The sequence below is a fragment of the Ammospiza caudacuta genome, chromosome 1 (genome assembly GCF_027887145.1).
Source record: "Ammospiza caudacuta isolate bAmmCau1 chromosome 1, bAmmCau1.pri, whole genome shotgun sequence".
Taxonomy (NCBI): Eukaryota; Metazoa; Chordata; class Aves; order Passeriformes; family Passerellidae; genus Ammospiza; species Ammospiza caudacuta.
The window spans coordinates 115,133,787-115,205,875 of NC_080593.1; the positions used below are offsets into that span (position 1 = coordinate 115,133,787).

A 72,089-nucleotide genomic window follows, 5' to 3' on the forward strand; every position below is an offset into this window, starting at 1 on the left:
CAATTACCCTTAGTACAAAGCCTGTGGAGAGAAAGGTCTGCTGTTCTTTAAAGAATAGGTAGAATTTAACAGAAGCTTTTACAGCAGTAGCACACTTTCTGTGTTTTGCCCAGCTGCCATTTAGTACTACAGAAATCTATAGGCCTATACATGTCCACATTTTTTGCCTTTTTTACTGCCAAGCCTGTGCCAAACCCAAACAACTCCTTGCTTAGCTCATTTCTTTGCCGGAGAGTTGTGGTCTGGAAACCTCTCCTCTGGCCACAGCTGTCTTCACAGAGAGCAGCAGGCACAACCGTCCCAGGATTTCTCCTGGGGAAGGCAGTGAGAATGCTCAGAGAAAGATGAGAAAAGAATTCTTATCTCTTCACTGCTCCTGTTGTTTGGCACTTGTGGAATATGTTATGGAGACCATTTACCAAAAGTGATTTGTTAATTGGGCTCTGATGATGGTTGTTTGGATTGATTGATCAATTAGGTCAAAGCTGTGTCGTGACTGTCTGTAAGGGTCACGGGTTTTTCTTAAGTAGAATATAGTGTTAGTATAGTATGTAATATAATATAGTATAGCTTAATAGAGCAATTGTTCAGCCTTCTGAAATCACAGGAGTCATTGCATGTTATTCCCTGGCTGGGAGTTGTCCAGCATTGATACTCTCCCACAAGCTTCTTGGGCTTCAACACCAAGAGCAGTTGCAGCTGCTACCGTTTGGTGCTCAAGCAGATGAAAATAGCATTGGAGTAAAGCATTTACTTGGGGACACAGGACACATAAACCATGCTGGAATCCTGATCTGAGTCCTACCACATAAGGTTCAACTTTGTATCGAATGCTCAGCTGAAAGCACTGTGAAAATGCTCATGGAAAATCCTCTGTGTTGCAGAAGGTTTGTTGAATATGAAAATTGCAGTTTTAAATGGAAAGGCTTTTGTTTTTCACTCTATAAAACCAAATAAAGCCCATGGTTGTAACTGAAATGTTCTCCTGAGATGAGAAGGCTTCTGTTCTCCACCTGATCCCAGAGACAGTATGTGCTTTTATTTTCATTAAGTGAATGAAATGACACTAAAGTCTTATTTTGTGAAGAAAAATATTATTTTCATAACATTCTATGTGATCCTATTATCATTATAATTAATTCTCACATTTATGGCTGCCACTCCGAGGAATCAATTTGTATGTGCATCTGGGTTATGGCACTATCAGCAACAAAGCACTTTTAAAATGCACAAACACAATTAAGAACCAACTGCAAAGTGCAGTAGAGTGGCTAAATGTCACTTTGCCCTGTCAGACAAGAAAAGAGAAAATCCATTCCAGGGAGCACTGTATATGCATACTTAAATATGGGGCAGAATTGTGACACCTGACAGCTCCCATGAGCAAAACCACCATATTTTAATGTGATTGATATAGCTGGAAGTAATCTCTGAGTTTTAGGCATATATAGGAGTTAATAGAATGGAAGAAAAAAAAAGAAGGAAAAAACATCATATGGATTTACAGATAGTAGTTTTATGCCTACATAATTTCTATGTATTTTTTTTAATTATTTTTTCACCAAGAAAGAAGACTGGAACTCAGGTAGGAGTTGAAAGAAGAGGGGGAAGGATACACTAGGTAAGCCTAATTTCTCTGCTGTCCACTCCTGACACTTCTTGCACCATGACACAAAACAGAGATAAGAAACATCAGACTGACGAAAAAAGTGCTCCAAGAGCACAAAATACCAGCTTACCTGCTACAACTGGCACCATATTAATGCTAGTTTTCTGCTGAATTTTTCAATTAGGGCAGTATTGGCCATAAAAAAATCTTCTTCAGGGAAGACAGAGGGAGGTACACATCCCTAAAATGCATCCTGCCATTCCCAGGGATAATTAAGAGTGATTTTGCCAAGTACATTACAACTTCACAGTATAAGAGTATTTTCACTGATCAATCAAATATTTGTCCAACAGATGCAGACTTTCAAAGCTGTCTTTCAGATATCTGGAAATAGAAGATAAGTATAGTGAACTGATTTTTTTTCCCATAGTAAGCATTTACTGAAAAGCACGATTTAGTTGCAGGTCTATCATTAGACTGCCTTCATGTCTGCTTCCTGGTGTTGCTTTCTGAAAAGCTTCTTGTACAGGAAAGTATTTAAAAAATTATAGGGGCTGTTTTGGACAGACAGCTAAGTATTTAATGAGAGACACTTTGGGAGGAAATGCATCAGCAGTAATAAGTACTTTTCTTCCAGGACATTATGGCTTCTACCAAGAAAGTTTGCAGTATTTCACAGTAGTTTCCAAACTCTCCTTTTACCTTGCACTGTTCTCCCACTCTGCCAAATGTTTTGTACTTCAGTACCAGGGCTGTCTACTTTATCTCCATACATCAAGACTCTCTAAATTGTTTGGATTTTCAAAGCTTTTAAAACACATTTCAGCTAATTTGAAGAGAAATCGATTGCTTTATAATATATAGAAGTAAAATATATAAAATCAGAGTTTATAAATTATAAGCACAAAGAAATCTTGTACATCCATACATAGGTACACAAGTGCTCACAACCTCCATTTTTCATGTCTCCTAGCTTCTGTACAATTTTCCTAAGCAACTGCTGTCACTGTCAATAAAATTTTCTCTCCTACCATGTAACCACTATCAAGTCTTCACACCTTTAAAGCACTAATAGACAATAATACCTCCTTCACAGGAGGCTTACCAACAGGGTTTGCTACAAATTTGCAGTGGAGTACAAAGCTGTAGGTATTTTTGGTATTCCTTTCAGCCGGGAAGTAGCAACCTAGATTCCCACAGCCATCAGTCTGCCCAGGACCTGTTTGTTGATGAAGGAGATGGGTATTTCCCTCTGTAGATCCCTAAGCCCACCTGAGATGTGCCACTGGTATTAACAGAATTGGAAACCGAATAAGAGAACTTGTATTTGCTGCCAATTATCAAATCAACATTGGAGGGAGAGCAGAGTGAACAGGCTGGTAATTTCCATGATTATTTTCCAGAAATGGTTGTCCTGATTCCAGCTGGGTTATTGTTAATTATCTTCTGAGCAGCAAGTACAGTCCTGTGTTTTGGATTTAGTAGGAGAACATGCTGATAACACACTGATGGTTTAGTTGTGGCTAAGCAGGGCTTACTTACCCTGAGTCAAGGACTTCCCAGTTTCCCATGCTCTGCCAGCAGGCAGGTGCACAAGAGGACAGGAGGGAGCACAGCCAGAACAGCTGACCCAATCTTGCCAAAAGATAATTTCATGCCACAGGATTTCATGCTCAGTGTATAAACTGGGAGGAGCTGGCCAAGAGGAGCCAGGCACTGTGTGGGATGGGCTGGGCATTGGCCAGTGGGTGGTGAGTGATTGTATTGGACATCAAGTGTCTGTCCTGGGTTTTATTTTTCTGTCACCTTTTTGTTACTAATATTAGCATTAGTATCAATATCAGTACATTTTACTTTGTTTCCATTATTAAACTGCTTTTATCCCAACCCACAAGTTTTTTGGAGGGGCAGGAATGGGCAGTGAGAAAGTGACTCCATTGCTCTTTGTTGCCAGCTGGGGTTAAATCACAGTGGTGTAACCTAAAGCTGAGCAGCCCTTGCACACAGTGTGACAGGTTTTACCCAACACAGCAGGAAAAACAGCTCCTGCTCTCAGTTGCTTCCCTCCAGGAAGCAGCTCTCAGTGTTTGCTCACTCTCTTGCATTACCCACACAGCTGGACATCAAAACACTTTTAACTAAGTGATCAAAATCTGCAGTCTGAGATCATTCCACCTTGCATGTCAGGGCTTTATGCAGCAACAGTTCCCAAGCCACATGCAGTCCAGCAAAAAGAAAAGCCCAAGCCAAAATACTTTGATTCAGTCAGTTGAAATATCCTCCAATCTCTCACTCTGGCACTGAATAGATGTGCTCACTATATTGTATTGCACTCCTGTAAGATCCAGTTAAAAAATATCCAGCCACAATTACTTTCTTTATTTGACAGATTACATAAGTTACCACAAACTCAATCAATTTTGCTGAATCCACATTTTCTTCTGAAGAAAAAACTTCATTGGGAAGACAACAGCCAATTATTAAGTTTGATTAAGAATTGATAAGTAATTAAGGAAAATAAAATCCCAGCGCAATCTCCCTGTCTTCTTTGCAAAGATTACATTAATTTAGCAAAACCAAGAGGAAATCTGGCTCAAAATAGTGTGTTTTCCCTTTGCCTTTCACAGGACAAAAATTTCATTTTCAGTTTTCCTCTGAATTTCTCATCATGTTGAGATATTGCTCATTAACAATACTTGGGGTTTCTCAGCATCTAAGCATCATTTCTCTGCCATGTGTTGGTCTGTCCTGAACCAGAACACGAAGTATATCTTCCAAATAAAAGATTTCTCAGTTAAAATAAGTAGAAACACAGAAAGTGACATATTAGCTATCCATACTAGTTGACTGATTGGAATTTAGCCCCACAAGCAGGTCCATGACCATGCTTTTGCAGTACCGAATTTTTGGAACCTCCAAAAAGAAAGGGATGTAAGAGTGGCTGTAGCAAGTGCAACCAATTTCCAGGCTGCCTGCCTGTGTCTGCCCCACACTGCCATCCTCCTGGGCCCATGGCACAGCACAGCCTGTCCCTGCTGCCCCATTCCCCACCCAGATCTGCTCCTGGGCCAGGCAGGAGTGGGTCCTACCCTGCCTTAGTGTCTTAGTGCATCCTAGAGCCAGCACAAGAGAGAGAGAAAATCGTTGGCTTGGAGTTACAAAGTAAGTGAACTGCTTCGCCATGGGAATTCAGTCATCTAGAAGGAGATTCTGTCAGCAAAAGCATAGTATCATTTCTAATGTACTTTCTTATGTGTTAAAGATGTCTTGGCCAGTTTCCTGCTGTTTTTCAGTGAAGTGCAGTAAGCTGCTCAATTTGACAAGAAAACTTCCAAGACACCTTTCTACTGCATTCAGACTAATTGGGCTGTTAATGTTCAATTACAGAAATAAACCTTAAGGACACATTCCTATAACATTTTGCAAGCTTAATTGTTAGGAAGTTATAATTTCCTCCCACTGTAATGGAAATTATGATCTCCTTCTTAAAAGCATAAACCTCAAAAATATTATTAGAAGCCTTCTTTTTGCAAATTAAGAACATTGATTTTTCATTACAATACAAAGCATTGCACATAATGTGTAGAACAAAAACCCTATTCAAGCACAAACTTACATATGCAAATGGTAAGTCATGAACAGGAACATAGGTTATTTTGAATGAAAATAGTTCATTAGATTCTAGTTCTTTCCCATTTCACTTGCTCTTAACTTGATAAATACCTTGGATTTTCAACTTTTACCTTAAACATTCTCTTTTTGTGGCCATTTAAAGGTCAGGACTTAGTTTAGAAAGCTAGATGCATGTTAAGAAAATGAATGAATGACAGAATAGGAGGTGAGACTCAGCACTTGTGTAAGCATCATTCACTTCCCCAGGTAAGGAAAGCATCCTGAGGTCAGCTAATCATTCTTCATGTAGAAACAATCAGAAAGTGCTAGGTTTGTCCAAAAAGAGTTGTCTTGAATATTTCAACAGCAGCATTTATCAAACTAATATAAAAAAAATTGACATACATGACTGTATTAACAATAAGGTATATGGAAGTCCTGCAGAAGGCTGAATTTCTACAGCACTTCCACAGGAACTGGACTGCCAGCTAGTCCAAGAAAAAACTCATGATTTTACTGGTGTGCACAAGGCATTTTTGGTCTGATAGGACCAAATCAGATTGTGTTTCTGAGAAAATTTTCCATGAAATGAAGGCACTCACATTATTCTTTCTTTTGTATAAGGAACAAAATTAACAAGATATATGGTGTATGTGTTCAGGGTGAAGATAATGAGAGCCAAATTTTAGCAACAGCAGTAGTGGGAGTTGTGATATATAACATCAGGATGACAAAAGTCTATAGACTGGAAGTTAGGCTCCATTTTACCATTAACTTACCTTCAGCAACCTAGTAACTTATTTATCTGTGCCTTGACACCACCATCTTCACAGGAAAACAGAGAAAATTACTGAAATCATAGGACCGTATCAAAGAAAATATATCAGCATCAATAAACCAGGATCTTTTTCCATCAAATGCCATTAAAGCATCCAGTAATATTTAATTTCCATTGTATCAATCCAGCTAGTTCATGTGCTCCTTCCCTTGTTTCTAATTTGTCAAATATTTATTTCAGTCTGCTTACATATTATCCAGGAAAACAAGTTACACATGAGAATGTTTCCTCCATGTAATGAATGTAACACAACTTTTCATTAATTTTGTAACAAGTGAAGCATTTGAAGTTTTCTAGCCTCTTGTTCAATATACACTCTGAAAATACATATTATATTATTCAGACTCAATAAAGAAACAACCATCTTGGAAAATCACACATACAAAACATTACACAGAGGTGATTAAACATGTGATAACAATTCCCATTAAATTCCAGTATTTTTGAATGCCAAAAGGCTTTACCATACACAGACACAATAAAATCACTTTGGTGTGTGCGTAGATCATGCTCAAATCGGATTTTCACAGCACAAACAAGGGTTACAGATATATTAATTGAGGACAATATTGATTATAGCTGTGGCATTGTTCACAGAAACCTAACACTCTTCACTGTTAAAGAGGATCAAGTTGTCAAACTCTGTGCTTTAGAAGCAATCACTGTTGGGGCAGAAGTTTCTGGTATAGCTCAGTTTTATGACCATATGTTGCCTTTTATAATGTTACATATTTTAAAGAGAAGAGTGAGAACTATTCTTATCCGGAATCACCTGGTACAACTCTATCTCTTCACTCTGCAAAAATGTGTTTTAGTGCTGGCTCAAGTACAGCAGATATGGTGCCAAAACCTGACCATTAACCAGGTCCTTTTCATTTGAGCCGATTTTCAGGAGATTTTTGTTCATCAATATTAAACTTGCTTTAGTTCAAACTGCTGGGATTTCTGAAATATTCCAGAAATGTCTGTCTGGGTGAGTCGATTTCAAACTGCAGTGGTAATTTGTGTCAGTCCCAGGTCGTTGGACTCCTCCCTCTCCTGAGGACAGTAAGAGGACATTTCCACGACTAGTCATACAGGTTTGTTTGCCCCACCTGCTTCCCTCATGTAAGCTGGGTCTTGCACAGTGTTTCTGACTCTGCTGGTGCTCTGCCTGTCCATCCTCATCTTGAAGGGGAAGCAGAAGTCCTTGAAGCATCTCTTGAAGTTTTCATCCAAAAAGGCATAAAGGATTGGGTTGAGGCTGCTGTTGGTGTAACCCAGAGCAATGCAGAAGTAATAGCTGGATATGGCAGCAGTGCTGTGGGACACGTCCCCTAAGGCCTCCACCAGCACAAAAATGTGAATTGGGGTCCAGCAGATGATAAAGACTGCCACAACCACAAGCACCAGCCTGGTGATGCGGCGCAGGTTTCGGTCTTTCTCCCGAGAGCCGGAGAGAAGCCGCACGCTTTTCAGGCGCAGAATCATCAGAGTATAGCAAACAATTATAATGAGAACTGGAATAACAAACGCAAAGACAAAGACACAGATTTTCATGAAGATGTCCCACCACACATAATCTCTGTCTGGAAACTGCAAGGAGCATTCAGTGCTAGCAGTATCTAAAAATGAAGGAAGCAAGAAGAAAATTGCTTTGTTATTAGATATTCTAAACAATGTCATTATCATAGCGTAACCTAGGAAAAGTGATTAGCATGTACTGCAATAGTAATAAATGGAGTTATCATTAAATCACTCCAAGGAAGCTTTCAGTTACCATTGAAACTGGTTTTATGCAGCTGTGTCTAGAAATTACTGAGTTTTGAGCTTTTTCAAAAGCAAAATATTGTATGAAATTTCTTTCCCATGGGAGGATCAAAAAAAGCAGAGCACAAAAACAAAATCTGTAAAGTTGTTTCTATTTGAATCTCACTGAGATTTAAAACCAGACTAAGTACCATGTTCAGCAGAGCAGAAATCTCATCATTATTATCAAATTACATATGTTTTTGTCTGTGGGTGGAGAAAGATTTTTGGTATCATGAATAGTAGAAGCTGAAGGAGGTTTTGATAGTACGAAAATTTTGCCAAAATATGATAATTTTGTAATAACCTTTTCCCATGTGCCTTTCACAGCATAACTATGATACACACAAATGCTTACATTCATAAAAACCCATGGAAAGATCTTCTTTTCTGTCAAATAGAAGCAAATAAAATACATGTGTGCATGGAGTAAAATGGCAGCTACTCTTTTAGCAGATCATGCCATTGGAAATGCAGCTTGTGCAGAGACTGCAGGATCTGGGCCACAGAGATCAGTCCACTCCCTTTCGCATTGCCCATGCCAGGATTTGGAGCCCCAGGCTGAAACTTGAATGTATTTAGCAGAAATATTTCATCTGACAGGAGGAAGCTAAGGAATGAAATGTTTGAAGCTTAATTTGCTGAACTCATTAGAGCCTTCCAGCATATAAAACATATGGAAAAATAAGTAATAAGACAAATGAAAAGGCAAGAGTAGGGGTAAATTTACAACTACTGTCAGTAGTTTAACTCTACTGAAGATAAGTCAGGTTAACAGAGATTTTTCACTCTGAATTGTAGCTTAGATTTTGTCCTGTAAAGTTCTCTGAATTTTTAATCATTTTCCCTATTGAGTTTGTCATTCCTCTACAAATTATTATGTATTGTTTTTCATTGATTCAGATCTAAGAGTGGAATGATTCAGTATACTCCTGCACATCACTTTTTCATATCTGTCTCCATCAGGACACATCAGAAAAAAAAAATCAGCCCATATTTCCCTGCTATAAAAATGCTTTCCAAATCAAAAAGATATTGCAGAGAATTTGTTTGGAAAAACAATTAGGAGAGGAAGTTATCATTATAGTGCCATACACACATTTCCATGGTTAGATATCAGAAAGCTGTTACTGGGCAATATTGAATACAGAAACATTTTAATAGAAAACATTTACAGCGAAAAATGTTAAATATTTTTGGGGTTTATTTTAAATAAATGTATGATTCTGAAAACTGAACGTGGAAAGGACATATTTTTCTAGGCTGATACTGCAGGATACTCAGATGACAGCACAAGTGTGACTTGACACTCAGTGAACTTGTCTAAATCCTTTGTGATGTAGGTTTTCATAAGCATACTTGCTTTCACCTGATTTCATTCTAGAAATGCCAACAATCGTCTTGAAAGAAGTTTTCCTGTCGATTATTACTGCTATTTGTAGTAGATCACGGCTCAGCAGTCATGACATAGAATCAAGATGCAGCTGTGTTATCTAAACTAGTAAAGCTGCCTCCAGATGTGTGGGATGAAAATGAAGTGTGGTCAAGGATGGCTGCTCCAGACCACATCCAGCTACTTACTGAAACCCACTCCCAGAAGAAATGGCCTCTTCAGATCTATTGACATAATTTCACATATTTATCAAAATTTTTAGGTCATCCTCATGATATTTTGCTATCATTTTTGTTTGGCAATGTTATTTTAGAATTCCAAATTATTGAATACAAACTTAATTATTATCTTGCATCTCATTGCAGTATACTTTCTATGGAAGATCTTATTCTAAAGTCATTATTATTAATGTATTGCATATGATACATGTAATGTCATAGCATAGTACTTTGTGGAATCCATTTGCACTTTCCCAGTTTATAAGTAGGAAACAGTCAATAGAAACTCTGATCATAATGCACAACACTATATTAATTTTCTGGAACTTTGGAAGTGGAACATAATAAAATCCAATTTATATTCTATTTTTACTGCCTGAAAAGTTGCAGAACTTATGAATAGTGTCATAATCTTCAGATTTCATACTGACATTTTCCACTTGGAAGCACAAATATTCCAACTATATTGATATATTTAAGGAAAAACACTGAATTCCATGTGGTAGTTGGTGTAAATATATTCTATAATGTGCATGATAAACTACCATTTAAGATTAAGCTTAATATTGGTCTAGGAAACATACATTTTATATATACAATATTGATTGTGTCACTTTTATACCCTTCATATCCTTACTGGCAATATGAAGAGTTAATATTATACCTTTATTTTTTTGGTAGCTGAACAATTCTTCAGCAAGAAAACTTCCATTATGGCCAGAGTAGGAAAATTTACACAGATGTAAAATTTATTCTGCAGGAAAAATGTATCTAAAGGACACACCTGGGAGCAATTCTGAGCTGTGATAACAAAATGGATTAACTGAGCACGGTGAGGGAACCTCAAGTATAATCATTTTCCATTTGCTGTTCAGTTGTTGCTTAAATGCGAACCCAACAGAGGCCCTGAAGCGTATAAACAACAACTGTTTGAGGCAACATGACATCAAATTTCAGGCCTGAGCTCCAGCTGTCAGGCAAGGGGAGCATCCTCGCCTTTCCACTTCAGCATTTATCAGAGCAAGTCATGAGCACACCAGACAAGGTAATTGACACTAAATGCTCGAGAGAGACCTTAGATCAGACAAGCAGGGCGGAACAGTAGCAGCTGACAAGCAGCTGCCAATATTTCCGACCTCATTTAGCCCAGCTGCGTTCTGTATTACCAGCCTCTGCTTCATAAGTTATAAAAAGGGCTGCCTTCTACATGGCATGGAAAAGGCATTAAATCATTGCTGGCCTCAGAGGAGCCCCTTGATCTAAATGTGCTGCTGACACTGAATGACAGGAATATTCTGTTAGTTGAGCAGGCTCCAACAAAACACCTGCCTGAGCCAGTGTCCCATGGCCTTCAAGATCTTGTATGTAGCAAGACACTCTTCCAAACATACCTGAAGTTAATGTTTCCCCAGGCAGACCTTGTTTTATAGAGCCTGTCAAAACTTTACTGGGGAGAAGAGCTACAGCACTGCAGACCAAGACACGTGATCCCCCAAAGCACTGAAAGAGGAGCTTCCAGAGGACTTCTCTGTCACCTACATAACAGAAGACTAACAGCAAGAAAATCTATATATCTTTAGCCAGATCTATCAGCCCTTGAGCAGCTGTTACTGAAATGATTTTTCACATTGGTCTATGTCAAACAGCTTAACATCCTGCATTTATTTTCTGCCAGATGAAAGAGTGCCCTTAGGTAAACATTGGTCTCAAGAGGAATGAAACCTTTCCAAATAGAAAAGGTTGATAGTGCAGGAAATTATGAATAGTTTTTCAAAAGGCTGTTTACATCTCAAACAAGACTCCTACCAAATAAATGCCTGTATTTTATCCAGCAATCCAGTAATGGGATGATCCCAACCCAAGGACACCATTAGAAGTCTACAGCTTTTGAAAATCCTGAGATGCCCCTGCACTGCATTACACCTGGGGGTATGAAGCACATGTGTGAGAAAATGCTTCTCTCCCTTCTTTCTCAAGGAAGATCTCAAAATCAGACTAACCCCATAGCAGGGTGATGAGTCAGAAGCTGCAGGAGTTAAATCCACAGTCCTTCATGGAACAGGCATTTCAAGCAAAGCCTACACATGGTCTGCATACAGTTGTCATTGACTTTGTGTTCTTGTAACTGTTTCCCTGCCATAGCCTGAATTTCCATTTCCTGTGACAGTCCTTGTTCTCACCTTTTCCAGGTTTCCCTATAAATTCCCATCCCTTTTTAAATATGATCTTGAGATACTGTCATATATAATTTACCTTAATTTTCTCTCTCATGCAACTGACTTTTCATTTCCTACTTTCTTTTTCTTTCTTTGCCTTCAAATTCTGTGAAATGGCCAGTGATAACAAACTGACAAGAATTCTAGTTTCTGCTCTTGGAACTTCATCAGAACTACTCTCACAACATCTACAAAAAGAACCTTAAGCCCACATTTCAAGTTTCAACCTAAACTGATTCTAGATTTGCCCATTGTGACTAAACTCTGGAAAATTTTCCCCTGCTGTCTGCTTGTAGTTTTTGATGGTCTCATTCTAGCAGAGGCAGTGCTTCAAAGTGCATTTTGTTCTTTTATTTGGTATGGGCATCTGAGCTTTAATTATTTATATGTTGTACTGCGATGTTTTACTATATATTTCAAAATGTCAGGAATTTAGGTGTAATTTTAAAGAAGGAATAAATAAGGTTTGATCAATATTTGAACCTACAATTTATTGTCGGTTGATAAATAAAAAACTGCATTTTGAATGCTCGCACTCACCTTCCCTGACTTTGGTGCCTCCAAGAACTATTGCAGATATACCAACAGATGAGGACAGCAGCCAGATACAGATGTTGATTATCTTCGCTTTGAGAGGCGTACGAAAGTCCAGAGCCTTCACAGGGTGACACACAGCAATGTACCGATCCACACTCATCATGGTGAGCGTGAAAATGCTGGTAAACATGTTGTAATAGTCAATAGAAATCACTATTTTACACAGCACATCACCAAAGGGCCAGGAGTTCATCAGGTACTCGGTGCTTTGGAAAGGCATGGTTGTGGTAACAAGTGCATCTGCCATAGCCAGGTTGAAGATGTAGATGTTGGTCGCTGTCTTCATCTTTGTGTACCTGCAGAATGAAAAAAGTAAGGCTTTATCACTACAAGATATGATTATGTCCATTCAGATAGTAACAATTCATCAGTCAGGCTTTGCCCTGGTTGGGGTTTTTTATGTCTTTTCTCATCTGTGATAGAAACACGAACAAATGCAAGACCCTTGGGATAAAAGTGAACACATTTTATTCAATCTCACAACACCTGTATTAGCAGTTAGAGCTATTTACCATAGGCAAAACAGGTGTATGAGTATATTTAATTAATTAGACAAATATCAATTCAATTTTCCTCAAATCCCACTACAAGAAAATATCACTGTTAAATTTGGAAACTATCAAAATTATTTTTGTTTCCTTTTCTCATAGCTATCTGTCAGTGATTGTGAGATTTCTGGGTTTGGTTTGTGGAAGAAACTGTTATGCCATTCTCCAGTAAGAAAACAAGTTAATTGATATGTTTGCTGGGACAGTTTGTCTTGCTTGAATTCACTACAATGCCAGCTGATACAGTTTTAGTCATTTACCTTCCTGGTTCCTTCCTTGCCAATTTCTTCTCCTTTCTTACCATCAGCTTTTCCCAGTCCTCTCTTTTATGACTGATAATGTAAAAGATGACTATTGTTTAGGATACCACAGTGGGGAAAAAAACTGTCATAGCAGTATTTTTTCTTGCATTCTTTAATTTCATCAAAAGTAAGCCTTTGGTAGGAATCTCAGCCTGCATAGAATAATAGGATCTGGTTTTTGAGATGACATCCTGCTTTGTTTGACCCCAATGACAGTTTTGGGAGACAGCCTGTGGAGGACTGCTTCCCTCTCTGTGATGGACACAAAGGAAGATGGAGAGCCTGCTGACATGGGAATTTACTTATCACTCCTGGCTGAAATGCTTCTCCTCAATAGTTTGCTCATGCTGTTAATTCATCATTGGATTAATGAGATTTTCTTTCTCAAAACTGCTTCAGTCCCATATTTTGGATGTGTGTCCAAACTAGAAGTGCACACATAACACACATAGCTACATTTTGCTATACGCCACTAATAATTTACAGTGGAAATATAAGATTTAACCACTTTAATCAATGATCACATAACACAATGTTATTTGCCTTCAAAACTTTGATGTGTAAAATAAAAAATATTTTAAAAATAAATTAAGCAGTTGTGTCAAATTGTGCCCAATATGTAAATTAGCTATTAAAAAAATGCAGGCAAGAATTTGATTTTATGAACAATATGAAATGTTAAAAATAACATTAGGTTTTCTAAAACATTCTAATCAAGACTTATTGAGGAAATAAAGCCAAATGTTGGTCTGAAGCAAAGGGAAAAAAATCTGCAAGGGACGAGAGAACACATCCTTCTCACCCACATACTGAACCATCAGTCAGAGTTGGGCTTCTGCCCCCCACTAGATCAATCTCCTCAACAGACCCTCCAGGAGAGGAGGAATTTTGTCCTGTAGGTCACATTATAGCCCTTAAGGCACTGTTCAAACACAAGTATGAGTCCTTACTATTAGAAAAAAAGCAAATACAGGACATATCAGACAAACAACTTCCCTCCTGGTTAAAAAAAGAAAGGAAAAAATACTACCTTCAAGTGTGTCTCAGCTGTAAGACCAAACAAACGTTCACTAAACACTCAAAACTCTCTACTAAAATGGACTCATTTCCATTAAATTAAATAGAATAGTAGAAGGACAATTTTACTTCTACGGACGTCACTGATGATATTTGGAATTGCTGTCTTGCTCCTATTGCAATAAAGAGACTGTGGAAAGCTGGAATGATTGCATAATGGGACTGGAGGGACTGGAGAAAATTCTCTGACATAAAGAGCTGAGCACATTTAGTTTATCAAAAAAACCACCAAGAGGTGACTTGATTACAGTGTCTGAAGACCTTCACAGGGAGAAAATAGCAGGTACTGAAGAGTTCTTTCAGACTACACAGAAAAGCATAACAAGAACAAATACATAAAACTCTTAAGAGAGACAAATTCAGCTTAGAAACACTGACAGCTGTTTCTTAACAGCTAAGGTGATTATTATGGGGAAAAAGAAAGGAGTAATTTTTTCATCCACTGATGCCTGCAAATCAAGGTCTGCTGCTTTACAAAGAGTTTGCATCAGTCAAATACAAGTCACTATACTTAACACAGGAACATTCAGAAGAAATGAAATGACCTTTGAAAAGCAGAGGTGACACAAGTAATCATTCTCCTGAATCATTATATCTGTAGATCTTTAAAAACTTCGCCAAGGGTTTGGATAGGGAAAGTTTGCTTTCAAAAAGTATAGAAGAATTAGCTTGACCTTTGTTTCCTTTAAGAAAATCAGAAAACTGGGGGAAAATATCTAAGATTTTATTAGCCTTGGAAAAGCAAATATCTTAAAGTCTTTATATCTCATATTTCCTATTCTTTGCAACCTTAATTTAATTATTTTATGTGTGTGTTATTACAACTTTATATGCCATATTTTCCCAGTACCCTTTACCCCTTTTCTCCTCCCTAGATTAAGTGGAAAAATAGCAAACAAGTGCTATAAAACTGGGCTAGTAAAGAGCTTGATTACTTTTGCCTGGAAACATTGGCCTGTGTATAAATGTGGTATTGGCCTTTAAAGTTATTAGGCACTATAGATAAAGTCATACATTCATTTAGAAGTTTAGAAAATTCAGAAATGCCTTTGAGAATCTGGACTCAATCATCTAAACTCCTTTGAATGTTTTTAATTAAACACCTGAAAATTATTAAATGCCTCTGAAGATATGTGCTTGCAGGTTTAATCAACTGTCCAGATTAAGTAACAGAGTGGCTGCTGTTGCTGTCAGACCCTTTCAAGCAGATCCTGATAAAGTTCATAAGATAAGGGATTTGCCTGCTTTCCCACAACTCATTCTATTGCACCAAAACATAGAAGGAAATAATATTTTGTGGTCTGGGGTTATCTCACCATACTCTCCACTCACTTGAACAAGGTCAAAACAGTGATTGTGTAAGGGAATCTTGTCTACTTTTGCAAAGTTAAAATTCTTGATCAAATATCTGAATTCATTTAAGCAAAAATATTTCTATCTGCTTTAATTAGTTTAGCAGGACAGATAGGGTAAATCTGAACATAATTACAGCATAAGTGCCTCAGTAGCAATTAATGGCATTTCTTAGTGTCTGAGGTACAAGTTTCAAAGACTATTACAATATTTATAAACCATGGCTGTGTAAAGTGCTCATGGGAAATCCTGTGTCTAAAAAATGGTTTGTTAGATACAGGGACTTAAGAGAATGGCAACATTTCTAACACTACATAGGAATGGAAAGTCCCTCTTTTAAACCAGGTGCTAGAATCTAATTTCAAGGAGCAGAAAAAATCTGATCACTTAAGCTGGTGGATTTCAAGATTACTTGTAAAGCTATAAGCAGGGCTCAGGTCTCTGTAAACTAAAAACTAGAAGATATATCAAAACAGCAGAAAAACAGTCAAGATGAAACACAGCACTTTCATATGGATGCTTTTTTTTTTTTTTTTGATGGGTATGTGATGAAATTTTTAAGGAGCAAGTTTTAAATTCTGTCTACTTACATATCAAAAGTAAAATTCTCAAAGCTATTAGGAATCATTCACTTTCCAAAACCAGAAGGTTCTTTGAGACTGACTTTACACTGACCCCTAGAAATTTTCCCTGTGTTTCTCAGTCAACTCATCATTACTGTTCTTTTCCCTGGAGTAGAACATGCTTTTAAGACAAGCTTTTAAGACAGTAAATAAGAAGAAATCACACCTCCAGCCTACGCTATCAATGAAATTGTGGTAACAGAAGAGGGAAACATGCTACTAAGGATCTGGTGTGCTTTCAGAAAAAGATCTGCTAGTAGTGCCCCTTAAAGTTATTATCTCAAAGAGAGGAGAGAATTGTGATTTTAGTAACATTAGAAAAGCTGATAAAAGGGGAGAAAGAGGCTCTGGTCAAACTTTTTTCATGTAACTGTAATAGGATGGAGTAACGAAATGTTCCCTGCAGTGTAAAATAAGGGATGGGGAAGGGAGCATAACTAACAAATATACTACAGAGGGAAGATAAGAAATATACTACATCAAATATACTACAAATATACTTCTCCAGTTGCAGAGGGAAAGTACAAAAGCGTAAAATAATGAGGAATAGCAAACACAGGTTTTTCACAGATACCTGGGTAAGAGAATGAAAATTAGAGCTAAAGCACATCTAAAGCAAATTGCAAAAACACCTATCAGCAGGATGCAGGCTCTGTTCCACTAGGTTCCTCTGAATGAAGTATATGGAGATCAAGCAGCTGAAAAGCTTAGTCAGGAAAGCTCTAAATCTCAAGGCTGTATTCTGAGTATAGTCAGTATAATACTGCATCAGAACAGGAAGAAAAAACAAAAAAAAATCCAGGAGGATCTATTCCAAACTCCTACCATGTCAAAAGGATGGCTCAGGTCTCTCTTGGATATTCATAATCCAATATAAAATCTTATGCCAATATGAAATGAAGGCTAAGGTCATTTAAAGAATATAAAAATTAACATGCTGTAATTGTCATGTTTGTATTGAGTTATATGACATTATCATATTTTAAATTGCCACATTTTAGCAGTAGAGGATCTCAGATGACACTTTATTTAAAGGGAAACCTTGTTACTGCACATATTTAATGGTTGCCTGTCTTAATCAAATCTTTTAGGACCTAAAATTGTTGTCTACAAAATTACATCATAAAGTGGAATTCTTTTTACTAATAAGCATCTAAAGATACCAATTTTAAAGCAGCTCAAAAAAGAAAAGCATAAATTTGTCTTTTATTCTTCCCCCAGACAGCATAATCTATGTGAATGTCAAAAGGTATAGTTAAAATCCTTACAATTTTCCACTACAATTTCTTCCCTGCACTAGCCCTAAACAGAGCCTGAACAAGATTTAATCTTGTGGATTTAGATTGGATGTGGAAGGTTTTCTTCCTGAGCTGAAGAACCAGGCTCTGAATTAGTTCAAGTCCATGTATGTAGTGGTCAATGTGGAAGAAAATTCACACTACTTAACAAAAATGAACTAATCTTTCTCCTTCTATGATGAAGGCTTTTAATATTTTTTATGTGAGCTCAAAAGCCTCTCTTGCAAGAAACTGTAAAATGGTAGAAAAAAAATACTGTGAAATTTCTGCTTCCATGACTTTGATAGGAGAGGTCAGAGGTCAAGGTGCTGTGGGTCACTGCAGCTGAAAATGAATCAGTGAGAATGCAGAATTTCACTAAATTGGTACTTTATCTGAAACCATTATGTCTAATAACAATATGAAAGAGCCTGGACAATTAGCTTAGAATATGTAGCAGATTTTTTTGCTCTCTATTTATAAGTAGAGATGGATACTGACCTTGTCAGTCAAATTATTCTATCTCTTGAAAAACTTGATGCTGCTGCAGATGTTTCTCAGTGACCAGTCCTGCCATGGGGGATTCCCAGGGTGTTACACAGACCATTCTAATCCTTTTTACTTGTCACAAGTACATTGCTCTAATGAACATTGAATCTCTCTCTCTGGTAACATCGACCTTTCCTGATATTCCTTTATCTTGGAAGAATTTTTTTTTTTTTTAATGAAGTACATGGACTCCTTTGGCAAAGTGCTTCCCATGGTTTTATGGGAGAGGGAATTGAGTAGAGCAGAGATTGCCTGGTAAGGAGAACAGACCTCATTGCTCAAGGAAATAGGGATAATAGCCCCAGGAAAAGATTTCTCAGGGTATTTCTTTCCTTGTTGGAAGCAGACAAGTTTGTTGAATGTTTGCTTCCCCTAGATGTTTCTGCAGGATAAAAAAAAGGAAAGAGCTCAGAAACCACTTACTCAGGGGTCTTGGGCTATGGGTATCACTCTTCTTGCCAAAACAATGGTCTCCATTTTGGCACAGGGATGAATAACAACTGGCACAGCTTGGAGTGTTTTATGGGACAACTACACACTCAGAAGTGTGGAGACCCAAGTCTCGGGTCAACACTCCCATAATAAGGTTCAATGGGAGACAAGGGACTTTGCTCTATAACAAGTGTAGAATTGTGTGGTAAGACAGCAAATGCACAGATCAGTGAGCCAGCTCAGGGAGAGGTCATCAGTCCCTCTTAGGAGGCATCTGGGAGGCTTTTTCTGGACTCCTCCCATGTATCTGTTTTCCTCACCTGCCTCAGTGAAGCCCACAGCACAGACCAGCTGAACACACACGTTCCTAAAGGAGGTAATTCCAGTGAAATGCAGAAAACTTTAAATTACAGCCAACAGAAGAGCACAAGCTTGTAGCTTCCTGGTGAAAATATTCTTCTCCCGCCCACTTTGACAAACCAGTCATTCCAAAAGGTGAGTCCAACAGTAAGTCCTGATGCAGTCCATCATCCAGCAGCATGGTAAAACAAAACTTTTCTGAGTGTGAGCATTAAATGAGCATTGACTAGATTGTATGGACTAATCCTACCATGTAGTTTCTCATCTGTCACTACCCGAGGAGGCTTTTGCCAGTTGCCCAACAGTAGCCACAGTGGCTGGACTACCAACAATGCAGTGGGAAGTGCATTGAGCAAATGTAATATCCTCTGTGCTTCACATGCAGCACAGCTAAATTTGGAAATTCTAGACATTCACTCTTAATGTGTTGCTGACTTCTGGAGCAGAGATGAGCAGCTGCATGTTACCAAGGTGGATTGGTATAAGAAATTGAGAAAACACAAAGGTTCTCCTTACTTTCTTATCACAATTTGCAAATTTATACACTGAATAAAGTTGGCTTCTCATACTCATGAAAAGAACATAGAGATTTCATTTAAAATAATGTCTCAAAACTGAAAACAGGAAACTGCCTAAAATTAATTTTAACTTTCATGAGAATTAGAAGGTGAATCTAATGAGAGCTGAACCCTCTGGCTTTGGGAGAAATAAATATTTCAAAGGTAATTCACAGCCTAGCATGACAACTTCCCAATAGAACCATGCCAATTTAAAGCAAATAAACAAGTAATATTTTGGTGTTTTCAAAATCTAGTGTTAATTTCAACCAATATCTTAAATCAATTTAATTTTTGTGTACTTTTTTTTTTAAGTGCTGTGCACCTTTACATATTCTTTATTTATATCATTTTTACATTTTGTGGAATGCCAGCATGGTCAGACATCCCTCTTCCAATATCCTCATTGTATCTGCATACACCCTTTCCCCACAACTAATCTAGTTTGTGCACGCATGCCTGTCTGTAGACAGAATGATATTCCTATTGCCTTTTCCTCATATCTCTCTAAATTCACAAAAGAAGATAGCAATAAGCAAAGCACAATGTCTTCCTTAAGGAGAAGAGCACAGATTCCTCACTTTGAGAGAATTATCTGATATTTAGAGAAGAGGAGACCAAAATGGAGACCTGCAGTATACTTCCTGGAAGTTAAGTGTAGCTGGATGCTTTTTCTTCAGAAAGAAATACATAGCTGGAATCAAAACTCTTCTTGGGAACCCATCTGTTTCAGAGAATTTAATTTAAAGGGACAAAGTAATCACAGTTTAGACAGTGAGAGTAGGCAAGACAGGAAGATTATTTTCCCTTCTCCTAATGTGTCCCAGGAATCCAATTCACCCAGTTAAGAATTTCCTTTTACAACACCCTTTCAGCAAATTCAAAATACTTTCTCAGAAAAAAAAACTCACTGAAAGGTCCCCACTCTTCCCTCATTTCTTGGCCAGTCTGTGCCCCCCAGCACCATCTCCTTACTGTGCTTCCTCCCTGTGCTTCCTCCAGGATCATGGGCTACCTACCTACCACTCTCCCATCTAACAACAGGAAAGTTATCTCAAGCTTTCTGCCTTGCCAGCAGCCAAACTGGAAAGTTCTTCTAAGTTTTCGCTTTCTTTCAGTTGAAAAAGCTTCTCTGTAATTCATCTTGCTACCAGACACTGATTCCAGTTATGCCTTTCTCTGAACTAAATGATTACCTGGCTGTTAGCCCAGCGGAAACGTCTGGATGGATACCAAATTACTTTTCAGAAGCCAAACACATTATTCACTATAAGCTATAGCCTCTCTTTAATACTGTCTGTGGTAAATATTCCTTTCAAGCCTTTCCTCTCTCCCTGCCTATTTTCAGTATCAGCTCTTGTTATCACAGCATGACCATGAGTTGGATTCCTTGTCAGCTTATAAATCCCAGGTCTCACTTGGTCACTGTCTAGCTGGGTTTCAAATGTATTAGAAATAGTAACATTTTGTTTAAATGGTCTCTGTTTTCAAACTATCGGTACTCTTCTATAGGCCTGTGCTCTTTCATGTTTCCTGTTGCCTTGTTCTTTGTGCCATCTGTAAAAGCTTTTGGTAATGATCACTCCTCAAAGTAGTGATGGAAATTATGTCACGTTTGAACTAACGCTGCAGAACTGATCAAAATTACCTCCATTCAGTGAGGTGCAGCTAAATGCTCTTTGAAATCCATGATGAATTGCTATCAATCCATTTGATGCCTCTCTGCTGGTAGTAGTAAGCTGTCAGATTTTTGATTAGCAAAGGAGAGGTTAAAAGTCCTAAACTTCATAAAGTATAGTACAGTTCACCCTCAGCTTTAGCAGTCAAAGCCTTGATTTGATTTCATAAAAGAATGAAATCATGCAGACTGCCAGCAATAGGGAATAGCTAATTCAGTTGGGTCAATTCTTCTGGAGCTTAAATTTTCATTTCAGAACAATATTCTTTCCAAATATAATTTAATAAAATTAGGACAATAATTTAAAGCTATTTAACAAGTGATCTTTTGATGGTATCAAAATCTATTATTAATTTAAACCAATGTATTGAATCCATTTAATTGCTGTGTACTTTTTTAAAAAAATATTTTCTTTCTTGTTTGGAATGAATGATGAAGAAATTTTAAAAGCAATCTGGAAAGGAGTCAGTTTTATATGACATTCCTTAATACACTCTTCCTGTTAGGTAAAATGCTGTTCAGTTCAATGAATATAAGAACAAAAATGTATTAGTGGTAAAACGCTTTCTTCAACATTAAACTAAGCAGAGAATTAGAAGGTTTCTCTTTTCCCTTAGTAATCAATCTACATATCTGTAACACAACCTCTTCTTAAAAATTCTTGAATGTAGAAAATTATTCAGTTCACTGGAAGCTTGAAAGATAATTTTAAAAGAATACAGGATTGGCTCTTTGAGATCCTGTTGATATCAGGTGGTCTCAGTAAATTACTTCAGGAACAATGAGGGTAAGATAAATACATAGAAAAAGGGCATCTGGAGAGGGTAAGAGAGAGCACCTCCCAGAGTTCTGTCAGAGTATGTTTATGGTTTTGGTAAGTGCAGATCCTAGTTAAAGCTGTTACTTTAGTCAGGAGATTTTCTTCCCTGCAGCTGTCACAAGAAACTATGATTTTGCTTACAGCCAGTCCTAAATTTTAAAGAAAAAAAGTAATGAGGTAAGAAGAATTGAGAAAAAAGACATTTTGCTTCCAAGGACAAATAGGTTTTTTATCCATTTCAGCCAACTTACTTCCAAAAACATCTTCTGAGACCTCAGAGGAAAAGCTAATCTCAAAATAAAAGGTTTGGGGCAGAGGTAGGTTCTGCTAATGCCAAGAACCACACGGCTGTAGGACTTTCCTCAGGTGAGGTCAGACAGCTTTACCAGGTATCTGCAAGCCAATTTCCTGCTTCCCCTCCTCCTCCCTAGGGTAGGACTGTGCTTCCCACACAGTGCCTACATTTCCCACCAGTACAAGAAGCAATGTGACGCCTTCTTTTTCTCTTACTCTCTCCCCAGGACAGGTAGCAGCCCCAGGACAGCATTACACCCCTCATGCCATGGCTTGCACAGAGTGTCCATGCACCAGCTGACAGCAGAGCCCTCTGGGATGGTGCACGTGCTGATCCAGACACAGGGAGAGATCCTGCAACCCACCCACACTGGGAGAGCCAAGAGCCACGGGCAGCAACAGAGTGCCAGTGCCCTGTCTGCTCAACACAGAGCTTTTTCTGCACATCAAAATGACCACTCTATGTGTGTCTGAGGAGCCCAGGGTCCTTACGATAGACCTGGTCTTGCCCTGTTATAAGCTTTAGTGATTAGACTTTGGCTTTTAAATCTAACTTTTGCTGTGTGGTTAAAGACAGTGAATACCAGCATTTCCATTTTACATGTGAGGAAACCATGAAGTGAACTCATCAGGACAGGAGAAGGTGTTGAAACTTGATAGTAAAACCAAGAGAAGAATCCAGGTCTCCTGAGAAATACTTTAAGAGGCTACGCTGTCGACGCTGTACTAAAGGACCATTCCCAGTCAGATTCAGCACAAATCTCTTCTCACAGGAGCTGTATCAAACTCAGCTACTTTTCTGTCAGGAGTTTTTACATGTGATTGAAGTAGCATTCTCCTGTTATTTTTTCCTCTGAGGAAACTCTGAGTTTTCCCTCTCAGTGGAAGAACACTCCACCTGTAAGAGATTTCATTCACCCAGCACCCCCTGCACAAGCTGCTGAGATGCTGACTCACTGGTGTCCATGTGCTTTAGCAGCCCTTATGCAGAAGTAGCAAAACCACTCCTGTAGTGGTATTAAAGCAAGAAATTGGCCAAGGCCTGCCTATACCACAGGCTATGGCTGAATTTGACCCTGTTTCTGAGGCATCTCAAGATTCTGGAATCTCCTAAATCTACCGCAGCATTGATGCTTCAGCACTTTGACTGAAAATCTCAGAACAGAGGGAGGAACTTTTTTTTTTGTCACCCAAAAAGTGAACCAGTGTCAGGCCTGGAGTGTCAGGCAGTTGGGCTAGATGATTATTATAATAATCCCAACTGAACTATTCTAACAATATTATACATTTAAATGAGCAAAGGGAGAGGAGTCGTGCCTGCCTTGTCTGCCTGTCTAAAGGGGATTAGGAGAAGAGCAGATCTGGAATTCAGAGTTGAGAAATGGCAGCAAAGATCCTCAGAGAAAGCCTGTACTCAGCTGGAAGGTAAAAAAGAGCCTCAGTATATCCCCATCCCACTTTAGATTTGTGGCAGCTGGAGGGGGGCTATTGTGGGATGGCTGGGGGACAGGATCTGCCTCTCCCTACCATCTTATTTCCCAAACTTCCCACAGACCTTGTCTTTCCTCACAAAAGACATCACTGCAGGGTACATTGTTCATGGGTCATTAAAATCCACCCTGAGATACTTCACATATACTCATGCAGAGAGTATATGTGAGGAAAAAATGGAGGGACATGAGAGGTTCAGACAAAAATGAAGAATATAAACCTCTCGCGCAAATGTTTGAAATATTTCAAGAACTGCTGGCTTGTATTTGCCTGCACTTCAGCTAATGATTTGCATTTGCCACACAAAAAACCTAGGAGAGAAATCTAACAAAGAAAAAAACCAACCACCTCCCCCCCAAAAAACAACAGGTGTTTTTGTCATATTTGGTTTTTTGTTTGTTTTTTTTTTTTACCCTGTAATTAAGAGATAAAAGAAAAAATTCAAGGAAAGGCTTATGTAGGAACTAGAAGGAAAGTGAGCAATAGCTACCTAGAGCCTTACAAAAATAGTTTTAGGAGGGTAGCAGAAGAAGAGAAAAAAGCAAATATATGTGCACCAGTATGATCTATACATGCTAACTTCTGGGGCTGAGTTTGGGGTTATTTCCCGTGCCCAGGCCAGTTAATCAGTTGTCTTTGTTACTGATTGATGGCTTAGAAAAATTTCTGCCTTTGCAGCTGTGTAATTGTCAAGCATGGAGTCTCTTTTCTTGAAGGAGAAATGCAAAATTAAATTAAATCTCTACCCTTAATGAAGGTCAAAAGGGCATGCAGGGGTAAAAAATCACATCACAAAACTGGAGCTGACCACTTTTTCTGAGCTGACCACAGGCATCTCTTTTTATTGCACTGACTAGTAAATTTATTTTCATTATTCAAGGGTATTCACCTGATTATAACCCATTATTTTTAAGTACCTTATCAACAAGTTCAGTGGTTCTCATAACTTCCCCTTTTATCAAGTCTGACAATTACCTTATCATTCTGCAATTTCTTGACCCTTATCATACATCCCTTACAAAAGAGAATCCCTTCCAATACCTCCATTTTTTTCCATGTACAAGCTGATTTCATTGGAGCAATGAATACTTCACAGTTCCGGGATTTTTTTCCCCAGGAACTTTATCAGAATTCAAACAGGCTGTGGAGAAAGAGTCCAAGAAGTTGCATGATTTCAGTGCCCTGTATTGCTCATTATCACCCTGCTAAACAGCATTATCCAAGCATGCCTACAGATCACAAATGAAAAGGATAGAAAGAGGAGGAAGCCCAGTGCAAACTAAAATATTCACCAATACACAAGTGTAAGTGCAAGCATAAGTAACAGTGCATTTCACCAAATGGTTTAGTTTGAAATCTTCATTAACACAGACACAAAGGTTTTGCCTCTTTCCTGAAAACCATGGAAAAGGTATTTCAGCACTTTCTCTACTTTCTTCAATTCAACGTCAACTGGACTTAAACACTGCTAAACAGAGAAAAATCATCCCTTGCTTTACATTAAGCCTTTCCTCCTATCTTTATCATTTCCTGGCTTTTCCTCCTTGTTAAAGAAAACATTAGGTTCCAAGGCAATGATGGATCATTGTCCACATGACTGGACACATAAGCTGTCCTTCGGGGTCTCCTCACAGTGGAAATAAAAGCTGCCTTGTACAAGTTTCCTTCTTTCACTCGAGCTTTTTTCCCTCGGATGCAGCAGCATCTCATCCCTAGAGGGCAGCCAATGAACACAGCTCCAGGCACAATGCGCTTTCCCTCAGGCTGCAGGATTTATCACATTTCACCAGCTCGTCCTTTCTCTCTCTAACACAAGCGCAGACAAACCACTGAGACTGACAAGATTTGGGTCATTTCAGTTGCTTTTTTCCAGCTCCTCACCATAGGGCTTCCGTAATCCACCCTCTCCCCCACCCTGACAAAGTTAGGGACGGTCTTTTGTGCCTCTTCCAACCGGTACCCAAAACCTCTTACCTTATGATGACAAACATGACCAGGGAGTTTCCCACCAAGCCCACAACAAAGACCACCGAGTAGACGGCAGTGATGATGATGGGGATGGCGGGGGAGATGCTGGTGTGGTTGTGCTGGCCGTCCCCAAAGGCCCCAGTGGCGTTGGTGTCATAGTCTGGCCAGCCCGGGAGCCAGCTGCTGCTGGTGCTGGGGGGCCGGCAGGGCCCTGGGGAGCAGGTGGAGTCTGGCTCCTCACGGAAAATCTGTATGGGGGCATCCATAGGGGCACAGCCCGACACCAGCAGGAGGGCACACAGCAGGAGGCAAGTATGCTGGAAAGAGGGAAGAGAGAGAAAGAAAGAGAAGTATTTTTACAGCCACAGAACATTAAGACCTCTGAAACTTGTATGTGTTAAGGGGAGCTCTGCTGTGCTGGGAACTGTAATTTGCCAAGCAGATATTTAAGCAAATCACATTCATATTAAATGATTTCAAGTTTTGCATCTTGGTACATAATGCTGCTTCTCTAAGTGCACAAGGAAAGTTTTCCTCCACTTTCAAAGGTTGCATAGTGAAGCAAGCCAGATGGGAACAGCTCAGATCCACCCCCACACTTTAACCCTGTCTTTCCTGTCTTCATATTTTAAGTCAAACTCTATCCTAACAAGGGCTCCTCACTGCCTAAGCTCTGCTATAAAGGGGAAGGAGACAGAGAAACCCACCACCTCTCTGCACATCTTCTTTAACATCCTGCCCTGAGTTATATTTTCCTGATCCCATACCTGCTTTCATAGAAAAGCCACATTAATGACAAAAAATACCTTTCAGTCCAGGAAAAGAAGCGGAGTCCTCAAACAGGTGCTCTTGGCAGGAAAAGAAAAGAATAGAGCCGCCTTGCTTGGCTCCTGGAAGTGCCACTGACCACCTAGGAGTTTTGGATGTGAGGCACCTGCGCCCTCAGAGAGGCGTGCTGGCAGCAGAGCCGGCTCCCAGGCAGGAGCTGCAGCGTGCAGCAGCAGCAGATGCTGCTGTTCCAGCTCCCACCACTTCGCCTTTTCTCTCTCAGGCTCCCTCTGCCTCCCTCTCGCTCTGCCAGGGCTCCAGCAGCACTCTGCACTGATGCACACGTTCTCTACTCTCTCTGTCCCCGCAGCTCAGAAGCTCACATGACTTCTTTCTAAACACTGAGATGCAGATAAATTAAAAGCAAAGCAAGAAATAAGTTCTGTTGTGAATGAATGCTTATTTTAAGACACTTTTCCAAGTTTTCTTTCCTCAATTCCTCTGCACTCCCAGGCCTCAGGAAGTAATCCTCTTTGCCTTATTGAATCCCACAGGATTTCAGACTAGTAGACACTGAATAAAAGGGGAATTCTAAGTTTAGATGCCTTGCCTGGTCCATCAGCTCCTTCATGCCTTGACTCCACAACTGTGTGCCCAAAACATTTCTCACTGGGCAGCTGTGCCCCTGATCCTTTGCACCTGCAACTCCAAAGTCAGAAGCTGGCTAGCAAAGAAAAGAGGGGCACCCTAATTACTGTACAGATTTTTTCAAGCTGTACCACACCACGTGAGAAGCCCAGAATTCCCTGTAGCACTTTATTCTCCCAGCTGCAGCCAGAAACAGGGAGGTGGTGTGCACAGAAATCCCTCAGAGCTTATCCCTAATATACTCCCTCAAGCAGGAGCTGACAAAGCACCAATGTATGTGTTCAAGTATCTTTTAACTTGCACACAGACCTTGAAATCACCACCAGAACTCTCTCTAAATGGCAAATTGGAAGAGAGGAGGCAGAGCCTGAGTTATTCCTACTCCTTTGGAAGAGGCTGGAAACAGCCAGACTGGCTGCATCTCAAAGTGTCTTTGGAGAAAGAGAGAGGCTGTGGGTTTCCTTCAAGATTTTCTGATCTTGAAACTTTACTTCATGCTCCACTTGTTGAGTGTCTGTGATATGACTGAGTTTTTTATTCTAAACCATTTTTTTTTCCTAAACCTATAATCAAGAGACTAAATTATGTCAGCTGAGTGAGAAATCATGTAGGAGGCTTCAAAGGTACAGAACCCCCTCTCTCAGAGGAAAAGCCGTGTTCAAATATGATAATGGCTTTGACTGTGGTCACTGTTTACTCCAGAACTTCAGTAACTGCTCATGATCCTGTGTATAGAGCTGTCTAAAGTTTCACTTTTAATGACGATGGATAAAAATCCAAAATAAAAAATGTGTGACAGAAATGTCCCTGAGACAGGGACACAAACCTAAGAAGAAGTCATTTTTTTGAAGATGAAGTAGATCCTAACATAAATTGTACTCCAATTCTGGTTTTATCCTCTGCAATCCATGGTCTCCTGCTCATGTACTGAAGGGACCTACTGTTGCTGTATCTTCTCATAAATAATCGTACTGGCAAGTTTCAACTTCTTATTAATATCTTCCCCAGAATTTTCCACATTCTGCAACTAAAATATTCAAGACAGATTTAAGATAGCAAATGAGTGTTTTAGCACTCATTGATAATTTAGCTCTTATGAGCAGTCATTTTGTCACTCTGCAATTGCTACAGGTGCATCCAAAACTTCTATATGGGGAAGGAAACCTATTATTGCACTGAGTAAATCTACAGCACAGATGATACAAAAAAGTAAGATAAATAGCAAAAAAGTAAGATAAATAGCAGGCTCATAGCTTTTTGGATGTTTAATGGTGGACAATAAGCTGCTCATTCTCTAGCTAAATTCTGTGCTGAAATTCTCCACAAATCTTAGAGTTAGCACAAAAAATATGTGTAGTCACTGGCCCTTCATGGAGTTTTCAATGTAACTATATGGGACAGGAATGAGGTGGAGTTTGACCACAACTCCACAAATTACAGGCTGAGCCAGAGGTGATGTTTAAGTTGCCAGATGCTTTTTGTTTATGTGTGTTCCATATTGGAGACCCAGCTTTGGCCCTTGGTTGCTGTGGGACCTTGTGATAAAGTAGAAAGAAAGCAAGTCTAAGGGAAATGGGTTGCCTTCTGAAAGTCAAATCAAAATCATATGTACTGTTAAAAAATAATCTTTTCCTTTCTTGCATTGGCTTTGCAAATGAAAACCTGAATTTCAGGATTTTCAGCAGGAACTGGTCTTGCTGCAGGTACCAGAAACTACCACTATGATATCGAAAGGAAAACTAAAGGCAGAGTGAGAGCCAGTGTGCATCGCCATGTTCCTCTCCTTCAGCCCCTGACTGCCCAGCACCTCTGTGCCCTTCCCAACAGTCCTGTGGAAAAGGGCTGGGTCTCCTGGAGTCACAGGGCAGAGAAAGGCAAGGTGACCTAACCCAGACTGTTCACACACCAATACCAGAAACCCCTGTTCCCTCTAAGGGCTTACATCAGACACAAGGCACACCTTTTAAAGGAAAGCAAGGAAATACTTAGAGAAGAAAGACAGCACAAAAAACAACATTGTCTCACCTCTCAGCTGCCATTTTCCTCAAGTAATGTTCTTACAAACACGTGGCTTGCATGCCCCCCAGGTTTTTGCTGTAATACTTTAGACCTGCTAGTGTTCACCTCACTGGACTTTGGGAAACACAACAGGAACCAGTTGGAGTTTTCAAATTAAGAATATAAAGCTGTATATCAAATTCCATAAGTATAGAAAATTGTTTAAATTATAAATTCCAGCTCTCAAAACTGAAAAAAAATATCACATTCAGCTGCCTGAAACCTAGGAACTATATGTGCTTTTACACAAATTTTTACTTTCTCCAGGCTCTCTGCCTCAATTGAAAGTCAGCTATACAATATTGTCAAATATAAGTGGAAGAGAAAACATAAACTGGGAATTTTATACCTGTGAAGCATTTTCTTTTGCAACCCTAGTGAAATTCTTTGAATGAATAAGAAACCTGGGGGGAGGGAAATAATGATATTTAATAGCAGGTAGGAAGGGCTTCAGCACTGTCCTTTTTCTTATCAAAAGCTAAAGACTTGCTGTGCCCCCATCAGCACAGTGTTTTAAAACCTTAAAGATGTGGTGGGACATTAATTCAGCCCTGACTCAGAGGCAGGAATGAACCACTTTGAATCACAGGCATGACTCTGTGCAGCACTGTGCCATCTGCTCACTGTGCTGCAGCACAGACCCAGCTCCACCACCTCAGCACACTCAGGCTTTGAGTGAAAGCTGTTTAGCTCCAGACACTGTTTTCTAGAAAACTATGACACCTTATGGGTTTCAGTCAAATGTGCAGGATAGGACAGACCTTGATGTTCAGCCATGAACTGTAACACTGGACATTTTGCAACAGAATCATTTCCAGAGATCACCTCCTATTCTAGAGGCTGGGGAAGAGACCACATGAGTTAAGTGGAGCACACTATCAAGATGCTTCTTCAGCTAATATTTATTTTTACTACATGATTAACCAAAGGCTACAATGATAGTGAGCCTGTGTAAAGGTAGGCAATGCTGGAAACACTTTCTGGTAGCTCCAGTTGCCAAGGAAACAAAGTTCTCTTGTCTCTCTGCATCCAGAAATGTTAGCTCTCTGTGTGAACACAGCTCTCAGGAAATGGTGTGTTCTGTGCTCTTCAAAAGACCTGCAAGGGAGAGGAAGGGGCAAAAAAGAGATGAGAAAGTATATGCAATGCTACTCAAACAGCTTTTGCACACATATTTTACTCACAGCAGACTAAACATTCATCATAAGATTTGTGCTTGGCTTTTACTTGTCAATAACAGAAGTTTATGTTACATATTGGTGCAGACCTTCATTGTGACCTTCAAGAACCAGCCCAATAAAGTGCTGAGCACTGGGAGAGCTTCTGTCCCAAGGCATGTCCTCCTTCCACAGAAAAGTCCCTGGGTGGTGATGAGGAGACCAGCCACTCTCAAACTGCCAGCTGCAGGGAGGGACTGAGGCAGGCATTGGAAGGTTTCTGACTCTGGGGCTTTAAAAATGAGGGGAGTTGCACAGAGAAGAGCTAACTGACAGTGAGGAAGTCAGTGGCTGGGATTAAGGAGTTCAGAAGATCCCAGCAGGAAACCATCTGCCTTGCTGTGCTGTCACCCTGCCTCCCCAGCAGCATTTCCGTCCACAGCTGGCCATGGCATGCATGCCAGGTCCCTGGAGCAGAGGCAGAATTGTCAAAACAGGTCACCACTTTGCCATCTGCCCTGCATTTCATTTCATCAGCATCCTCAGCTGGAAGTTTTACAACTTCTCACTTTTCTGGAGCAGGCTAGAGCTGTGAGTCCAGAGAAACAAAATGATGCTTAAACCAGGTAAATGTGAGCTACAGAACAACTTTCAAGACTTCTCTTAAAAAGAGAAAATTGTGGTATTCTTCAGGTATCTATATAAGGATACAGATACCTGATCTACAGACCAGCTCATCTGATACAGATTTTTTTAACAAAAAAAAACACTTAACTAAACAAACAAAAAAAAAATCACACAAACCAATCAAACAAAAAGAAACAATGGCAAAGCAAAACAATTATGTCTCTCTAATTATCATTTACAACTACTTCTCCTTTGGGCATTAACAGTTAACCATCTTTCACAGCAAGTTGGCTTCCCAGGATGTGGAAGCACAGCTCTGCTGGTAAGTGGTGCCACTGTTCCAGAGTAACCCCATTCGTTCCCCAGAATGGGGATCAGCTAACACAACTTGAACTTCCCCCCAGCTTTGGCTCTGAGACAGGACATGATAATGACATTCAAAATTTTGTGGTAATCCATAAAAGTCACTTTAAGATTAGCCTGGTCGTTTCTTTTTAGGATGATCCCAGCAGACTGTGTGGGGTAAGTACTGACTTTTCCCCAAAGAGCTCAAGATCCTGCAGCGTCTTCTCTTCATGTTTTTAACAAGAAAAGACAGATGATTCATTTCCAGGAAGGGTAAGAACTCTCTTAATTATATGCCAATGATACCTAAATCTTAATCTTCTTTGCTTTGTACTTAGAACTGTTTGTTGACTTGTTCTAGTGCCTGGCAGAAGGAAGAGTGAAAAATGATGTAGCTGAAAGTAGAGAAAAGGGAATTTTTCATACAGCCCCTAAACCTTGCCCCTCCCACCTCCTCTACCTCCTGTTTTTGGCACCTTCATTCATACACAAATTAATGGCTTAATGACAAGTGTGATGAAAGATGGGTGAATTTAGCTCTCTGAATAAGGGTTGTGACTGCACCAGCTGACTAAACCATTCGCTGCTGACCCTGGGACAGAGTGACTGCTGACTCCAAGATGGAGTGGAGAAGGCTAAATCCCAGTTAGCTGTTCCCCCTTCCCTTTTGGCAGCTAATCAAGTCCTATTAGTCACTCACTGAACACTACAGAGAACCTGGAGCTGCAGAACAGTGCAGTAATAGTGATGCTAAAAGTGGGGAGTATCAGGTAAAACGAGGTGTGGATGTCACAGTTTTCCTCAGTGCAGGAGGAGTGACCTTACTTAAACATGCACCAGTAAAGCTCACAAAACAAACCCTCAGTTCCTTGAAGTTATTCGGGTTTATTTAAGTCACACTGAACAAAGGGCTAAAACCTGGCCAGCTCAAACTCTAAGTCAAGGGTTGGGGTGAAGCCCAGAAGTTGCCAAACTGCCCAGAAAGCCCATTTAGCCAGAGCACACCCAGAAAGAACCCATGTGGCCTGTACGTGAGGGGGGAAGAGCCCCAGTGAGGCTTCCAGCAGTGGGGCTGAGGTGGCCCTTCACCTAAGGTGAAGGTGGCCATCTTCCCCCCTACTCTGCCTGGTTCTATTTCATAGAATCACAAAGGGCCTCATTAAGGATGGGAAAGACCTGTAAGATCATGCATTCCAACCCAGCTTTGCCAAGCCTACCATTAAGCCATGTCCCCAGGCGCCACATACACATGGTTTTATAAATACTTCCAGGGATAGTGACCCCACCACTTCTCTGTGCAGTCTGCTCTGGTGTTTGATAACCCTTTAGAAATTTTTCCCAATATCCAATCTAAACCTCCCCTTGTGCAGCTTGAGGACATTCCCTTGGATTCCGCATTTATTACTGGGAGAAGATACTGACTCCCACCTGGCTACAGCCTTGTTTTGGGTAGTGGTAGTGAGTGATAAGGTCTCCTGTGAGCCTTCTTTGCTCCAGGCTTAACAACTCCATCTCACTCAGCCATTCTATCACCCCCACTGCCCTTCTCTGGACATTCTCCAGCCACTCAGAGTCTTTCTTGTAGTGAGGGGCCCAAAACTCTATGCAGGATTCAAAGTGTGGCTTTACCAGTGCCAGGTACCGAGGGACAATCCCTGCTCTGGTCCTGTTGGCCACACCATTGTAGAGACAAGCCAAGGATGCCATTGGCCTTCACACTGCCTGAGGTTGTTGTGACCCAAGTGCAGAATCCAGCATTTCACTTTTTTGAACCTCAGGCAATGGGCTTCATCTCATGGATCCAGCCTGTCCGGATCCCTCTGCAGAGCCTTCCTGCCCTCCAGTAGATCAACACTCCTGTCCACTTTGGTGTGAGCTGAAAACTGACAGAGGGTGCACACAATCCCCCCTTCCAGATCACTGATAAAGGTATTGAACAGGAATGTTCCCCAAACGAAGCCCTGGGGAACACCACTTGTGACTGGGCACAGGTGGATGTAACTCCATTCACCACCACCCTCTGGGCCTGGCCAGATTTTACTCAGCAAAGAATAGATTCATCCAAGCTGTGAGCAGCCATGCTCACAACTACTTAGCAGTGTCAAGCAAGGTAATTTAAAGCCTTTTGCAGTCAATACTTAACATGTTTGATAAAGTAAAAAACAACATTTAAGCTCATGTATGCATGTCACAAAGACTATAAATGGCCATTTTACTCTGTCTTGTTTGATGTTGTTAATAAACTGCAGATTACAAAGTGTGAAAATGAATCTGAAAACTCTTGTCAATATTGACAGCATATGGAAGCGCTCCTTTTGAGACATTTGTTTCAATATGTGATGCAAGCAGAAAATCAGCCTGGGATCAATTTGTCGACTGCTTAAAGCCGAGCTGTGTGTAAAGCTGGAAAAGTCAGGCTCCAATTAGAAAGGTACTTAGTGGGATGCATAAAATATTGAGTCAAATTTTACTGTCATTACTTGCTGTGTGTAGCATGATTAAATTCAGTGATACTACTCATGGAATAAAAATACTAGGCTAAAAATTATATTTCTAAGAGACAAGGAGGAGGAGAAGGAAAAGAAAATCAATAGAAGTATAAGAGAAAATTAGAAAAGCAACACAAGCTGAACAAAACCTATAGAAGGAGAAAGTGTTGACTAGTGCAACCAAGTGGCATCAAGAAGAAATATCAAGTGAGAAATTACAAATTGGAAGAAGAACAAAGAAAACCATCAAAGACTTAATCATTACACTGAAGTATGCCCTGTGCCTGTGTTGTCTTGACCTTCATCTCTTTTGCTGTTACTACAAGAGCCCATTATTACAAATTTTCAGCATATCCATAAAGTAAATGGGACCCGAGGCAGTCCCTTTTTATTTTAATAAACTAGAATCTCATACCAGCTAATTTTCCAAAGCACTTTTCAATTGTGGTGAAAGAGGATTACTAAATGCTTTAGGTTGGTAATTGATCTACGTGCCAAAGGATATTTTTGGTAAATGCAAAGATCCTTTGAAATCTCAAAAATAGAAACTATTTTATTGCCCAATGGCTTCACTTCCCTTTATTTAACAGTATGACTTTAGTGAAGACACAAGTGTGTCTTTGCTGCCTGGGAGTTCATACTTGCTCTGCCACACTGACTGAAACTGCTGCTTTCCACCAGTAGGGAGAGTTGGGCAGTCAGGCATCTTACACAGATGGCTGTTAAGGAAAGTGAAATAATCTGGGGCTTGTCCATGAAGACTATTGAAGGACAATGCATTAAACATGCTTAATAAAAATGCTTAATTGTTATGACAAAAAAAATTTAAAAGTCACTGATGAGCTTTAGAAAACACAAGACATGTATATAGCTTGTCATGCTCCTGGCATGTAACCCGTGGTTTTATTTTCATACTAGAGACAGAAATGCTCCTAGAAAATACTCACCTTAGCAGAACTGAATCAGGCTGCCAACTTCTTATGCAGATATACACTTTCTAAGAAAATCTGCTTCAAAATTAAAACCAGTGTTACATCTAAAGTTTATCAAAATCTAAACACTTCTTGTAAGGTGCACCACTACACAATTTTGCACAAAAAACAGACAAATTCTCTGAGACTGTTCTGTGATCAGCTGGCAAAACTGTCTTGTACAGCAGGTTTTCATCAAGCCAGAAAAAACAGGTTGCCCAGAGAGATGATGAATTCCCTATCCCTGCAAACATTCAAGGTCAGGCTAGAGAAGGCTCTGAGTACTTTGATCTAGTTCAGAATGTCCTTGCTCATTGCAGGGGGTTGGACTAGATGGCCTTTAAAAGTCTCTTGAAATCAAAGTATTCTGTCGTTCTAAGATCTGCAAATAACTCATTCCTGAACAAAATAGCCATTTATTTCAACGGCACATTTTTGGTACCAAAGATGGAAAATGGATGCATTCACATTTACAGGGAGATTGACAGAGAGGGAGCTCCAGCTGCTGAGGCTGGCAAATGGCATTTTTAGGCTTGAGCCTTTTCTCTTGGAGCCAGCCCATGGTAGATAAACAAGTGTTCAGAGAAAGAGAGATTGCTGTTCTTGTCTATCAACCAAAACTCTTGCTAGACACGTGGAAAGTGCAGACTCACCTCCTTGCACCAAACCAGATATTGTAACTGCCTTGATCTCCCATATGCTGACCAAATGAGCATGCTCTACCAGTAATCGATTTCATTTCATCCAGAATATTAATATTTCAATTCCCAATAGCAATTTAACCTTTAAATTCTAGTAAAAAAACTTACGTATTTCAACGTAAACGATAAAATAATCTCACTATATTTTTAGGTGTGAATCTGAGTTTCTTACTGAGGCAATTCAAATCTGAACTTTCGACTGTTGATTTTGATTTATTTTTACCTTGATTTTACCAAGTATTTATAGGACATTTTATACTTTAAAGTCACATGGTACCTGTAGAATGCTTGATACACCTCTTAAATTAATGAAGAGTTAGGAAAGTGTCAAAAACTATTCAGACAAGATTTATTTTTTCAGCCAGTCAGCAATAAATGCAAACACATGCTGAATCCTTCTCATGCTGCCTATCCATGACCCACACAGCACTGTTTCACAAACCACAGAGCACGTGTCATCTCAGAGGAGAGTTTCAGAGATCACCTTAGACATTTTCAGGGATGAATCCTCATTCCAAGAAAATGAGGCTCTGGGTCATATAGACAGGTCCACTGAGTGCAAAGGATCATGATGAAGTGTTCCTCTTTTTTCATAACAATCAAGGATACCTCTGGCAATTAAATTTCCCTCCATTATCAGGAATACTGAAAAATAAGACCAGCTTCTAGGTAGTGAAGTGACTAAAAGAGACAAGATCTATTCTACAGGAGAAGTGACACTGAATTTTATGTGTAGCCTGGACAACAGAAGAATGAACCATTTGAGTCTCCTGCTCTTGTACCTTTGTTTCCTCTGAAAAGAAAAAATGAATGATCCTAAGGCTCCTGCAAAGAGTTGCATTCCTGGCTTTCTATAGGTGTCATGGGGGAGAAAGCAGATAATCTCTCCCTATAATTAGATTTTCTCTTACTTTGAATGTCCGTGGCAACAAAGTAATGAGGTCTCTTCAGAGTTCACGGGCATCCCTGCTGCTGAGCCAAACCCCATGGAAAAAAATCAGTCCCAGTGCTCCTGGAAGTGCTTCATGCAGGCACACTGGATTTTTATGTGAAGGTCCTCTATCAGGGGTGTTGCCATGGAACCTTCTTAGTAACTCAGCTCTGATAAGCCTTTGCTGTGCAATTACCAGCTGGTGGTTTGGCTCAGAGGGCCTCCAGTCCCTTGGCACTGTGATTAATCTGAGACCCGTGGTGTGTTTGAGCTGACACTGGAATTGTGCACCTGGGGCTTGCCCTGCCTTGTTAGCTCTCCATTCAAACTGCTGGTTTTCCTGGTCACCCGTTCTCCCTGCAATTCCTACTCCATAGCTGCTCAGTTACTCCATGAATTAGTATATTTTACCAAATAAATATTAGGGAAAAAATCATAAAGAAATAGAGAAAATATTTAATTTAATAACTTTTGCAACCCAATTATTATTAGGATGGTGTTAATCATGTGAAATAGTAATCTTGTCTAAACCATATGAGCTTTCTTCAGACATCATTTCTGCAGCAGCTTATTTCAACAAATTGAACACCAGTTTTATTTATTATTTTGCAGACTATGTTCATGAATATCGTTCTTTTACAGATTCTGTCACTTGAAAGGCTACGTTAGACTCCACTATTTCCAGATTAATAATTCCTCCTGGAGAGAAGATACTTCTGAGAAAGATCCAGGTTCAACATTTTTGAACCTATGTACCATATATATTCACAGCTACTGCTTGTTATCTCTGTGATTGCCCCGTGTTGCTTTAGAGTAATGTACAAATGGATTTTTGGGGTACACTCCACTTAAGTTTGAATTACAATTATGTATCCAGAGGGTAAATGAATTGCACATGATCTTATCATTTTGGTAAGCTTTGTGAATCTCTGAGATTTGAAAAAATCTCTTAAGTAAGAATTGATACATGGATCTTCAAAGTGGTATAGCATTGTAATCTTTTCAACACAACCAAGAAATAATAAAAAGAAAAAAAATAAGAAAGGGTGGAAAGGCATAGAACATAGCATCATTAAGTCTGGAAAAGACTTCTGAGAACTTTAAATCCAACTATTAACCTAACACTACCAGATCAATCATTAAACCACATCCCTAAGAACCACATCTACTCATTTTTAAAACACTTCCCAGGCTGGTGATTCTACCACTTCCTTGGCAGCCTGTTTCAATGATTCATTTAATTCTGACACGAATTTATCTATAGGTGCAACCACCATAGATATGAAATATATTTGCCAAGTTACAATTTTCATCTCCTGGGGAGGATTCAATTTTGGAGGCTTTAAAATTCTACTAAATATTAAAACAGATTTCAGAAATGGCTCCAAAGTAACTTATTCCACTAAATACTTTATTCCACACTATTCCTCTACCATAGAAGATGCATGTATTTTTGCTTCTAAAATACTATACATGGATATCGCGCTAGAAAAATAATTAAGGTATTAAACCTTTCCCATTACTATTTTTAACAATATTTCTTCTTTTGTCTTTCAGAATTTTTCCCTCAACAGGAAAGATATATTTCCTTTACAAACAAATCTGCTGCAACTACATTCTGAATACATAACTACACACCTCTTCACTGTGAGATCCAAACTTAATTTCTACTACATACATATTTGCATTTTGAGATACAGACAGATACACATTTAGAAGATGCTATGTGAGATAAAATAGGACAGCCTCCCTGGTTCATATCCAGACTTTTTTATCTTCTGAAGTACCAAATTTGTTCTATCCTGATGAGCTTAGTGACTCTTCCTCAATTAAAAAAAAAAAATTGTTCTACACCCATCAAGAATTTCATTTAAACAGCAGAAAGACAGTTATAGGAAAAGAAAGAAAATGGTAGATGGTATTGAACATCTTCTGAGAGTTCTATAGTTTTGCCAATACTATCATTCCCCTTTTCATGTAAAGTCAAATTGCCAGTAGTCAAAAATCATCAAACTCTAAAAACATCGGTTATGCCTGACTAACAAGGAAAACTCTTCCAAAATGGATAATATTTGAAAAGCTTGCTTAACCTACCCTGTCCTAAATACATTTCTACTGAAAACTGGAAAACCAGAAAAAACATTAAGAAAATATGCTTCCTTTGAAAAATGTTCCTAATGGCTTAGATGGCTACAAGTAGTTGGGATTAAGTCACTTTGTCCAATCACCAGTTCAGCAAAACAAGCACAAAATTGTGGCCCCACAGCAGCCATCAGAAAAGCACCATCAGCAATCCCTGGAGAAAAATGAGTGATCTCCATCTACAATGAGCAAAGAAAGACTCCCCCCTGCCCCTTCTCATATTCCCCAGTGGAGGGCTATTCCCAGAGGACTGAAAATCAGCCTTTAAGTTACTGCTGCAGCAGGAGTATTCTCAAGTTGTCCTCTCTGAGACACTGCTTTTCAGTGTTTAGGCAAACTTCTAATACTGGCTCTGCTTGAATTTTTTTTTCTTCATGCTAATTTTCAGCCTTTACTTCATTGATTTTGAGACAAATTGGTAAAGAAGAAAAGAATACACAGAGGGAAAGGACAAAGAGGAATATCATAAGGCTGGGGAGACAGGACAAAGAAAGAGGCAGAGACAAACAAAAGCAGAGGCCTGTTTGCCTTCTGCCTTTAGACTAAAACATAATAGCTGTAGAAACTACATGGTAAAAAAAAAAATTTATAAGGTCTGTAGAGAGAGTCCAGCCTAAGAAAATAGTCTGTGATTATTTTTTAGTTTCTGAACAGAGACAGTAAACATAATTCTGAGCACTTGACTAGTTTTTTTCTGCCTCTTCCACATTTTCTTCCATAACATTTCCCATCAGCGCACAAATCTTTGAATGATAAATAATAAAAGCTGCTGAAAATACAAGGATTAAAGTGATATCTCTGCATATTTTTTCAAGATAGAGCCACAGAACAGTAACATCCAGAAGCTTTGATTTTTCTGGCCTGCAGCAAGCACAAGACTCAAGGCTCTCCAAACCAGACCAAGGGGAATTACTAGTACAGGAAATTACTACCACTACCATTTTACAGTTTATTTTACTACTCATCCTTTTCTTCCACAAGCCACATTCAGCAGGGCATCTTCCAAGCTTTCAACATTCAATCACTATGTTCATGTGTTCCTCCATTTTGCCTTTTTACTTCAGAAGTCCCTAGAAAATACCATAAAATTACTTATTTTCCACATCATTGCAAGGTGGATGTGAAAATTAACCTCCTTTAAAATCATATTCATTACGTTTATTTTTAAAAAATGCTTTGAAGTAAATCACCCAAATAAATTGAATTTAGACTCAGAAAAAAAACAGATCCTCTGGAGTTCTGTGGATTTCACTGCTTGATGTCTGCAGGTACTCAGCACTGCAGGTGGTGAGGTCATTCTTTTGCCCCTTTTGTTAGACTCTTTTTATTATCTGCTGTTCTGTACTCTGATATGGGACCAGGCCCATCAGTTGATAAACATTTGTTGCCTTCACCTCCACCACTGTGAAATTAACTTCTTTTTCGGAATCAGAAAAACAAAAGATGTGTTGAAAACAGCAGAAAATCCACCCTGGGTTGAAGGCTTATTCGCCATTTCTCTGCCTTTGCCTTCTAGCCTTCTCCTTTCAAAAGCCTGAAGTCTTTGATCCAAGAATGCATTTACAGGGAAAAAAAAAAGATACCATTTCACAAACCAATTTGGTACTTCCAATATGACTAGCTGTAAATCTGAGGTAATAAAAGCAAAACTAAAAATAGAGGGGAAATCCTGAGCATTTTTCAGAATAATTACAGCATAAAAACCATTGATTTCTTCACCATTATGACTGTATCTGACATTTACAGTGTTTATGGGTTGTAGAAAACATAGTAAAGAAAATTTTGGGTGCATGAAAGATAGAATTTTTCTACACTGAATTCTTCCTAACTGCATATCCTGATTTCTTTAAAAATCTTTAAATTGATTTCTATCTAGTTCTTATGTGGAAAACTCTGCACATGCTTTTGTAAGAAGAATTTGTTGAACTGCCTCTTTGCTGTTAAATAATAAAAAAATAGCTACTTAAAAGGACAGTTATATTGTCATTTGAGTGCCTCTAATTAAACCTACATAAAACTACTATGAATAAGTGTCTAAGAAAAATGACCATAATTTAAGTATGAAAGCAGTTTTTAAGTTTGTTTTAATTATGAACATAATTAAATAAAGTATTTAATATTTGAAAGGGGGACCAAGGATGGATATCAAGTGGCATTTTTAATTTTAGAAAAATATACAAATAACAAATACTGGTTTTGCTATGACACCAACACAATCTTAATGGCTACTCTAGAATGCAAAAATATAATTCAACATAATTGTTGGACTGTATTATATTACAACATAATTGTCTACCTAGTTTATATACAGTCTATCAAGTTTATATATACATTCTATCTAGTTTATATATGTTTTGCAGAGATTACATCCTTCCAGTCTAGAGAAAAATGTAGAAGAACAGGTTGTTTCTGAAGTTAATCAGCACACTATTCCCAGAGAACCCCTCAATCCAGACTTAGAGACACTAAGAGATTGTCAAAAATGCACTGTTCCTAATGCACGAGTGGTGCTCAAAGTGGCATTTGGAAAACACAAATTTATGAAACACTTGATCATATAGTACATTTTTAAGTGTACTTGGTTTGGATGGAATTATGTATACATCAATTCTGTTGGTTTCTACTTTCCTGATATAAATAATAAAAGAGTGTACTGTGCCCCAGACAGCTAACCTGAAGCAGGCCAGGTCAGTGATCACCATGGAGACCTTTAAGAACTCATAAATGCTTAAAAAATAAAATCAGCTGTCCTAGAAATGCTAGAATAATTCCTGTGCTTTTTTAAAAGTTCTTCTTTAGTCTCTGCCTCATATGGGGCTCCTCCTGTGCCCTCTCTTTGCCATTCAACCACTCAACTTCACTAAATGCACCTCATTAATTAAGTACTTTTGATGAATCCTTCAACAAACTGTGTTAAAATTGGCCAATAACTTTAAAAGCCATTAAAAGAAAAAAGAAAGAAAATACAAGTGGTATTTAGTTTTATTAATTTTGCCTAAAAACAAGTGGTGCAATTTGATACCTACTGAACTGTAGGCACCCTGTATGCAACACAAGATCACCATGGCATCCATCCAAAACTGACCACGTTCCTAAGGCTGGAGATTAAAAGAAGAGAGGATTCTGAAAATCCTGGTATCTCACTCTCTAGTCCCATGAAGCTGAGGTTTTTATAAGTAGAAACCAGCCTCAGAGAAGTTAAAGATGCACAGAAATTTCTCTTCTTTGAGGATAAATTTTGCCCATAAAAATGAGTCCCTATAGAGGAATGTGTTGGAGATCTGGGTTGTAACAACAGCAGAAGGAAGAAACGATCTTCCATGAGTTACTGTCTAATCTATTTTACATATATAAGGAAAAAAACCCAACAAACAGAATAAAAACTTTTAAGATGAACTCCTTATAAAGAAAAAACATTAAAAAATAACTATGTGACAACAAGTCCATAAAGAATTATTTCACAAGACATGTACCTGTTAGGGCATGTTCAAAGGAGGATCAAGAAAATTATCAGAGGACTGGAACATTGATCTTATGAAGAAAGTCTGAGAGGATTGGGGTTTTTCAATCTGGAGAAGAAATGGCTCCAAAGGGATTTCACTGTGACATTTCCATCGTTGAAGAGGGTTTATAAGAAAGACAGAGAAAGACTTTACAGCAGAGCCTCTGAAGACAATATAAAGGCAAAGAGTTTTAAACTGAGAGTAGGTTTAAACTGGAAGGAATTTCTTGTGGTGGGAGTGGTAAGACACTGGAACAAGTTGCCCAGAGAAGCCGTGGTTGCCTCATTGCTGGAAGTTTTCAAGGCCAGGTGGGACAGGGCATTGAGCAACCTAACCAAGCAAAAGGTGTCCCTGCCACACACAGTAAGAGGTTTGGACTAGGTGATCTTTAGAAATGCCTTTCAAATCAAACCATTCTATAATTTTACAATCCTACAATTTTTATCCTTTGTAAGTCTAGTTTAATTGTGAAACCTACTTGTTAAATAAAAATAGAATATATTATCCAAAGTTTATGGGATTAAAATTTGTAATCGGGAAAGATCAGTGTAAACAACAACTTGTTTAGAAAATTCAGTTTCCAGAAGAAAGGAAGAAAACCACAAGTATTATTCATAAAAATTGAAGTATTTATCAGGAAGAGAGGAGTTTCTGTATCCAAGCCTCATTTGTGGTTACTAAAGAAAGAACTCCTCAGCTATTGCAGCTACATTGAAATAAGGCAAGGGCATTGAAGAACAACCAATGCAGATTTCGTGAAGAAACAGAGGTTTTGACTCAGGTTGAAAAGGTCAAAATTAGGCAGGAAATAAGCATTAAGTACATTAAACACCAGGGGTTTAGAAATAAATGCGTTATTTTCTTCCGGAAGAAGATTGTTTAACAGCAGCAGGAAATACAGTGATGAGAATACTTTTGGTCTCCGCGGTACAGGAATAAATGATGGCTTATGACACATAGCTGAATATTTGAAATTGATGAGAAAGCAAAATCGGGAGCCTGTCCTCTGTTTTAAAGACAGAAGATTACCACGCAGACATTTCTAGGGATAAAACTTTCATTTAAGTAAAAGCAAGCTACCTGGGTATATACCTGCTAGGACATCTATCAACTCATTTCCCTATAATTTTCTTATTTGGACTAATGTTTAGGATACCAATGAAAGAAATTGAATTTGCAGAGCCTGCCATACACTGAAAAGTGTGTCGCATTGCTAGTTATCTACTAGCTGGATTAACACTTACAAAGTTGGTGGTTTGCTTAAATGCTGCATGTGGAAACCAAGGAGGTAGGTACAAAATTTTTATTTTGGCTACAGATTAAAATTACTCACATGGACAAAGGCTGGGGAAATGAGACAAAGGTGTCACTGCACACACACAAGGATAAATTGTCCATTTGTGACACTCAACAGTTCACAGAGATGCTGTCATTGCATTGCAAGGGTTCCATATTGCTAGAGTTTCATACCTCCATAATGTTTCTTGTAGGCATCTCCTCTAGGCACTGACTCTGCCTTGTCCTCACAGTAACCAACTGACCCCAGTTCCCACCAATCCACTTTTTTATAACACTCTTCTTATTTGCTACAGCTGTGGCCTGTTAACATCAGGCCTGCTCCTAATCTTTAGTAATTGGCTCAGCTGCAACTCTTTAGGGGGTAAGATTACTTTCTATACTACCTTTATTTACTTATGTTCTATCCCCTTACACAGGGAACCAAACCACGTGAAATACTGTTCCATTTATTGATGGAGCAGAAAATGTGGCTTTTGACTAACAAGCTAACAAGGCCAAATTCTGGGGAGAGTCAGGAGGTATCTATCTCCTGCTCTTCACCTGGATTTACTGCTTTGGGAAGAGCAAATTTTCTGCATTTTGGTCATACATATACCCAGACTAAATAAAACCAAGAGGCTCCTGCACCTTCCTTACCTTATTGCTTGCTCCCTCTCTGAATCTGCTGGTATGATGGTGTCTTGGGATGAGAAGACATGACTGAGGGAAATGTGAATTAATTTTTTCATGGAGCTTTTTGCCACCATTATTGGAGAACTGTGCTGTTGCACTGGAGCCCCAGAGGGTGCAAAGCTGTTTCATCCTAAGGAAAGGCTGACAAGGAAGGGCTGAAGCTGGTGGCCATTCTGCTGTCATGAAAGCAGCTCAACATCAAAAGCAGAGTAAGATGTGTCTTTGGCACCCACTTAGCGTACAGCAACCATTTGCATTGGCATCCATCTTATCCAGTCACAGCCCATTTAAAATGCCAATTCTGACTATGTTAAAAACCATGAAATTATCAGACCATTGGCTTCACCTGGATTTGAAGCTAAAATTTAAAAAGGGGTGCAAACTATTGGAAACATTACCTACCCTAAGGAGAGGCCATGCCTTTGTCATATTTTCATAAACCAACATGAAGCTGATGGCTTTCAAATAAAAAATTATTTTATATTTGCCTCCTCTTTTAAACTCTTAAGTAATCAACACCATGGGTTTGTTTTCTAAAATGTTAGTTGAAGTTCTTTCCTTCCTACTAAATTAGTTTTGCATCTTTGTATTTCTACAATTGATAGGATTGGCAGTACTTGGACTAAGCTTACATATTACTTTTTACTTTAGGTATATTTATCATACATTATATTTACTAGATCTCTGGAAGTCTTCCAAAAGATTCTTTATAAAAAGTAATAAATACTTACTTTGTTTGCAAAATTAATGTGTGTTTCAAGATGAGTAGGAAACTAGAAGTGAGGATTTGAGACAGAAATAATTTTGGCAAAAGTAGATTACTGTTTTTTCTTTGTCCAGCACTGATAAAAATGTAATAAGTAACAAAATAGATTAGCTAGAGAATTTTCCTAGTTATGGAAATGAGCATAGATTGGAGGGTTTTTATAGAACTCATTTCAAAAGCCGGCAGAAATCTTGGGGTATTCTTGAATCACAGGGGAAAGGGAATAATCCTCAAGAGGGATGACTGACTTGCACTGAAATTTTTCTTTGTAAAGGGTAATGCATTCAAAAGAAAACAGTAAATAAAACTTATACAATATTCTGAAAAGTAAATTATCAGACATATCAAATCCTGAGGCAAAAAATCTGTTTGATTCCAAGCAGGAGGATTGAAATATCCAAGTGGCTGGATTGGAGAGCCTATAAATTTCTCACAGCTGTTCTATATGTGGTCACCTGAGGCTCCCAAGATGCTGGGAACCCCAGACAGAACCCTTTGCTGTGACCAGCACAGGTCAGGATCCTGCCCACTTGCCCACACGTGGAGCAGGAGTACAGGTCAGGAGATTCCAAACAGGGATTCCCATGAGATGCCCATGAGCTGGGCAGCAGGAAAGTCCAGCCCAGTCTAGCAGCCTAAAGATAGCTCTGGTGTGGGGAATAATGCTTATTAAAGTGTGTAGAACAAAACTGTCAGTGAGACGTGCAGATGTGACCTTTTGGCATGTGATACATCATGGCCCTAATTACTGGGTCGGAAACAGGAAGATGAAGAATACCCATCTCTACCCACAAGCTCTTTTTGCTGCACCTAGTGGTAAGAGACACATTAAAGCCAACCATATAAATGGCAGGAGCATTCATTCTGCCTAACCCACCTTCCCACTGTATCATGTCCAGCTAGTGTGAATTCATCTACTGCTTTTTTATATTTTTGAGTCGAGGCCTCTCAGATGTTTGAGATCTTTTCTCTGACATTTATGTGACAGAAGCACCCAAAATTACTTTTTGCTAACCTGTCCTCCATATTGTAAATTTTCAATTAAAAGAGAAATGCAATGAGAAGCATTTAATATTCACAGTCCATATTTCTGTCCTTACACAAGCAGAAAGGAAAATCATTATGTTGTCTTAGCATATTCTGTTTTTGTACAGAATTGAATCACAAAGTCACTGAGATGGTGCTTCCTCGACATATGGGAATTAAATAATTCCTAAATTTTAGCTCCAAATGAGTTATAAATGCTGATGCCTGTTCCCTAAAAGGCAAGAGTGCCATAGGATTCTCAGGAGAGGGAGCAGCTCATGGTCATTCCCATTTTCAGAGCCCACAGCCGCTGCACAGAGTGCGTGACCACAGGGCTGAGGCAGGGCCTCATCCTGGTCTCTGCTGGCTGGGGTCTTGCTGACCACAGCAAGGGAAAACACGCTCCAGCACATTAATGTGTCAGCACACTAACTGCAGGGGAATGAGAGCTCCTGCTGGCATTACACAGTAAAGTGCTCAAGATTTTACAGCCCTTGTGTGTCTGAATGCATCTATCCATCATTTTTTCAATGCAAGTGCAAAACCTTTATATTTCCAGACTGGGGGTACAACCAGCTCAGTGCTGAAGAACAACATGAGGCTTTTTGGTGCTGCAGACATGTTGTTTACAAGGTTAAGAAGCATAGATGGGGAATATCAAAGGGAAAACATTTATGAAGTCTCTCCAAAGAACACTTCCCTGAAGCTCTTGTGCCTGTTTGAGAAACCACAACCAGGTTTCTTCACATCCTTTCATTCTTAATATGCTGAGGGAGAGGCAGAAGTGGCAGGCTATAACTGACAATTTTGGACACAATCAGACTGGATTTAGTGAGGCCAGGATCTCAACCTGAGACCTTCTTACAAAGAAAAAAAAGTCAGCTAGATAAAACATTTCATTAAAGCATATCAAAAGGTGCCTTGCCTTTGCCCAAGATAATGACAGTGGTGTGGAAACAAATTAACTGTTTATAATTATCCCTTTTATTTTCCTCAGAAATTCACTGTGCTAGCAAACCCAGCAGCTCATAGGGTAAACCTTGATTGATGAAACACCTTTTGATGATGCTTGAAAGCATGACTGTTCTGATTCAACAAAGCCACAGTTAGTGTCACATCAAAGAAATACTGGCTAAACTGAAGAAATTATATGTACTCACTGCTGGAGGAAATCACAGGCTGATGAATCTCACCGTACAAAGTATGATGATGTTACAGCTGTCTCCAAAATCAGGTGGTAAAGACTTAGGAATTACTGAAATACAGGCTAAGATTTGGCCTAAAAATGCTTAGGGCTAAGATTTGGCCTAAAAAAATGTTTATTTCTGATCAGAATGGAATAAAAATTTTTAAAAAGCATAAAATCCTCTTATTCTTATAGGTGGTGATGAGTGCTAAAGGTGCAGGTGGTTAGAAAACTGCCCTTTTATTTTGAAATTGATGTATACTGTATTGAGACACAGTAAACATGAAAATCAATTATGCCATCCTTGCAGTACCCTGTGAATTACAGGAATATTCCAAACACAGTGAAAATAAACAACTATGGAGACATTTTATATTTTTTATCTCCTAGGGGCAAAAATAATTTTCATTTAAAATTCAATTTTTTTACACTGAAGTGTAGCTACCAACACGATGGACAAGTTAAGTGTTACTACAATTTCAAAGTAAATTTTAGATATAAAGATGAAATTTTAGAGAAAATAAACAGAAACAAGAAGGAAAACTCGATGCTGTTGAATAAGCATAAGAGTAGAATTTAACCCAGTAATCCCAGTCATCTTTAGAAGGTCAGGAGACCTTTCTTAATTCTCTCCAGACAGAATATAACCCAACCAGAACAGGATTAAAAATAGCTGTATGTGAAACTCCAATAATTTTTTTTATATCCCTGTAGGACTTTAATCTTCTTAGAGCAGTGAAAATCTTCTGAACCTTTTCTAGGTAATACTGGAGTCTAACATATACAGAATCAATGACGGATCTCTCAGGGGGGAGGATTCCAGGTTACAATAATTTTTCCTTTGCATTTAAGAATAACTTGAATATCATTCTAAAGAATGGCATTAGGAGAGTCTGCAGGTATGAGGTACTTGTCTAATTTATTGGCCCAAACCACTCAAACCATGTGGTTATTAAAATTGGCTATTAACATTTTAAAGGAAGCAAGGAATAAAGCCTGCTTAAATGACTATAGACTAATATATTTATCAAAACCTAATAGCAATCCCAAAAGTTATGAAGAGTTTTATTGACTTCCTAGCCATTGAAGTGTGGGTAATTCAAACAGTCTTCAGAGAGCACTTTACTGGACATTTGGATTTATCAATAATATGTTCTTTTAGATAAGTTAACGTCACTTACCCTGTTTATAGCCATGAGTGTGATTGGTGCTTTTCTTCAAAGAGAGAGACTGGACTTGGAGCTTGGACTTGGAGTCCAGAGCTTGGACTGAATTAATCTCTGAAGGCCATCCTCAAGCTGAAGTGCATGATTGGAGACACTCTTAGTTTGCTGTTACAGAATCCTCTGACTCCTCCCGCTCAGGAAAGACTACATCAAAGTTTTCTTCACGTAGGCTGATAAAGAAGACTTAACCCCAGATGCTCTGCAGCACTACTGCCAATCTACATTAGATTGCCTCCCCCATTGGCCAGCTGACACTGCCCACCCCAATTATTCATCCCTCATCCCCCCTACAGTTTGCTGCCCTTTGCCCTTTGCCCTGTGCCCTCAGGTCATTGGTCACTGACCCCACACTGAAGTCGTGCTGACCACATGGTTCCGTCTTTTGTCCCTGGTCCCTTTGGTGTGGTGACTGCAACAAATCCTTCCTGGAATATATCATGCAAAGATCCTTCCTGTCTTTCATCTGCTGAGCTATCTGTGGACTTGAGCTATCTGCATGGACTTGAAATGGCTGCTCTTGTGGCCTTACTCTGAGCAGCTTCTGAAGGAGATGTGTCAAAGAAGGTTGCAGCATTTCTACCACCCTGCCACGCTGCTACAAATGGCACCTGAACTCTGGGGCCCTTTGTCGCCTCCTTTGAAAGCATCTCCACTGGCCACTGGCCAGTGGATTTGTCACATTCAGGTGTTCCATTACCCGAGGGGAAACCCCAGTTTGGTGGGGAAACCCCAGTTTTATGGGGAAACACCTGAGGGCAGTGACCAACAACCCTCTGGATCATCCAGGATGTTGAGGACCAGTTGCATCAGCAGAACTCACCATAAGAGGTTTTTTCTGACCCACCATAGTGGGGAGTATGTTGCAGTGAAGGTCATGTTATTTCTCTTCTTTTTTTCTTTTTTTTTTCTTTTCTTTGCATTGAAAAAATTATGGATAGATGCATTCAGACCCATAAGGGCTGTAAAATCTTGACCACTTTACTGTGCAATGCCAGCAGGACCTTTCATTCCCCTGCAGTTAGTGCGCTGAAATATTCATGTGCTGGAGCATGTTTTCCCTTGCTGTGGTCAGCAAGACCCCTGGAAGCACAAGGCCAGGATTAGGCACTGCCTCAGCCCTGTGCTAGTTCAGGGAACACAAGTGTGACTTTTACTTTCATATGTCAAAAAGACCAAGCTACAGAAACCAACAGTGTTTCAAAGCTTGACAGATATCAAAAAAGAAAATCCATAGAATGAGAACAAGGCTTTTAAGAGGGTTAGATACTTTTTCAATGCTTTTACACCTTACCATCAATGATGCCAGTTATGATCTTCTGGTTTACATTAAAAACCAGAACTCCATCAACCCCAACTTCTCCACATAAAACAAGTAAGACACTGGTCCAGAGCTAGTCCAATTTATGTCAGTGTTATTAACATTATATAGATGTTTCCAAAGCTAGCCAAGTGTTTTCAAATATTTTGTTTATTCTTGAAATTTCATAAATCAAGCCCAGATTGAAGATGAACTTGCACTTTAAAATGTAAATTTTTCCAGTTTGTATAGTGTTTGTATATTATACAAATCAATTTCAGTTTGAACAAATGCCTGATGTCACATTTGTCACAGAACCTTGCCACAGGACTCATTTAACCCAAACAGCAGAAAAAAAATCACAGATCATGAAGGACATCATACATCTTGTAAAGTCCATCCATATTTGTAGTGAAAACCAAAGAAAAAAAAGGTTTCATTTCAGAGATCCTTAATTCTCATTGAATTACTATGAAATTCTTATAGCATTTTTAATTTTTATTTTGGTATCAAAATGCTATTTTAAATGTTATCAGTAAACAGACACTACTTTTAGAGCATATTTATTGAAAACCAAACATTTGATAAAGTATTTTTGATCTGAAATAGTCTCACATAACTTCTAAAAACACATAATATTGTACATATATATACATGTGCACATCTGTGACTATGTATATGTAAACATAAACAGAAATAGGCAAATGTAAACCTATGTTGATGTTGAAAAACATCAACAATGTTGATTAACATTTTTTAAACAATTCTGAAAAGCTATTTTGTTCTGTGTTTAGTTCCAGCAGCGTTTTTCAAATTACTGTGGAGCTATTATTTATCTTTAATTATCATGGTTGAAATTTACTTATTTAAATGCAACATTTTCCATTTGGGAAGATCCCCAGACTGGGCACAGAAGAGCCAAAAAAGAGAAAGATTGCTTCGTTTTGACTTGGCTTTATCTGTGCAGGTCTCCCTCCTGTGCATGTGCATTACCAAGGAGATTTTGAAGGAGATTAACTGTTTTGTTACTACCTTCAGGATTTCTGCTTCATGCAGGGAACACATTCAGGAGAGAGATGTAGTGAAAATATCAGTATAACTTTATTCATTATGACTGATGTGAGCTGGTGCAAAGAGCAGCCCAGCATCATCATTGCAGCTGTGGGATCCTGCAGGAGTTTAATCCTGCTCCAGTTTAATCTTGGAGACAAATTTCTTTGTAATGTTAATCAAGTCCTGCTGGGCATCACATTTGCTAAGGGAAAGGCAGCAATATTCTTCAACCTCACAATGACAGGGTAAGGTTGAATTAAATAGCATGTTGCTGCAAACATGCATTTGCTCACAACTGGACAACTGTAAAATAAATTCAGGTCTTGATTCAATGCTGAGTGAAAAGAAGTTGCATGGGCTGTGTTTCAACACCTCTTTTTACTCTGATCTTGAGGTACTTATAAATCTACAAAGCCTGTGGCCTCTCATTGCAGGCTCTTTAATTCACCAACTATCACAACTACCTATCTCCACAGTTAGGAAGAAAGGTGTACAAATCATAATTAGGTTCATCATCTATTCAACATCCACTCACTTCTAACCTTGCTCAGATCAGGAATTCCTCATTTCAGAACCCTGTTGAAATTAGGTTTATTTTCTAAAGGTTTTGCCTATTCTTTACCCCAGCTGATTCTTAAACAGCACCTTTAGGTCATGTATCTCTGTGGCGGGTTGATCTTTGCTGAATTCCAGGTCCTCGCCCAACTGCTCTCTCACTCCCCAGCCTCAAGAGCACAGGGGGAGAAAACAGCATGGAAAAGCTTGTGGCTTGAGGTAAGAACAAGGAGATCATTTGTGAAGTGGTCCAAACTGCAGTTACTGCCAGAAAACCTGCTCCTGTGTGGGTCCTCTCCATGGACTGCAGTTTCTATAAGGAGCCTGCTCCCGCATGGCTCTCCATGGTGTGCAGGGGACACATCCACCTGCTGCAGTTCAGGATCCTCCACAGACCGCAGCGAGGACATCTGCTCTGCTGTGCTCCTCCACGGGCTGCAGGGGGACATCCTGCCTCCCAGTGATCTTCACCACAGGCTGCAGGGGAATCTCTGCTCCAGCACCTGCAGCAGCTCCTATTCCCCCCTACACTGGCTTCAGTGTCTGCAGAGCTGTATCTCTCACATATTTTCACTTCTCACTCAGAGCTGCTGCACAACATTTTTTACCCTTATTTCAATATCTTTTTCAGAAACAGCAGCAGCTGATGGGTGCAGCTCTAGGCAGCAATGGATCTCACTGGAACTGGCTTTTACTGACTCAGGAGCAGCTCCTAAGCTCTTCTCAGAGAGCCTATCCCTGCTGCTTCCCCCAACACTAAAATCCTGCCACTTAGACACAGTCCCACAGGCTTTATTGCATCTTTCCCGCTCTGAATATCAGTTCACATTAGGCCCAAAATTTGGGACACATCAGTCTCCAGCACGCACACGAGAAATACAAGAAAATAAGATGAATATTCATAAAAACGTACTGAAGAATTCTTTTTATATTTTATAGAAAAGAGGGAAATGTTTCATCAATCTTCTTGAAAAGTATTTGCCTCAGTATCTTTGACATTTACTAAAGGCAATATTTATCATTTTCCTCCATAACACTTCGTCGTTCCCTTTCAGCACCACTTGAATGACAAGACGCTTTTTTTAAACCCACTGTGAAGTCTGTAAATCAGTTTAGTGCTTAGAACACATGAAATTCATTATTCAACACCAGTGCTATTAAGAGTATATCAAAAAGGTCAAATGAGCAGATTAAAACCTTGCAGTATGAATTAAACATATCAGTTGATCTTTATGACATCAAATGCATTTCACAAAGGCAAAAGAGACTCACATTTCCTGTTAACAAATTTGGGCACATTTTTTGCACTTGCTGCTTGAGGAAGTGCAAAATATATTTGGAGAGAAGCAGATGACAAGGAATGAGGCAATAAGAATGCAAATTTTTTCCCATTTTAAAAGGAAATGTTGACTGAGAGCTGTAATAAAAAGAGCATAAATGTTAATCCTCCTAAATAAAAGAAAAATAATTTCTGACTAAAGAGATGGTCAAACTTTTATGTATGTGAATACCATAAATACAAAATTTTTTATTATTTTTAAACCATCCTTTAAACAGTTTGCAAGAGTCAGATTCACTTTGTAGGTTGCATGCAGTCTTTGCTAATCTAGGAAGCATAATTCTGAACATAGCGCACAAATCAGAGTCCATTAGACCAAAAAACCCAGACATTGGAAAAAATATTCAGATGTAGAGAGTAATGCAAATTTCTAATAATTATGCTAAGGAATCTAGTTTGATCTTCAAGAAAATAAAGTAAAATAAAATAAAATAAAATAAAATAAAATAAAATAAAATAAAATAAAATAAAATAAAATAAAATAAAATAAAATAAGGAAAAGGTGAACTGAAATATATACAAATATTCTGTGTTGGGTTTTTCTCTTGGTCTCTGAAAGCAGCAAACTTCCAAGAAAGTAAGTGTGACTTGTTATTCTCACTGACATCTTTCAGATAAGAGGTGCCATCTGCTCATCTGATGAGTGCAATATTGCATCCTCCAGGTGATTGATAAAGATGTAAAGGTCCCAGGACAGGCCCCTCAGATGCTCTGCTTCTCACCAGCCTCCAGGTGGAATACATCCCATTAACCACCAACCTCTGAACCCAACCATCCCACCAGTCTCTAGGGTTTGGCAGTGCCAGAGAAACTGTCTGATAAACAGCAAATCAGCGCAGGGCTGTTGTCCATGCTAGGCCTTTCCTGGTGGAGAGATTTTTCCTAACCTAGTTTGCTTGTCTGAGTAGCTGCACTTTCCAGATGTCACAAAAAGAGAAAAATCAAACTAAACAGGCTTGTTTTTCACATGAGACTATTTAAATTGTGCCAGGCCACATAAGTGCTCATGGCTCTAAAATGATAAAATACACATTCAGAGAAAAAAGAGAGACAAGTGACCAATAATCCATGGAGGACCAGTATTACGAATCAGCAATCATGAAAGACTACTGAGAAACAGAATAGAAAGAAATATCAGTCTGAACCCTATGGAGTAGTTGGGCTGTTTCTACTGCTGGAGTTTTAGTCTTTAAATTACCGTTTTTCCACAGCAAATTAAAGGAAAAAAGAAAATAGTTTTGGTTGCATCTGCAGCTGTCTGTGAAGAACGACAGCAGAATAAACAACAGCACTACAAGAGTATCAGATGTGTTTGGCCAAAAACAATTCATCACAGGAAACATCAGATCACTGGTTAAAGAGGTCAATGACAGTCAATTGCTGTTGAAACACATGGCTACCTCCTGATTTCACAGCAGAGCAGTACCTACTTTCTGCTTTTAAATAAGTTTTGAAAGGGCTATACAGTGATGATAGGCCTGCTCCCACAACAGTGCATACATGTAGTTTATATATTCTGTAATCTGTGCAAACTTTGTAAACATAACTTGGCTAATGTTTCTCTGTATCAGTGGTGATTAGGCATCATTAGGTGTTCCAGCCCTCCAAGCTAACACACCTAGCACAGCTCTAGAGAATAGTGCTGCTCATGTCCAGACCTTTCCTTCAAAAAAAAAAACCTTTAGCTCCATGACCTTATCCTTCCCCAAGCTTCAGAAGAGAATGCACCGCACCAACACCCCTTTTAAAGGTCCCTGTCAGCCTGGGGAGAAGAAACCGGACAAAACTGGTACCTGAATATCAATCCTGGACTAAAGCAGAGAAAGGGACATCTATGCCCACACATAGCTTCAATTCCTCTTAAAATATTTGTGCCACATTCAGGGCTTTATAAATCAGTAGCTCTGGCTGTACATGTCAAAATTTCATGTCAAGCAGAGTTCTCATTCCAAATGCTCAGTTGCTTTTCTTCTCTCAGTTGAAAGAGCAAATTGGTATGATGGTGCTATAAGCATGCTGACTTCCTTGGTATAGAGTGGCATCTCTCACTCAGCATAACTCTATGTAATTTATATATCCAAACATCTCAAATGACCTTCTCTTATAATAAAACTCTGCAGTTCCTGATTTGGACTGGATTTGGTTTCTTTCAGTCCCCCTCAAGTTTTATCCTTTTTAGTGCAGAAATTGGATTTAATCTGAACAAATGCTCTTTTAGTTGCAAAATTGATCAAGCAGTAATCCATGCACCCAATAAAGTTCTTCAGCCAGAATAATTCTCTGTAATATTTCACCGCTCTGATTTAAGAAGCCTCAACAACGCAATTTCCACCATATGCAGATCTTTTGAAATTAAACATACTTATTTTTCTTTTAGTGGTAAACAGTCTACCACGCTTCTTTACACCCACATATAATAGTGAAACCAAGGGGTTTGAGTCTGGAGCTGGTCTGTGGCTTTCCTTGGTGCCCAGAGAAATTTCCTTCCACAGACTTGAGACATCCCAAGGGCCAAATTGATGAGCACAGCATCTCTGGCCGAATTCCTGTTCACTGGAAATGTTGCTTCCCTGGAGCCAAAATATCAATTAACTGCTCTTTGCCCAGGCACCCCATGTTGCTAAGACTCAGGAGAAAATGTCTGTAAAGAGAGGAGACATTCTTTCTGAAGCAGGCATTTCATATCTCCAGTTGTACATCTGTGCTGCCATTACAAGCATCTGAGACTCAGGAAAAGCTAAAAACATGCTGTAGCCTAAATTAAAATAATCATCAAACACTGTTCCAGATAATGCAGTGCATAAGCAGCCAAACTACAGATGGCATTTGCATTTTTACCTTCAGAAGAATCAATCCAATTTTAACTGAAATAAACCTAATATCATAAAGTTTTAGAATAATGAAATTATAGAATTTGCAGAGTTGGAAGGGACCCCTCAGGATCATTGAGCCCACCTTCTGGTCTAGCTGAACATGTAATAATGCAGATGGTTTGTACTTGCAAGTTAGTCCTTTCTTCCTTCCTGTTTCCTAAAAGCATTCTTTTTAAACTGTCAAATGTACCACATTTGCAGATCTGTTAAGTAGAAAAAACACCTGATAGTGTTTTACTGTTCCTTTAGACCAGCAGAAATCTGTCTAGTTTTCCTCTGCATTTGTATGATTTGTCATAATCAAATATCACAGGATTACAAAGGGTTAATAATATCACCATCCATAGTTAAACTGCTGCCCAATATCACACTGAGATTTTTTGACATTATGTTTTTCAAGATTTGTGCTTCATGTGGAACTTTCCAACCTCCCTTCCACTCCCATTTGCATTTTTTCAATTTAAATGCCATTTAGAGTGTTTTGTCTCCAGCTCTAATCTGTCTAGGTCGCACCGAGTTATTCTTCTGATTTAAATGTTGTTTGCATATTGTCATTCCTGTGGACATTATTTTGCTACCAGAGTAGCAAAATATTTCCCAAAGATCTTTATGTTCCAGCTCTGACTTAAGTTCATATAGATATATAAATATAGATAAAAATAAAAAATAAAAATAAAAAAGGAAGCCTGGCTGGCTTCTTCCTGCACCTTTTTTAAGTTAGCAGACTCCACACTCTGGGACTGTCATTCTGTCATCTTCCACAAACCTTGAATGTAAAGTACACCCCATAACACACCTAATGCATCAGTTCAGATAGCAAAGGGGTTTTAAATTAACCAGCGGTGTTTAGAGCCTATGGAACTGTCACATAAACCACAGGTGCCACTGCAGCTGTGTCACCTCAGCTCAGTTACATAAAGCAGGTGCTAAGGCCTTGTGTCAATGTGAGTTTATTTTTACTTTCTGCTGCATCTTTCTGCCTTCTCCTCAGAAACTAGATAAAGTTAATGCTTTTAATTGACCACAAAACCAGATTTTCCTCATGTCCTGCACAGGGGCTTATAGCAGGGTCCAACAGGTTCACAGCAGGTAAGACAGGCTGCAGGCAATGACAGTGCCAATCCAGGCTCCTGAATCCATAGTGAGTCCATCTGCTCTGGGCCAAGCAGAGCTTTGTGCAGCATCAGCCCTCGACACCTTCAGGAGCTCCATTCTCAAACAACGCCCCCCTGAACAGGCTGATCACAGGGTACTGGGGTACCTTTTTGGGCTGGGACTATTCAAATGGGCTTCTGGAAGAGAAAGAAAGTTGGGTTAATTCATTTATGCATGTCTCCATTATTGTAGCTCTGTCAATGTAAATTAAACATTCCCATTCTGATAGGCACAGTGTGTCACTTAGAATTCATTATGAATATTTGATAACGTGCAGTTTATTTATGGCAAGTTGATTGTTTATTTCTCACCCACAGATACAACTTCAAGCAGTTATGTAACCAAGATATACTCACACATATCTGTATATAAATACACAGTTATGTTCAGCCCATGTTCTTAGGCCACAGAGCCAAATTTAAGTAACAGTAAAGTTCCTTGAGTAATAAGGAGGACACATAGACGGGGTTCTTGAAAACAAAATGTTTCAAAAATTTTCACCCACCTTTTTTCTAAAACTTGTATTTCTGGAGAAGTTCAGAGGTGCCTTTAACTAATAGGTGAAGAGCCTCTAAGCCAAAAGTGCAGTAGAAAGGTTCAACAAAAAAAGATTCTGTCTGAAAAGCCAAAAACTATGTTCTGACTTTAATAGTCCTTGAGAGAACTCGATATCCATAAACTGGAGTAGGGCTACAAACATAAATACCAAGATGAAGTTTCCCTTATCACACAGCAGTTTCAGCTGAAGGACTTTTCTTTTTTAACCCAGCACTTGAGTGAATAAAGCAGAAGTTAAAACAGATAGTCTTCCAAACATTAAATATATTGGTCTGTAAATTCCCAGGAGAAAGGTTCCTCTTGCTAAAATGGATTTTATCTGTTTCTAAGGGTTTCCGTCTAAAATTCCACATCCACTCACACAGAACAGATTTAATTATAATCCATTGCTTTAACTTTTATTATTAGCGAACACCACATTCAATTTGAGACATAGGTCTATCACTTGTGCAGAACTATTTCTGCTTCTCTCTAGTAAGAAGAGTGCTGAAAGGGAGGAAATAATGTAATTAAGATCATTCTCCTCACTCGTAAGACCATGCACAACATTCAACCAAATCTATATTAATATCACTGAGATATTAACTTGTAACTTTTTAGGACAGTTTGAGAGCCAGTGTGAATTGAAGTTGCTCATTTGAAGGAAAGTGAAGCTTTAGCATAGGTAGCTCCTTAGAAATGACAGTGATTTATTCTTTCTGAGAATCTAAGCCGAAATCTGGGCAAATCAATGTTAAAGTAAAAATATCAGTTTGTATAGAACCTGCTCAATAAAAAAATGCCTTTGCTTTAGGACAAACAGTTTTCCAAGTGCTTTTTTACACAAATAAGAAATACCTCTTCTGCACTGAGAAAAGCATCAAATTCTCAATATCAGATGATCCACAGAGTTTACTGCAGTCTTCTCCCCATACAATGGACTTGTTGCTCAGCCTCCACTTGGAGTGGAAGCGTCCTCCTGTCCTTGCCCAGCTCCAAGCCATTCTGCATTGCAGTGGCTTTCTCTAAGGAGCACTGGGGCAGCACTGAAGAAGTACAAGGATCACATTTGCCATGTGGTGGGGCCCAGCTCTTAGCCCTGCTGGGCATCAGCTGCCCTGGTCAAACACAAAAGTCTGGTGTGCCACTAGAGATATCAGTGAACTTGTCCTCTTTTACTGCTAATAAAGAACACTCCCTTTTAAGCTGTGGGAAAGCACAAAATGCCACCCAAATTTCCTTTTGTAATTGCATTATTCATCCCACATGCATAATTTTCAGTCTTCTGCTTATGAAGGGACAGACTGCACAGAAGAGTTCAGAGGTGACAATGGGGAGGTCTTTTTCCACACAAAAGTTCTGGGACCTGATGTGAAAATGGCACATAAAGCCATCCAAACATCAAGTGCAGTCACCAACCTGCCTGTAGGAGCACAGCCACCACCTTTCCTGCCACCATCAGCTCCATGGGGCAGCACCTGGGAAATCCTGCTTGGGTGGTGGCTGCAGAATGTATCCATGCCAGTGATGGTGGGTGACTTACTCAGGACAACTTCACTTTCCAGGGTCAGTGTCTGCTTCTTCTCTCCCTTGGGCATGAAGGAATCTTCCCAGCCTTGATCCACCATGACTTGGGCTTCTCTGGATGATCACTGATCTGGCACTTGGTTGGCTATTTCCTCAACCCTCTTGTAATGATTTTATCTAGTTATCACTGGTCTCCAGCAGACCTCATATCCATCTAGTATTAGTTTGAAAAAGGGTAATTTAAGGTTAACAGCTCCCTTTTTAGTTGTACTGGTTTCTTACAGCTCCCCAGTTGGCCTTGTAGCTGTCTGGCAGGCCCTGGGTTTCAAGGGAAGGCTGAGTGGTCTTCTCCACACAGGCCAGCTTCTTAAACAGCAATCCTCTTCTGGAAGAAGCTCAATATTTTCATTTTCTTCCATATTTTAGCATAAATCTGTTCCTTCCCACCTCCTTCCTTCCTTCCTTCCCATCTGTTCCTTGGACAAGACTAGACAAAAGCCACATAAAACTGAAAGTGGCACTGAGAGAGATTGAAGAGAATCTTTATTTGAAGGCCTTCCCTTGCCCCCCCCACACCCAGGGATGAGCAATTTATAGATTTTAGAAAATTAATATAATTGCTAAAAAGCACCAATTAGGAGGACAAGTGGTGCTGCAATTCCCCCCCAGGTCAGCCCCTTCTCTGGAGCCCCCCACTCAGCACTAGCTGTGCTTTGTCCATGAGACTGTATCTCCAAGAGTCGTTCCCAGCCTTGGTTCCCAGGAAAAACCAAGATAGCACAAGATAGTACAAGAGCCTTGTACCCCCCAGGGCTTGGAGCTCTGAAATTTGTTTTGTATTTCTGCCTAGGGAAAGGCCATGGAAAAGTACTAGGAAAAAGAGTCACTAATACAATAGGCTACAAAGGTACAAATATATGTCCAAAGAATATGGAGAACTTATAAAAGAAAAAAAATAGCAAAACCCAAACCAGCATCATAACCATGGATTAATTCCCAGTCTGACCAGCTGCCCATGCACCTTTCTGACTTCAGAATAATAACAGAAAACAATAAGACATTCCATGATCAGATGCAACTGGGAGAAAAAAATGCGTAAAGAATCAGTGCCCAGTGTCTGGCCGTTCTATTATTCTATCTCAGTAAGAACTGGAAACTTCTGAAAGAGAAATTGCAAGTCATAAAAGAAGGAATTGTGTAGCATGATTTTGTGAACAGGGACTGTTATTTTCCCCAAACAGAGTTTTTCTCTAATAGGATCAAATATAGTGAATCAATACTTCAGCCCAGATGGGGTTCATGGTTTCCAGAGAAACCTTTCTGGAGGAAGGTTCACATTTCCTATAAATACAACTGATACTTCTAGATACCATAGCTAAAGAGAACTATAGCTCTGTTTAACTTCATTTTAATTTTGTTACCATTTGGTTTGGGAGGTGGGGAAGGGGAAGAAGAAGGAGAAGAGTAAGGGGAAAGAAATGTTTTCTGTCCTGACACATTAGAGCACAGACCATGTGGGGCTGGAAAATGCTGCTTCTTCCCTAGAAATATTGTATCCGTGTGTACAATAAACCCAGGAGGCTAGCGAGCAATAAACAAAATTATGTTTGTTACTAGGTTGTGTTCTTGCTTTTATCGAGTCTCGTGTTTCTTTGCCAGAAAGAATATCATTAGTTTTCCTGCTTTACCTTCCAAATTAATTAAAGCTGTAGGAACTGGGGAAGTTACTCCTCAATTACACTTTCATGCATTTAAATAGAAAAACATAGGTATACAGAGACACACAGAGTGTGAGATAATTTTGATATAAGTAATACGTGTAAAAATATATTAATAGTTAATAGTTTATTATATATTTAGGAGGTTTATAGATAAATATATATGTACTACTACGAACTTTTTTTTTCTGTAGAAAGATGCATGGAATCAACATTTAAAGTTGTTGCATATCTCACAGTTTCACTGTAATCCAATTACTTTTTACTGAATTCCCTGTTTTCCCAGTTTACCTCACTCTTTCATCTCCCTTCACTTCCAGTGCTATGAGTAAGTAAAACTACAGCAACTTCCCATGTAAATTTTTTCCAGAGGTCTCCAGTATAGTAACACAGTTCAAGTGCTCACTCTTTAATATTATGAGTATACAAGTCCCCTCTAGGTTTTGTTACATGGAACTGGTGAAGATTTCCTGGCCAGAGAAAGAACAAATTCCTTAGAAACTGCCATTTTAGGGACTCCTCACTACAAACAGTTAATTCAAAGAGTTTATTTCATCAAGTAGTTTTCTTTTAAACTGTTGTGTGCTATCTGTTCTTCTCCCCCTTATCCACCTGCTCTTTGCTGACCACTCACATTCATCTTTGCAAACAGGGTTTTTTACACAGGAATTTTTTAATTTCAGCCTCTCTGTAAATAGGCCCTCTGAAATTTATTCTCAGCACGTCACTCACATACAGTTTTAATGCTATGAAATACATATATTTGAAAAAATAGCAGTGAACTTTTTCAATCTGTTTAGTTCATTTTATTAACTGTGGGAAGCAGCAGTGTGGCAGCCTCTGGCAAATAAAGAGGAGCAGATGTTGCACTGAGGAAGGGAGATTATTTTCCTTTTTTTATTCAGCATCTGCTTTACTCTCCTTTGACCTGTTGAAAGATTAAGCCTCAGTGAGACTGTTTGCACTTAGATCTTCCTGAAGCCTCCTCTTACCAGGAAGGATTCTATGCTTATTAAGAGGGATTTGATGACCTACCTATTCGATATTAAAAAAAGATAATGGACAATTCTGCTGCTTCTTTGTTTCAAAAACAGCATATTCCCTTCCTGTCACCTGGTCACTGCTTTTTGCAGAAAAAGCACTGCACTGAGCATTAAGACATTTTCCCTTTGTACAGCTTTTGCTTGTAAACTTGGGTCAATAATAAAAGCAGTCATAAATATACAAGATGAAGTATGAAGACTACATTATGTGTATGTTACCACTGTGCAGTCAAAGTTTCTCATCTTGAAAATGCTAATATTTGAATACTAATGGCAGACAAGTGACCTCCTGTGAACTCTTCTGGTTGCATGCATCAGTTTTGTCCAGACTGTGCTTCGAATGCAAATGCTGGGAGAAGTAATTATTGATGGATGCAGCTTTTAATGACTGAAATAGAGACATACAGAAGACTTAGTTAAACCCTTGGCCCAGAAAGCATATTAATGACATATTAAACATAACCAATCAAATATTTTTTAAATGCATCTTATTTATTTTTCCAGTATATGGAATATTTCTTTCCAATAAATAGATAAAAAGACAGAATGTAAAACCAGCTATTGGTCTCTCTGGGTCTGGATTGAAGGCACTTGAGACAGTAGTTCATGTTTAGACTCAGATATTTATTATTTCTTAGCAGTAAAACAGTCTCACTACTATGAGTCCGGCAGCTTCTCATTAGAAGGCACAAAATGGCTCACAATCTTTGTTACAAGGTCTTTTAAGACTAAACTATCCAATTAAGAACTGACACCCAGATTATTTTCCCTTTTAATCCAATAACTGATCACTGGAAGCCCCCAGATCTTTTCTGCCCAATGCGGACTTTTCTGTCCAATTACAAAACATCACACAAACCCATGAAGAAGAAAGAAGAAAAAGGTAAAGAAGAACAACCTGCCTCCACCCTAAAACCTCCATCTTGCTTCATATTTATTTCTATATTCTAGAATCCCAAACTCTAAGTTTTCTACCCTGTGATATTACACACTTCTAACCAACTACACACTCATAATCCCAGTACTATCAATCAATTTTGGAAGCCTTCTTGACAGCCTGAAGTCAAATGCAGTGTTTTCTTGTGGGTCTGTACCTTTAAACATAGAAAGTTTAAAATTCTCAGCATCCAGGGTTCCCAACACTATTCTTTACAGCTGCTTCTCTGATGCTATGAACAGATAAACTGACTGTTTTAGTCCAACAATTTCACAGCTACACCCCCTATGTCACACATTTCATCAGTTAAAAAGTATGGTACCATTTAAATGACTAGGTTACTGGTGTGAAAGGAGGAACTGAAGGGGAAACCATCCCCTCCAGTGCTGAATAGCATCTATTTCCACCAAGCTGTATCACCTTTACTGGGGTAACAGTCTAGATCCGTGTAAACATGAATGTTCATGGAAGCCTGCTACAAATCCTACATTACGGTAGGAATTTTACATTTTAATTTGAAGAAATTGATCATCTATTCCTTTTCTGTCCCATAAGAAAACATAAACTTTATATATTTTGTAAAAACAATGACAACAAAGCAAAGAAAAACTGGAAAGACAGACTCCATCCTGCAGAACCTTGAATCCCATTAGAAAGATTTGGGGATTTTTTATGATGAAAGGAAAATTCATTGTTATGCTCTCATAGACCTCATTCATTGTTTCTGTGGTGAGTAACTCTTGAACTAATAGGGTCCTATCTGTTTAAGGAGAGCCTGAGCAGGCAGATCAGTAAAGACAGACCAGAGGAAGAGCAACCAGCAAAACATCTCTTTCAGGATCATCTTTGCACTACTCTCTTATTTTAGATACCTTTTGCTGGTCCTTTCTAATTTTCTGATAAACATCAGAAAATATGTTTTTCAAACCTATTTCTGCAATTCCACACCTGCCAGTTAGATGAGGTCCTTGGCAGAGGAGACACTAGGGCGTGGCGCAGCACTACCCAGATTCAGGCTGGCAGCTCCTCTTCACAGCCATTCAGCACCACCCTGAACAGCTCTGGGCATCAGAACAGGACTCAAGGCAGCCACATGATGCAGCAATTGCTGGTAGGAATTCTCATTTTAATTACCATCCTAGTGGCCTTCCAGAATTCACTTCTCTTACACTTGTTTGGAACAGGAGTCCTTGTACAATCACTGTGTGATAGTGATGATTATGAAAATTATAATTATTATAATAATAACAATTTCATCTGGTCAGTGCAAGGACTGTGTGTTCCTGTATGGCTGGAACACATTACAAATCCCAAAGATAGAGGCTTTCCCAACAGACTACTCTGTATTTAAAAAGTGTTTAAGTAGCATATGCTATCCTAAGGTCTTAACACAGAAAAGCTGTTATAAGAAGCAAGATGTTTGTGCTGTGGGTATCTGAAATTAAATTAGATATTGTTTTCATAGTCACACATGTATGGACGTATTTCATGTCTTTGCATTTTTTCAAGAGGACAACTAAAACTTTTCCCCAAAAATATCACATTATTTCCTTAAGCTTTAGTGATTCAGCAATTATGACCTCCTAAAATAACAGACAGAGGTGTATTGAGTACCTTACAATGTCAAAATAGTATCTAAGTTTCAAGTGTTCAATAATTATGCCCCCCGAAAACAACAGAATTTCCACTTAGAGACCAAGAGAGGCTGAGCATGTAGCTTTCATTAGGCCTAAATTTCAATGATGAAAAAGTGTGTTACAACAAATTATACAACAAATTATCTGAGTGTGCACCTGAACTCTGAGAGAATTCACACTTTGAGGGACTTTGCTCTCTTTTGAAAATGGGGAAAACTGCCTTGTGCATCATTAGCGATTATGAGAGAAATTAGATCAGAGCAACCAACTCACTATAAATTATTGCACCCTTGCTAACTGCAAAATATCTTTCTCCAGTAAACGAGAGCTGTGAGAAAAAAACATGCCTGGTTGTGAAGAGTTGCTCCCTCAACATAACACTGTTGGAGGGGTATCATCATAGATTTTAAAAATATACTTCAATTATTTTTTACCAAGGACTGAAGACAGATTTGAGAAATGTATCCTGAAATTTAAGGCCTCACAGAAATGTTTTTAAATATACGACAACAAAGACATATTGATGGCAAAATAATTTTTGGAACATTTCTTGATACATAGATGATAGGAGCAAGCTAAAGATTCTGAATACAAAGACTTCAGTAGCTGGTCAAAATTAATTACTCCTGCTTCAACATCACCTCAGCTGAATCTGGAGGACAGGAAGTGTATTCACAAGTGGATTCAGTATCTGGTGTGCCTCTTGCCAATGAAGCTGTATTATACAGAGAAAATGTGGTTTTCTAAATAGGGGAGGAAATATTGTTAAACATTTGTTTCTCCCTGGATTAATTATTTATACTGTGCCACCTCACCCAGAAATTTAACAGATGCATTATAGACTTTATGAGGATTGTACTGGTATGTCATGCACAAAAGAGGGAGGAAAGATTACTGCTAATCTTAGAAACAGCTGTCAGAACTGCAATTATAAACCCCTTGAAATATCACTCAATAAAAACTGTATGAAGAATTTTGCATTTTAACTGTTTCTAATAGCACTTTTAGAGCCACTACCAAGAAGTTTGCTCATAGTGTGTGCTGCAACCCTTAGAAATAACTTGCTTGGGATTTTAGATCACACCAAGATCTCCCAATGCAGCAGTTATCCTTATCATATACAAGAGAAAATTAATTTGAATCGTGTCAATGATAAAATCCCTCAGGATGCAACCACTGTCCATAAAGACAAAAAGCAGGAAAGCAAAGCCAAATGTTGCATAACCCATAGTGGCCAGTGGGAATGATCCAATTACAATGCAGATTCAGCAACTCACATTTATTGGTCATATTCCATAACAGGTACGTTCATAGAAAAGATATTCAACCCCTACCAATGTCTGTAGGATGAAAGCAATAACCATGTTTGGATACTTTCCAGTATTAGTCTTAGGCACTTTGAATGTCTTTGAGAATTTAGTCATCTCCAGTATAATTTTTGGGGAAAGTCTCTTTTCAAGCTTGATGGCTGTTTAACATAAAGAAAATAAGAGAGATTTTAGAGATACATATGTGTGTGTATGTGTACACTCAAATTTATATATCTATAATTGGGAGTCACTCTGGCAATAAGGAAAATAACATCTAAATAAAAAACTGGAACTCCAAGAAAGTTCTCTCAGCCCTCCTTTGTTTAAGATGAGAGGGATTGGGAATGGAGATATGGCCAGATAAGCCCCAGCAATCTGTGAGCTCAGCTCCTTAATTAGATCCTCTTCAGTCCTGTGGAGCTGCAGCACAGGGAGCAGAGTGACAGCTGCAGGATGGTTCCCTGTCTGTCAAATTCAAGCTGGTATTAATAATCCAGGTGTGGAACATGGCAAAAGCCTGAGTGGTACAAGACCCACCCCTCTCCCACACCTATTTATGGGTCTGGAAGGCACAATAGTCTCTCACAGAGCTGACAAACTGGGCTAGCAACCTTGCTGTGAGATTAGAAGTTTGAAACAAAGATGCAAAATAAGCAATAATTTTGAGTGCCTTAGTGAAATTTCTGCTTGCTTTGATTGCTTCCAGGAGGACAAGGAGGCTGTTCCCCAGGGTGGAGTTTGGCTGTGGGAGAGGTATCCAGGACGACAAACACCAAATTCCTCCAGGAAAATACAATCTGCTGTAACAGCCTTTCACACACCAAACCCCTGTGTGAAGCCACGAGCCTTTTGTTCACAAAGGCTGAACATAACCCCAAGAAAAGGGATAAAAACCAAAATCCTGTGTGTGTAAAATAAATAAATTCTTGGGTTACTTTTACATAGATGTCATTCTTCTTTGCCAGCAGTCAGGATTTTGTGCAGGACAGCACCAAAATGTGAGACATGCCACTCTAATACAGCCTTCAAAGCACTATGACAGGCTGCCAACAATTCCCAGGCCGAGTTCCTCCTGCTTGAATGCTAAGCAGAGAAATGGTGGGAATGGTCTGCTGGTGGTAACCTTTCCACTGGAAAACATAAAGCAGGATGTCTTCCAGATTGAGGTTGTAGAGAGAAGCAGGATTTGAAATACCTCTCTCCCCCCAAAAGCCACTAGTTAGTTGCTGGTTACAAGCTTTGCAGTTCCTGTCCATGTAAAATTCCTTCTCTCAACTGGATTCCTGCTCAGTACCAGACAATTCTGGGCTTTTAAGAACTTCCTTTATTAGTGTGGTATAATGTAATTTTCCTTCATTAACTTCACTTAACTCTCTTGTAATCTTAAGATGAAGGCCTCATCATTTTTTCTTCAAGCTAACAGTAAAGTAACTTCATTCATTTGATCCTTATTAAAATTTACAAGGGCATTATTTGTACAGGAAAAATCACCCTGTGTTTGTACAAAGACAATATAGAAAATTTGTCAGAAAGATAGCAGAAAGCATGAATAAGTTAACTCTTCATCAAGATTCAATTATTTTTATGTCTTTGAAATAAAAATGAAAAATTGTAATAACACCATATTTAGAATAAGGTTCATTAGATTCTTGGTAAGTCACATCCGTTTATCTTAAGCCTTTAATCAGAGCCCTACCCTGCCTACTAGCCAAAATTATTGCACATGTCAGAGCCATCTTCTGACTGCTGTCCATCTCATCACTGCAAATCATTGCCAAATTCCAGTAACTCATAAGCCAGTAAAATTATCAAGAAAAAAATAAAAACCAGTGCAATGCATGAAATCTCTTGCTATAGAAATATATGTAAAGGAGGACAGATTCTACTGTTGAGAATCAAGGCCATGCCAAAGTTTAGGATCCAAAAAACAAGTCTAGATAAAATCCTATCAACCACCTTCAGGGTATTCAAAGGGAGTTCCATACCTAAAACACAGATTAACATATATCATGCCATTATTTACGGAAAACCAGATATAAAAGATGGGATAGGGACAGTAAAGAGTGGAGATGAAAACCCTGCTGATTCTTCATTGCTTGTTGCGTTGTTCAAGACAGGGTTTGTCAGATCCAGCTCCGTGCTAAATTAGTTTGTTTTTTTTTTTTTTTACATTAAAATGACATTATAATACAGGAAAACTAAGTCCTAGAAAAATTCCCTGTGTGGTACAAATCTAATTTTGTATCCCGCTTCTGTACCAAGCCAGCAGCTTGGGGTGTACTGACACATTATCCCTGTCTATTGCACAGACACAATGTTATCCTGCAGTTGTAGGTATTTTGACCCAATTTAAAATTAGCATTGGGAAAGAATTCTGGTGCATAACAGAATTAACCTGGCTGATAAAACAAGAGGAAATCAATAACCCATCTTTAATTTCATATTTTTTTGATCTAAAAATCAAGCTAAGTTCAGCTGATAGAACAAATTCACAAAATTCAAGATGCTCTAATCCAGCTTGGTGATTTTACACACATTTTGTTTGAAGAGGGCCCAAGCCACCAGAGAATGTGGCCCTGTACCACACTATAGCAGTGTAAGAGGGAGGGAAGGCATACACAGGTAAATCCTTTGCTGTTTGTTTAAATTCAAGAACATTTTCTTGGAATAAGCTTCGCATCACCCAAAGAGCAGAGATTTATTCCATTATAAAACCACTTACCAATGACAAACTACTTACCCCTGGACCACATTGATGGTTCCCTGGTGCAAACAGCCCTGCTTTCAGGCAAGCTTAACCTTGGATGCTCTAGAGCTACTGAAAGCAACAACATCCACTCAGCACAGGGGCCAGGGACAGAGCCTGCAGTCCTTCACAGCCTGCAGGTCTCCTCCTTTGGTACTCAAAAAGTACCTAGGTGTTTTTGGATACCTGCCTGCAACATCAGGCAGCTCATTTAAGGTAGCCTTTTAGGTTAATGCAACAAAACAGATGAATTTGACAGTGCGCTGCCAACAGATTGATTTTCTCTGCTACTCGTAATTGGAGGAAGGGGAAAACTCTCATGTCATCCTAACTTCCAAAATCTTTCTGGAAAAAGGTCAAAGATTATTCTGCCTCCCATCCCTGGAGGTGTTCAAGGCCAGGCTGGATGGACCTCTGAGCAACAGGACTGGTGTGGTGAGAGGTGCTCTTGCCCATGTCAGGGTGTTTGGGAACAAATTATCATTATCTTTAAGGTCCCTGCCAACTCAAATTATTCTGTGATTCTAATATGGAATCTTGGTCAACTAGGCTATATTTGTCACACAAACACACCAAGTCTGATACCTTTTTTCAAAACTTGTTTCAACCTTTTGAATTAAAACAGTTATCCTGGAGGAATTTAAACACTGATTTTGGCCTGGATTCATTCACGTTCCTTGTTTTTTTTTCTACCAGCAAGAAAATGCCATTTCGGAAAGAAAATATAATTGAGCCAGTCTGAATTCCTCAACAGGGATGTGTGTTCTCCATCAGTTGTATGGAGAACACAAAATTAAATTAACATTTGCTTTTGCTTTGGGTTGATTTGTCTTTAGTTAAAGTGCCCCAGGTTTCTCTGGAGTTTTGAAAACAAGCTTTTCCCCACAAAATAAGTGCTAGGAAAAGAGGATTTTTGTCTATTTTATTTCCATTGTCATGTAAGGAAGAGTAGGAGAAAATGCACATCTTTCTTGTTTTCAGACAACTTGAACTATAAACAAGGTTTTCCAGAATGCCAAGCACCTGCACAGCTACAGCTGTGGTATACCCAAGCCAGGAGTCATTTTCTGTGCATGTGATTCTCATCCTGATGGAGAAGAGGAATGGAAACCAAATCCTTCAGTGGATACACTTCAGTATCCAGTTTTTCTCAGCTGAGGATATCAGATGAAGAAATTTTGTCAGCCAGCCCCTCCTTGAAAGCCCTGGAAAATGTCAGAGTAGTCCCTGTGTCATCCCCATCACATTTTGACACTTACCTGAGGGCCAGAGTCATTTGATAGAACAGAGGGGGAGCTATCTTTAATTTTCATTCAAACTCCCCAAGTTAACCTTGGGGGAGTTTGAATGAAAATTAAAGATAATAAAAGCAACAGTAAGAATAACTCCACACAAAGTAATTCAGACAAAAATATTCTGGTTTCCAGATCCAATACATCGACATCAAAAATGCCAAAACTGAGATGATCTACATAGTCTCCAGACAGGTCTTCTGGGTACCATAATTATATGTTTGAGTAAAATGATAGAGTTCTCCTGAGGATGCCTGCTTTATTTGGTGAACAGGATGGCAAAATCATTTTGAGTGCAGGAAATGTGCTACAGGAGTTTGGCTGACTGAAACTGAACTGCAGATATATTTTCACACAGGTAATATTTTTACCGCAATGCCTGTTGTGCAAAGTTTGTGTAGGAAAGATTTTATTCGTCTTTAAAATAAACAAAGTCAGACACAAGTGCTCTAACTAAACAGTCTAATTTAACTTTCAGACAGAGAGATAAATTTCTTCTGAAACAATCTATTGAAGACCAGAGAAACCAAATCCACAACTCTGCAGTTGTTTGTAAGTTCCTATAAATGTTTCTAGAAAAAGGAATAGCAATAACAACTTGGAAGACAGCACTATCATTTTTCTTGCCAGAAGTTCTGCTCACTTGATTTAAGTTTAAAGAAAATTGGTCCATCAATATCCCTGTACACCTACATGCAATGATACCAATCAAAGTTCAGAACCATATCTAGGTCACTGTTATTCTTAAAAGTGATAGGAAAACTTTTACTAGAATATGAAGAATAAGACCTAATCAAAACAGTAAAAAACAATCCAGTTTAAGAAATATTTTAAGAGCAATTTGTATTTTGAAATCTGAAGGACTGATATTCTTTTATAAAAAAGTTGGACATTCAGACAGAGTGGTGCACTTTGCACATCAACAGCCAATGCTTTATCTGCAGAAACAGGAAAACACATTAGTAAAAGCAATTTTTCAACTAGCTAAAAGCACTATTTGCATAAACTGCTCCTGTCACATTCTAAAGGCAATGAACAGAAACTTGACAGAATTTCTGTGAGTTGTCCCCTGCTGCACAGGAGCTTAAGTGTAACTTATGACTTGGCTGTTGCATTAATTCAACCCAAGACCCTTTTGACCACAAAGTGCAGGTAATATAGTGAAATTAAAAGCAAAAGGAAAGGGAAAAGCATGATTAACAGGAACACCAAAAACACAGGGATATCCATTCATATTGCCTCCTTGCATGAAGATTCTTTACAGAATGCCATTGTCTCATTTTTGATACTTCAGTTTTTCAATTTTTTAATAAACAATATATTTCCCTTGCTATTAAATCAAACTTCTGATTATGTAGGTGTATTTTATATTCCCTTTAATTATAATTGCATGATATTTCTTTTACCCTTCTCTTTGAGCACTCAGTAATTAAGAACTGTCTTGGATAATTAAAACAATTATTCTGTGTTCTGAGACACACTGCAACCTCTCATTACTGTCTGAGGCATATCTTTTAAAATGTGCTTATGTAAACAGCAAAGTTTTCTAAGGACACAGTTTTAGTGATATGTGTTCTATGAAGTTTTGCCTGTATGTCATAACAGAGAGGTAGAGTCTCAGCACTAAAAAAGCTTGCAGCTTTTCAAAGAACCACAGAATCGTCTGTGTTGGAAGGAGTCTTAATGATCCTCTAGTTCCACCCCACTTGCCATAGGCTGGGACATCTTCCACTAGACCCAATTGCTCAAAGCCCCATCCAACCTGGCCTTGAACATTTGCAGGAATGGGGAAATGCCCACTTTCACTGGGCAATCTGTTTCAGTGTCTTACCACACTCATAGTGTTTCATATCTTATCCAAACCCACCCTCTTTCTGTAAGTAGCCATTCTCCCTTTTATTTCAAGTATGCCATTCTGTCTATCCCAAGCTTCCAAAAGTGTAACGGCGTTCAATTCTGGCTTCATGAAAATCTCATTCTTTACATGGGTTTTCTGTCACCTTCCTTCAAATAAAGAAAAATAATAAACCAGTTTTAAAAAATTGCACATGACAGTCCTAACTAGCAGGCTTTACAGCCATGGCATTCAAGACAAACTGAAAGGAAAAAGGAAGCAGAAATAAAAGATGACTTTTGCACCATCCAGAAAGATGTTTAAACACTTTGAGGCATACACTGGCTGCTCTCAGTTCAGAGAAAAGCCCCACAGTATACAGTGACTGCTCAGTATTAGGGGAGGCTTCAATGCTTCCTATCTGAGCCGCATTCCTGCTGCACTCGCCTCCAGCCTTTCTTCCATGTGAGTGCAGTCACAGGCATGATTTGTCCCCAGTGGGAAAAGCTTCTCCCCTGCCACTGCCCCTCAGTGTGTGCATGTAACCAGCATCTCCTCAGCACCAGCCTGACAATTGTTTACCACTGGGGAGAGAAGAAAATAGATTAGGCAAACATCTGAGACACTTGAATGTGAAACTGCTGGCTGAGGAAATAAGTAAAGAGAATTTTGCCAAAATGGAGACAGCTTCATTCCAAGGAACTGAATTATTTGGGGCAGCTCTGTGGGATCTAGGAGTCTTATTTCTGAGCTTGCAACTGGCACAAAACCAGCATAAATGCACCTGCAGCAAGCCCTGAGCTCTGCAAAGTGCGCAGGCTGCTGGCACGTGTCACTTTGAGACTGCAGGGATGGACAGGCCACCTGCCTGGGGCTATTCTGCTCCTGCAGTGCAACAGCTGCCTTCTCAGGTTGATGCACTCAGTTCCTCTGAGGCTGTGAAAGCTGGTGTTGTCATGGAGCCAGAATTATCTCTCTAAATGTAATTATCATGATTTATCCCCAGCTGGCAACTAAATACCGTGCAGCCGCTCATTCACTCTCCACCCCAGCCCTGGTAGGATGGGGAGGAGAACTGGAAAGAGATAGAAACCATGGGCCAATATAGGAGCGGTTTAGTG

At 39.1% G+C, this 72,089-nt stretch overlaps 1 protein-coding gene across 1 annotated transcript; it reads right to left on the minus strand.

The window, feature by feature from the left end:
* Window positions 1-5,333: 5,333 nt before the first annotated feature.
* OPRK1 (opioid receptor kappa 1) lies at window positions 5,334-26,638 on the minus strand. Its single transcript, XM_058805228.1, has 4 exons — window positions 26,407-26,638; window positions 25,607-25,917; window positions 12,215-12,567; window positions 5,334-7,663 (listed from the first exon to the last, which is right to left on the minus strand). The coding sequence occupies exons 2-4, from the start codon at window positions 25,864-25,866 to the stop codon at window positions 7,131-7,133; spliced, it is 1,146 nt and encodes a 381-aa protein (XP_058661211.1). The 5' UTR covers window positions 25,867-25,917; window positions 26,407-26,638; the 3' UTR covers window positions 5,334-7,130.
* Window positions 26,639-72,089: the final 45,451 nt, after the last annotated feature.

Bases quoted from the DNA above. Each gene is read 5' to 3' on its own strand.
- OPRK1 (XM_058805228.1), bottom strand. From the start codon at position 25,866: ATGGATGCCCCCATACAGATTTTCCGTGAGGAGCCAGACTCCACCTGC. The intron at 12,568-25,606 runs GTAAGAGGTTTT...TTCATTCTGCAG, and splicing joins GTCATGTTTGTCATCATAAG to GTACACAAAGATGAAGACAG. The intron at 7,664-12,214 runs GTGAGTGCGAGC...CTTCATTTTTAG, and splicing joins AGGCACCAAAGTCAGGGAAG to ATACTGCTAGCACTGAATGC.